The 72,089-nt window shown below is 31.6% G+C and overlaps 8 protein-coding genes across 10 annotated transcripts; 2 read left to right on the top strand and 6 right to left on the bottom strand.

Annotated features, from left to right (window-relative positions):
• Positions 1 to 13,504: 13,504 nt before the first annotated feature.
• LOC139091902 (decapping and exoribonuclease protein-like) lies at positions 13,505 to 14,625 on the bottom strand. The gene has a single exon (XM_070642151.1). It carries the CDS (start codon positions 14,609 to 14,611, stop codon positions 13,544 to 13,546), a length of 1,068 nt encoding a protein of 355 aa, XP_070498252.1. The 5' UTR covers positions 14,612 to 14,625; the 3' UTR covers positions 13,505 to 13,543.
• A 154-nt stretch (positions 14,626 to 14,779) lies between these two features.
• On the bottom strand, positions 14,780 to 21,637 carry LOC139091851 (heterogeneous nuclear ribonucleoprotein 87F-like). Of its 3 annotated transcripts, none has more exons than XM_070642080.1 (6): positions 21,382 to 21,637; positions 20,901 to 21,136; positions 19,895 to 20,139; positions 19,157 to 19,636; positions 18,861 to 18,929; positions 14,780 to 18,628 (listed from the first exon to the last, which is right to left on the bottom strand). In XM_070642080.1, exons 1-5 carry the CDS (start codon positions 21,463 to 21,465, stop codon positions 18,907 to 18,909), a joined length of 1,068 nt encoding a protein of 355 aa, XP_070498181.1. In that variant the 5' UTR covers positions 21,466 to 21,637; the 3' UTR covers positions 14,780 to 18,628; positions 18,861 to 18,906. The 3 variants fall into 3 exon arrangements, with proteins under 3 accessions (XP_070498181.1, XP_070498182.1, XP_070498184.1); XM_070642081.1 differs by having other exon boundaries at positions 14,780 to 15,310; XM_070642083.1 differs by having other exon boundaries at positions 20,901 to 21,121.
• Positions 21,638 to 21,932: 295 nt separating this feature from the next.
• On the top strand, positions 21,933 to 22,557 carry Polr1H (RNA polymerase I subunit RpI12). The gene is made up of 2 exons (XM_070642125.1): positions 21,933 to 22,104; positions 22,268 to 22,557. Exons 1-2 carry the CDS (start codon positions 21,978 to 21,980, stop codon positions 22,501 to 22,503), a joined length of 363 nt encoding a protein of 120 aa, XP_070498226.1. The 5' UTR covers positions 21,933 to 21,977; the 3' UTR covers positions 22,504 to 22,557.
• On the bottom strand, positions 22,489 to 23,838 carry Slimp (Seryl-tRNA synthetase-like insect mitochondrial protein). The gene has a single exon (XM_070642124.1). The coding sequence runs from the start codon at positions 23,777 to 23,779 to the stop codon at positions 22,517 to 22,519; it is 1,263 nt and encodes a 420-aa protein (XP_070498225.1). The 5' UTR covers positions 23,780 to 23,838; the 3' UTR covers positions 22,489 to 22,516.
• Positions 23,839 to 24,285: 447 nt separating this feature from the next.
• Positions 24,286 to 25,094, top strand: Ntmt (N-terminal methyltransferase). The gene is made up of 2 exons (XM_070642095.1): positions 24,286 to 24,446; positions 24,509 to 25,094. Exons 1-2 carry the CDS (start codon positions 24,320 to 24,322, stop codon positions 25,063 to 25,065), a joined length of 684 nt encoding a protein of 227 aa, XP_070498196.1. The 5' UTR covers positions 24,286 to 24,319; the 3' UTR covers positions 25,066 to 25,094.
• LOC139091858 (uncharacterized) lies at positions 25,027 to 26,404 on the bottom strand. Its single transcript, XM_070642093.1, has 2 exons — positions 25,443 to 26,404; positions 25,027 to 25,382 (listed from the first exon to the last, which is right to left on the bottom strand). The coding sequence occupies exons 1-2, from the start codon at positions 26,208 to 26,210 to the stop codon at positions 25,080 to 25,082; spliced, it is 1,071 nt and encodes a 356-aa protein (XP_070498194.1). The 5' UTR covers positions 26,211 to 26,404; the 3' UTR covers positions 25,027 to 25,079.
• A 388-nt stretch (positions 26,405 to 26,792) lies between these two features.
• l(1)G0469 (lethal (1) G0469) lies at positions 26,793 to 32,520 on the bottom strand. The gene is made up of 3 exons (XM_070642086.1): positions 31,891 to 32,520; positions 27,509 to 27,684; positions 26,793 to 27,442 (listed from the first exon to the last, which is right to left on the bottom strand). The coding sequence occupies exons 1-3, from the start codon at positions 32,246 to 32,248 to the stop codon at positions 27,254 to 27,256; spliced, it is 723 nt and encodes a 240-aa protein (XP_070498187.1). The 5' UTR covers positions 32,249 to 32,520; the 3' UTR covers positions 26,793 to 27,253.
• A 28,334-nt stretch (positions 32,521 to 60,854) lies between these two features.
• On the bottom strand, positions 60,855 to 62,234 carry LOC139091910 (fork head domain-containing protein FD4-like). Its single transcript, XM_070642158.1, has one exon. It carries the CDS (start codon positions 61,905 to 61,907, stop codon positions 60,951 to 60,953), a length of 957 nt encoding a protein of 318 aa, XP_070498259.1. The 5' UTR covers positions 61,908 to 62,234; the 3' UTR covers positions 60,855 to 60,950.
• Positions 62,235 to 72,089: the final 9,855 nt, after the last annotated feature.

The raw sequence follows: 72,089 nt of genomic DNA, 5'->3' as shown, positions 1-72,089 counted from the left end.
GTACGTTGCATTGATATACCCTGGGTCATGCAGCCTCCAACAATATTCACCCACCCTTTTATGTAATTTTACAGGCATAAATAAGGTTACTTACTTGCTTACTTCGATCAGTTGTGATTCATGACCTCCCACAGGAGTCGATTGAAACTGACTCTATCGCGCTGACCTACACTTGCCAATTTCCGATAACAAGTGCAATACTTTCTCTATCGACAGCTTCCTTCCATGAGTTCTTTGGACGCACAAGTAAAAATAACATTGGATTTGGTAAATTAGACTTTTTTGGATCAAGTAACAATCAGAGTCATCTGAGAATACAAAGATTCTTATTGCTGTCTAGCCATTCAGCAACATGACTCTTTGACTTAAATCAACATGACCCTTAATTGGAGACTGCTGACTCTGACATGGTGTTGGATTCAGGATCGATTAGCTGACTTGTGATATTTGGGCTCGGATCAACTTAACAAATTCGCATTCATTTTTAGTTTCACAGACTTTACTTACTTACTTCCTTGGTGGGGCGCACGAGAGCCCATTGCGGCGAGTAGGGAATGTCTGAAGATAGCTCTACAAACCTTCTGCCAGTTCAGGAAAACCCTAACAAAGAGACTGCTTTTAGGTACCGTAGTGGTCTTTCTGTAATATGAAAGCATACTCTTTGCCTATAAAGGCAATTAGTATTTAACCCACTAGTGGATCTTCTCAGAACTGTCACAATTGATTCTCTCTTAATGACCCAAACATTCACATAATTTCTATAAATAAATCAGTTCCAAAATCTGTGTTTGTGAATAATTTAATCAAAAATTCCCAGGCATATATCCGTTACCAAATCAGCAGAAAATCGCTTAACAAAAAAAAAAAACAACAATAAAACAGCAAAAGGCACAAATAAATCACATTAATAGAAGTTCATGCCAAAACGAATGGTTGTTTATTATAATCACCATCAAAGCAATAATAATAATATCACAAGACATTTGTTCTAATAAATTCATCCGTCTATAGAATATATAGAAATAAATTTGCAGCAATACGACGATTAGTTATTCCATCCTCATTCATTCGCACAATAATAAAACTTTTTTTTATCATTTCTTCTTTCCTACTTTCTATTTACTCTAGTTTATTCCTTAGCCGCAAAATACACTAAGCCTTAGCTCTCTCTCTCATTTCATCCTTCTTTTTGTGTGTCGAATCAGCTTCCGGAGGCTTGGAATTTTTTATTGCAATTTAACACAAAGATTTTGTATGCTCTTTTTTTTGGTTTGGATGAGCAGGATGTGGATTGGCACTTTGCCAAGAATATTAAGAGTTGTGGTGAAATCTCTTATTAAGCTATTTTTGTGATGGGATTAAATATGGAAGTTTGGAAAAGAAAGCTTGGCCAATTTGACCTTGTTATATATTTTAGAGTACTAATTTAAGCAATTTTAAAGCAAACAAGTTAGGCAAATTTAGAAATGTTTGCCAAAATTGCTACAAAAATACAGAAAACTAAAGAAAATAGAAGAAACCTGCATCAAGATACCATTCTGAGTGGAATAACTTGATACCTTATGAACTAGACCTTTCAGTCGAGACAATGACAAGTTCAGCGATCCTTTAAAAGTTGTCCACGGTATGTTTATGCTTATGAATCATGCAGTCTTGCGCGTATCCAGGGAGAATCAATCAAAATGGAATCAATTTGCTAGGAAACCCTCAACAGGTCAAGATTCATCGCTTTTGGATATCGATCAGTCATCTTTCTGAAGTTCAATAAGCTTTCCTATGCCTAAACTTGGCACATGTTAGAAAAACAAAACGGAAACTTGCTCCATCTGGATTCATCAATCTCGATATGTATTCCATTTTGAGAATCCCTGGTTCAAACCCTAAAAGCATAATCGGCTAATCAGTTTTAAGTCTACTTACCCAGAGACTATGTATTTAATGATGTGTAGCCACTTGATTTTGAATTTGGCAGCCAGGTTCAAAATCACTTTTAAACTAAATCGACTTTTTTTTTTTATCCTAAATCGTGCTTAAGGTTCCCTAAGAAGTCAGCCAATTCGTTAATCCTGCCGAGAGTCACCCGCAGAACTCTTGGATTCGGTTCAAAAGATGAGACCTTATGCTATTCAGGACAGCCTAAAATGCGCTAAACAGCATGCGTCTAGTCAATCTCATCCCAAAAATCTCCCATACTCACCAATTTCATAATACATCCAGCACATGAATTTTTCTTTTATCCATATATTTTGTTACATTTAACATGTAGCAAACGATTCTTCCTCTTATGCCTCGTTTAGTACTAAGAAAAGTTCCATCTTAGAGGAAATATCCAAAGGAGACAGAGGAAACGAATAAGAATAGAAGAAAAAAATGGCGTTTGATTTGTTATATCAGGAAGGATGTGGAAAAGGTTTTTTTTTTTCGTTCCTTCTTCCATGTTTTTTGCTTACCGACATAAAAATAAATAAAATTACGTTAAATTACGGAATGAAATGTGAGGAATGAAAATAAAGGAAGGCAAAAAAGAATGAAGCAAGAAAAAGGGTGACCGAAAGTGAAAGAAAATGTTAGGAAAGGAAATTTTATTTCTTTTATATTGACTAAGGAAATGGATCATGTGTAAGGTATTGTAAATGCTATAGATGGAGATGAAACATTTTTTAGTAAAATTTCTTTGTCGTAAATTTCTTTAATTTAATTTTCTTTTTATCTGCTGAATGCCAATGCCAATATTGTTATTTTGTGGCTGCTCAACCAGCATGTCATGAAATAAAAGGGATGACAATAATATTCTTGATTATGCCCCTCATCATCATGCTTAGCATTTACTCAAATAAGATATATGCATATTATATGTAGCTCCAGTGACTGATTGTCATAATTAAAATTGGATTTCCTATAACCTCGAAAATGGCAATGCAATTATGAAATCTGTTGCATGAATATGAATATGATTGATGTGGAATAAACCAATATCCCCTTTTTTGACTTAATTAATATTAATTCATTTCAATTTGATACTATGAATTATTAGGCAGGTGACAACTGTGCGAGAAACGTGATATGGAATATATTATTGCAATAACTGGTTTTGAGTTAATGGGGAAGATGAGGAGAGGTTGGTTTAAAAGGGTTTTGATGTAAATTTTAATGTAGTCAGTGTCACATATGTTCACCGATTATCAAAGGAGGGTCTATCTTTCCAACTTACATACTTCGATAGTCGTACAGATCAATTGTAATCCATGATCTCACTCAGATTCCGCTTAAACTAGTTCTATCGCCAGCTACCACTTGCGAATTTTTTTTTTTCGGTAGGGAGGAAGACTCGGTCTTCTATTTGGTCTTCCTCGAGATCTCTTAACATCCATAAAGTTTGATACTATTAGTTTATATACTGGAAAATCTTCTGGTCGTCTATTTCCATTTTCAGCTCATCTCAAAGGATTTACTCGGAGAACTGCAATGATATCAGCATCTTGTACAGATTATAGAACAGTGATGGGCAATCTGTGTAGCGCAGCACACTAATCTGTGTGCCGTGAGATTGCAACGTAGTGACAGTGACTTAAGGGCATGTGACGAGTGTTCTTTCACAATTTTGATGAAGAAAGTTACAGAATTTTGGCAAATCTTAATTTTTTATATAAGAATATATTTATGGCCTTTTTGAAGACGATATGTTCCTTACTCTGAACACTGCATGATCCAGAGTATCATCAATACAATGTAACTAGCCTTAATTTGTGCGTCGTGAACCCCACAAACCGAGTTGTCGTGGAAGGAATAGCAAAAAAAGCTTCAAAATTCAACTAAACATTTCCTGAAATTGAACTTGGGTCGCAAGGATCGGTAACAACAGATCATCGATCACAGTGCCGTTGCTTTAAGCTAACCCTACATTATATTCTATTCTAAGCCAACTCTCTAATCACTACGTGCTGCTTTTTTGATGCACAGCTCTTGTGTTTTACTACCATACAATCTACTTCTTTTGATTCTAAAAGCATCAAAAAGCATTCATAATTACTCTCAATAGTTTGTTCATTGAACAACAAACAAATCTAACAAGCTTTCATCCTTTGTTGATCCCAAAGTCATGTTCATCCTTTATTATGATTTTTACATGACTCTAAAACTTCAGCAAACATAAAATACAATTTGACTAGAGGTAACATGTGCACCAAAAATTGATAAACTAAAAGGAAGTAAAATGTTTTTTCTTACCTTTTAGCTTTTTTTGTCTTCTTGAATGCAAAAGCTTTCATCATCCGACCATAGAGCACATAACTCTATGACCGACGGAAGCGCATTTTAGCAGCAAAGAATCAAAACATTTGAAGCATCAAAAAATCATAAACTGGAGGAGAAGTTACGCTACAGACTACGGACGGACATTGTACGGACAGAAGCGTCATTTCCTTTCAGAAAAATGCGTTAAAAATAAAAGAAAATTTTGAATTTTCATACATGCGACATCATAAATTGATAGGATTAAATTGTTCCCATTCGAGACGCGGCAAACACGATAAAATTGATGCTTTTTCATGCCACGTTCATTTTTGGATGGATTTCTTTTTATCAGAAATGTCACTCGAAATTCTCTCAATTTTTTTCTTCCGTTCCTTCCTATCTTGCATCTCACGTCTCTCATGTGCGAACAAAAATCTTATTCTGTTCGTCATCGACTTAAAAAAATTTCACATGAACACGTCAAGGGCGAAACAGAAAGGAAGTATGGAAATGAATAAGAAGGATGTGAAAAAAAAAAGTCACAAGTTTTTCGTTTCTGTTCTGAAGTACTTCAACATTTATGGATGGCATGGATAAAGGGAAAATATAATTCAGGAAAAGAAGTAAGATGAAGATGATGAGTTGAAGTGTCTTGACAATGTAAGGAGCAAATTCGTACACAGAAAAGTTTTCCATAAGTATGTAAAAAGTTATGAAAGAAATGCTTAATGTAGGAACAAGACTGATAAATAAAGATTACCAAAAAAGTCTGAAGAAATTAACTTTCTTGTGAGATTATTTTTGAAACATTTATTCTTATACTTGTGCTAACTTTTAGACGTTGTTTATGTTCTTGTGTAATTCATAATTCTATTGTTATCATTTACAGAAATAGACTTGTTAGAATTGAAGCTGAGAGCTTAGTTGAGGACAACTTTTCAGAATATCTAGGAAATTATGATGTTACGCTTTGTAGAACACATTATGTAGCGCAATAACAAAGTCTATCAAGCTCTTCTATTAGGATGATTTGCTTGTAGTCAAGGATGCCAGCTTACTTGACCAATACTACTCAGTGATAACTAGAGCATCGTTTGACACAGATCCACTATTTTGCTTGGATTGATGGATTCACTGCGAGAAGTTGAGGTTACAGCATGGTGTAGATAAGCTAGGTATGGCTAAAGGTGGTGCGTCAACCAAAGTTATATCCTTTCCGATCGGCACATTTGAAATGTTGCCACCACCACGAGTCGGTCGTATACTTAAAGCCAAGTGGCTGCCACTTGGCGAAAACAACCGGATTTTCCAAGTGGCTTTAAGTATACGACCGACTCGTCGCCGTGGTGGCAACATTTCAATTTGTGCCGATCGGGTTTGTTACGTAATCATTGACTCATGTATCAAATCAACTGAAGAACTTTTGTAATGATTCTGTTAGTTAGAAACAGTAATGTACTTGATACTAGTAATTGACAAACTGTAGTTAACTTTAGAGTCAGCTTCTGGCACCATCAAAGCAAAGTTATGAATCACAATTTAGCTCTACGATCTGCGGGAAATGGAGCGTAAGTCTCGTATTCTAGGCCGGCACAATTGTCCGTTCAGTACGATCGGTCACACGGCAGTCTTGTCGGCATGAGGTTGCTTTTTCTACGTCATGTGCCTTTGGGGAGCATTATTTAAAGCTTCTTAGTAGTTTCCGTGTGCTTAGTGCTAAAAGTTCATACTAAACTTCATCAAAATCAAGTTCTACCAAGCTTCAATTTCTTCAAGCCGACATAATCAACCCTTCCTTCTTCATCATTCACCTACATAATTAATTTTTTTGAGGAAAATCCACCACAACTTTGATTTTATTAGAAAAGCTTTTCCGATAAAGAGAATATGATATGAATTCTCTATAATCTACTTAACTCGATAGCATGCTACTCATCGTACATCAAATATAAAGAGAAAATTTGAAAATTGAATTGGATTGAATGTACTGAAGCATAAAGTCAATATGTGAAAATTTTATGATTAAAATCAAACAGTGGACGTTTGTTTAATTTGTTCAAATATTATCCAGCAAAGTGCATATTTGAGTATATACATAGGAAGAGATGCCATTCAATGAAATAAAATTGCATTTTCAATTATTTTAATTTATTTACATTAGAAATGCTTTGAATCAATATTTTACGAAAAAAAAATAGTTATTTATCAATGAGTTTGAACATTTTGATGATATAATTTATTTAAATAAGATATTTAACCATAAAGCATAAGACGAAGTTTTCTAACTGATGAGTTAGAATTTGTCTATCATCTTGGGGGTCGAATAAATGTTATGTAACGTAAAATGACTTATTTTTAAGAATGTGGAAAGGAAAACCATCCAAAGTGGACCTAAAAACGTTAGAACTAGCAATCATCTGGACATTAACTTGTCATCAACTAGTTATAAGGTATTCTTGTCCACTACTAGATCTCGCCCCATACTAGATGGTCCGGAGTAGCCTATCAAAGATATATCATTACAAATTGCAGTAGCAAGAGGAATACAGAGAATGTATAATTTATGTATAGCACTGTGCCATGCAATCGAGCTCGATAGCTCAGAGCAGTGCATAGAAAAGCCATGCGGTCGGAAATCGCAAGACTTTGGTTCTAGCAGAGTTGGCAGGACTCCATGAAGTCCGAAATTCCAAAAAAAGTGAAGTCGGACTCAATGCATAGACTCCATAGCTATGGAGTCCGGACTTTTTTGACATTTTCAGTCCGGACTCCCAAGGTCCTGCCACTCTGAGTTCGATTCCCACTCAGAATCCGTTGTTTCAAAAACCAAAGTTTTGTCTATTAGAACAACAATAAAAGCTATCATAAATCCAATATAGACGTCATTTATAGCCACATTAGGGTCGTTTACAGTAAACTCAACATCATCAAAAACTTTATGCTTCGTAAAATTAACAAGAAGGTGAAGCAAATCAATTACGATAATCATTGTTAGTCAGCAAATTTTTTAAAAGCTTTTTCACGGATTATCGGAAGGTAAGAAGTTGGATAGAATAAAAATGCGATTAATATATATTGGAAGTAGGGTTGAAAATCTAATTAATAAGCAATAAAAGTATTATTCAAATGATTGACGAGCAGAAATTGAATTTTTTGTGGAATTATCTAGGTTTTTTTTTGGATATGTAGACTAGAAACATGCGTTTGGAAAACTTTTAATTAGTTTCGGTCTGAAATTGACATGAACATTCATTTATTTAACTTTTTTTACTCTTCATTATAGTTCATGTTGTGTTTATCAAACAAATAAATTCATAATACAAATGTATCGGAAACTTTTTTTCTATCCATGTTATTATTCCCTTCATGTTGCTTGCTATTTATATTGAGTAAGGTTCATGTATCTATAATATGAGTTTTTTAATGTTTTCTGGTTTTGTAGTCTGGTGAGATTTTCTAATATTCTTTTTGTTTTGTGTATTGTTTTATGTATTTTTGTGAGTTTTTTTGGATTCAGGACAGAATTCACAACAAATTGGAATTGAAGCAGAGCTGGCATGGCTTTGAACTTGCGTCAGAACAACATTGCGTGTTGAACTTAAGACTCCGACATAGAGGTGCCCTAGCGAACACGCTTGTGCTTTTCAACGGTCGCAGATCAGTTAGATCCATAACAGATCGCTTCATTCCAATTGTACAGGCGTTTTTACCGTCCATGACTTCCCATTTCCAATATATGCACTCTATCAAGATGACAGATCAATTGTAATCAATGACTTCCCAGACATATATTCCGCTTGGAATGACATTTTTCTGTAATATTATCTCTCAAAGTTTACATCCAATGCAGCCGTATTACCTTATCTGAATGTCAGCCTATCAATCAAAATCTGAATATTATCCGGTATTTCTAGAAAATCACCTATCCTACCACTCATCCTAATGAAGATATACGTCCAACAAATTAACCAATCCAGACTATCCATCACTCTACTTAAAAAAAAACTAAATCTGAACAAATTTTCAACTACATAATGTGGTGACAACTTCCTAAAAGTTCTCAGTAGGAAAAATCCTTATTGTTAAAAACTTTTCTGTTGTGTTTTAGTCACATATCTCACAATCATTGAGTTTTTGAACAACTTTTTTTTCAGCACATAATAGACTAAAGCATGTCAAAACTTCGAAAGGAAGAAATCCCTCAAAAATTTCTGTAGATAGTGGTTATCTTGTTTAGGAAATTCACACGCAAAAATCTTCCACAATTTCATTTCATTTTTGGCTACGGCAAAAAAAATCCCCTTTTGCATTTGAATCAAGAAAAACTTTTCTTTTTTCCCCTAACAATCGAGACTTGCCTCTCGTAAAGTTTTGCATAAATCTTCACTTTAAAGCGTGCGATAATAAGACAAACGAGAGTTGAATTCACGAACCACAAAAAGCGGAAAAAACTATTTTTATTTTTTCCTCCACTCTCTCTGCTATTATTATGTGGTGCAGAAAAAAAAGTGAACAAAAAAGGAAAACCAAACGAGATGAAGAAGAATTTGAGACATGAAGGAAAAGAAGAAAACAATTTTTTTAGGAAAGAAATAAAAAATGTGGCAGTTGAAAGTTTTCCACTTGAGTGAAAATTACAAGCAAATATCCACTTCGCAAGACTGAATTTTCTGCTTTTTCTAGATTTTTTAGATGGAATAGCATATTTTCTGTGTAAAATGAATTGTAGTTTTGGGATTTTGCATAGTAAGTAGATTAAAGCTTGGTCTTACTTTGATGAAGCATTTATCCAAGCAATTGTTATTATTTACTCGTCTTTCATATCTTAAATCAAACGACAAAGCTTATAAAACTCTTAAGTTCAACGATTTCATCCTTATCAATAAATCTTAAATCTATATTATGTATTCATAAGCTCAAGTACACAATAATCTGGTTTTCAGTTATTGATGTGTAGTAACCAATTGAAAACTCTTGGGTCTTAGGTCTCGGTATTAATGTAAGCTCTCGTTTCAATTATTAAGTAAGTTACAATATATTCAGGTCCGTTCCTATAAAAACCTTGTAAAAACCCTCACGGTGAATTTGAAGCTCTCGTATCTTTATCATTCTAAACGTCATTCATGACCAGTTCTGACATCATATTATTATTTACTGGAGCCATGCTCCAAATTGGAGCCTATGTTGTTAAAAAGGTCTTCCATCTGACATTTCCAGCATCTCACGTTGCTTAATTCTTAGTTCGCCTCATTAAGCTGCTACACTTAAGAAGCCAAGGGTTCAAAACTTCCGAAAAATCACTAGCTTGATAGTAGGATTCGAACGCGAAAGTTCAGCTTCAACACCAACATTCGTGACCTGTACCTTGATAAGTGAGCAATTAAAACACTGTTGCTTCTCTTCCATTATCCTAAATATGACTTGAATTTCTCTAGGATCAACCCCGAATCATTAGTTTATGCTCTCTAAATCCACGAACTTCCATCTTTTTAACTTCTTTTCCTCTAACAAAACTGTTTTGGTTAGACATTGAAAGTTGATAAATTGAGAAAATGAATTAGAATGAAAGATAATGCAGAAAAATATCTAAAAGATTCAGCATAACAAATTATACAAAATAGAGTAGTTGTCTTCCTTAAGCAACATCCTTTCGGCAATTCGATGCATTGAAAAAGTTTCATAAAGTTTAAAGTATGAATTTAATTTACATTAAAGTATTTATTCCTTACAAAGAATCATCTATGCATCATGCCTAACCCTCGTGTATGTTTGTAATGTATTTATTCATTGCGAACTGTTTGCGATTTAATTAAATTACAAATTCATACGTTGTGTATTTCAATTTTTTCTTTACTCATACTCTGAAAATTAATAAACGTGTTCCTAACAACTCATAATTTCATAATTACATTCAAAGAGGGGAAGCAACAAAAAAAAAGAAAATAACGGAAGAGGTAAATTATGAATCGTTTAAAGCAATATGCAAAATTACGGAATGAGAAAGAATGAAAAACTCATGCTGAAAACGTCCTTAATTTGAGGAATAAAAAATTGTCATTTGCATTGAAGAGGAGAAAAAAGTATGTTCTATATTAAGTTTAATGGAGATGAAAAAAAAATATTTTTCAACAGGTGTCTTACATTTTTCTTCATCTCCACCTACTCTTGTCATTTTATATCTGTGATTTGAATTAAACGAATATCTAGGAATGATAATGATGTTTTGAAGTTTGTTAAATGCGGAATTTTCTTCTTCCTATCGTCTGTGTTTGAGTCTGTTGGTGTAGAACTCGTATAGAGGAATTGTCGGGCTATTTTAAGTGTGGTTTATTGTATATAGCTGCCTATAATAGACAAGCTAATGAAGGCCTATCCTTAGATTGGTGTCTCACAACAACACTATTAGCTATCACTTTCCCTAGATTGATCCAGCACTATAAGTATGCTGATTGTCAGTTGGTAATTATATCCACAGATTATATGTTCCTCGGTCGGTGGCGTTCTTCCGGATTTAATCATTTCACACCTACCCATCGATCATAGGTTCGAGACTCGACAGATTCCGAATCTTATGATAATATCTCACTGAAAATGCAGCTCACAATCACATTTTGAAAGCTACAGGCATTGATGTTGTAATAGGAGTGATTCGGATCCCTCTTTAGGCTGTAAAGCTAGGTTTGAGTGCAGTAGTTTGGCAAACTCTTACTCGTTAAACTGTCCTTTATGGTTATTCCTTTTCAATTTACTAAGAACTTCATCTACTTGTTTAGAAGGTTTACCTCATATATATTTGTCTACTAGAGCATAGCCAGGGAGGGTCAACTCTCCACCAATCCTTCTCTCTCACTCTCAGCATCGAAAAAACTCGTTCTCCATTTCCAAGAGCAAAACTAAAAACCCCGTGATTCCCTTTCTAAACTCATCCCAACTCACTACTATCCATTCAGCATCTAAAGTCATCAATGTATCACATACAACACAATATAAATGATAGTGTTTACTCTTTTAATTTCACTAACATACTTTCTCGTCATCTAGCTTTTTCAATACAATTTATTCTTAGCCTTCAGCATGAAAAATGAGAATACGGATATATACTATTATTCAATTGAATAAGACAGAAAATACAGTGTTCAATAACAAGCTCTTAAGGTGAAGAAATATGAGAACTTTCCGATGATTTATGTCATTTTGTGGATATATAGATAGATTATGAAGATTATAAGATTCTTCTTTAAGATGAAGATTATATATATATGGTATGATATCTAAGTTAAGTCACATAAAGGATATTTGATTTAATAAGCTTTATCAATTTCCATTGTTATCACAACGTTTTGTAATGAATAAAAAATTATCTCATACTACATAGTTTCAACCTCAGTTGTCCATAAATGTCAAATAAAATTAATTTATATCGAATTCATCCAGACCGATTTTATATTTTCACGTGACTTGATTTTCAATTTGTAGATAGAATGTATATAGTCACTATATCAAATACTCGCTTACGGAAATCTCGAAATAACTCATGTCACTCTCTCGTACATACATGTATATATGTGAAATATTTTTTGTTGTTATTGTTGTATATCCTTCACATTCTGATTATAATAAATTGAATTTATACAGATATAGATGAAACGGAAAGAGAAAAGTTGATGGAGATGCTTCGAATAAATTTTCTCTCTTATTCAAATTGTTATCGTATTTTCTTCCAGGAACAGAATAATATTGTCTATGGAATATTTCATGAAAAAAATAAGCTTTTTCTTTTCTATACCTTCAGTGGCAGTCAGTTGATTGAGATATGAGACGAACACTCTTTTAGCGAGAATTTTGAATTGCTGGTCGAATGATGCTGTTGTAATTGTTTTGTCTGGAGCAGAACTAGGAAGGTTTGTTTGAAATTTATTGGAAGTAGAACTATAAAGTTCCGAAAAGGCAGTTTAAGATGAGTCCGAACTACATTGACATATTCAAAATGGATTCTAGCTAATTTTGATCTGTTAGGGTAAGATCGGCCTGAAGTCTGAGGACACGTGAGGTCATGTGCCCTTCTGGTACCTTTTGATGTTAGTCTTAAGTTAGCAACTAGAAGTTTAATTTAAATTCCTTTAAAAATGATCCCGGCGCACATTTGACGGTCATATAACTAATGAGGAATGCATTAGGAATAGCTTACAATGTGAACTTACAATCAAGTCTTCCTGCATCAACATGGACTTTTTTACTAGTCTAGCTGTTGTTGTTGCCTTACGGTTCAGGAACGAGACGAAGAAAATTTGATTTGTATCAATTTATGTGTTAGAAAAACTTTTATGTCATTTCATTAGATGTTGATTTTATTGAATCTTCTTCGTATGAGGAGGATATATAAAAGTGAAGACGATGATAGATCTTTCAATAAAGTTTCTTTTCCGTTTTCAATTTCAAAATTTTTTTATTTTATAAGAGAATAGTCACTCAAGGAGAAATGGCTTATTCAAGAAATTATCAAGAGAGAATGGAGATGGAAATTTCAATCAAACTTTTTCCCATGAAAGCATCTCCTTCAAAGAAGGAGAAAAATAAAAAATAATATAATTTTGAAATGGGTTCTACTTTACCATTCATATTTACATTATATCAAATGCATATTACATATTTTCTATGTTATGAGCATTACGGCTCGATAAGGTTCATTTAAATTCACAAAGAGATTTTGAGATATATTCAAAAGTTTTACAATATTTTGATTTATATTCATTACATTTTGAGCTTTTGAAATTCATTGACCATTCAGATTTTTTTTTCTATGAGATTTCTGATGTACTTGTTAAAAAATTCATGCACGAAAAGATTTTTATTTAAATTTATGACTATTTCTATGTGTAAGTTGATATATAGCTTTATTATATGAAATAATAAGTTACTGAGTAACTTTATGGTTTTTAGAAAAAGGTATTTTAGTGACTTTATACAATAAAAGTTGTTTGAATTGTTCTAGGTAATATTATACAAAGTTCTTAAAGTTTATCGTTCTAAAATAAAGCTTTTTGAGTATTTGAACGACTCCCACCCCATCCCCATCCGATTATAAAGCATTAGTCCTGTGAGTCGTCAAATGCCTCCCTCTTCTCCTCAATACTGGACAACTTATAACATCAAATCTACATACAGCACAAAATGTATCTCAAAAGGACATAATCTAATTCAAAAAATCTCTAGGACACTGCCCAAAACTTCAAATCCAATAATATAATCAAGATTTACAAAAAGTACAAAATCAAATCTTAAACTGATTGCAAAGTCAAATGTCTTTTATTTAACATAAATTATTCATAAACTGTATAAACTCATTCGAAAGAAAACAGAATGATTTATCACATATTTTCTGACATGAAACATAATCACATTTCGTCACATCCCACTGATACTTAAATACTGTATAAGGATCATCAATATCTTTCATATCGAGCATGACTTTACGAAGAAAATCATTAAGGAAGTTCATGCACACCGTACCGTGCCAATAATTCTTTTCTTTTGCTTGATCTGATAACTCTTTTAGAGTGTATGATGTGACTTCATTGACGATTCCGTTGTCATTTCTTAAACCTACAAAAACTTTATCTATTCCGACTAGAAATGATTGACACCAGAAATTTCGGGCCTTAAATTTGTAGAAGTTTTGCAATTGCCTCTCATTTGTTTCCCTTCGTTTGACCTTGACTTCGACTAATGGAACTTTCTTTAATTCAGGTAATGTAGTCACAATGTCCTTAGATATCACACCATCAATTTCAGCACCATAAAGTACAGACATTCCACCAATTTTTGTATTAAACATTGTACAAAATTCTTCAGCCTCTACAACTTGCTTATTACTTCCAGGTGCTTCACCTTGTGGGTGACTTGAGAAAACATAATTCTCAAATTTGTGTCCATATCTCATGAATCTTATGTCTCTATCAGTACGCCTCAGCTTTTCTTCCTTCTTTTGTTGTGTTTCTTGTGCACATAAATAAATTGTTCCTTTAAACTTTGTCGCCAAAATAATCCACGGCTCTCGATATTCATACGGCGTACACATAATCAGTCTCAACAGTCCTCGAAAGCATACAAAATTGAATTGATTTGACCTTAATACATCGTCATGTTCTGTCATGAATTTCAATAAATGATTGATTTTGTTGTCAACATCCGGTTTCTCTACGTAGCTATCATCTCCGTTGTTCAAATCAAAATCCACTTTTTTTGGTATGTTCAAGTATTTAAGATGCTCCATTCCATGTTGATAATGTAGATTCGAGTCCACTGAGAAAGCTCCATAAATTTCAGGCCGCGAAAACTTAGGAAATGGCTTTAATTCAAGCGATGGGTATAAATCCATGTTGTATAATGAATTTTGTTTATGTTTACACTGACTTTATATAGCGTAGCTTTGTTTCCTTAATGAAGATTCAAATGTAAAAAAGCCGTTACAACAAAAAAAATTTAGGTAAAAGTAAATCTGAAACTTTTTAAATAAGTAAATTTTATTGCAAAATTCAAAACACAATTTTAATTTTTAGAAACTTTTTATTGTTTTTTAAAGACGATTTTATATTCACACATAGAAAAATATGAGGTAAGATATTTGGACTTATAATAAAGTAGAAATAAAAAAAATGTCATGCAGTCTAATACCTATTATAAATTATAAGAATAAGAAGGTTCATTGGAGACCAAAAGTAAAAGTCGTGATGTTCAAAAATCCTCTCAGCAGACTGACGATAATAAAAATTACAAAAAATACCACTTACCTTCCTCCTCAGATGCTCTTCTCAACGGTCCAGGACTTTGTGACTTAAATTAAACTTTAACTTACAAGGCTTATTTTGATGTTTTTAAAGCTGTTAAATATTAGTTATACCAATGTTGCCATCAAGTTAAAGTTAAATTTTTTAGATTACTAGCAATATCGAGCATTTTACTTACTCGTACCCAAAAATAACCAAGACAAATACAGATGCCATTACTCTCACCTGATTTTTACACCCCATCCATCAAGCATCACCATAGCGAACTTTCATTGCATTCTACGAAAATGCTTTAATTAAGGTAGAGAAAAAATAAAAAGAAAAAATTAAACAATAAAATGAAAGTTTTTTTTTTTTTTAAAATTCGTTGTTAATTTTTTTATAGTTAAGGTTAAGTATCCTCAATAGATGTTTTTATAAAGCTTTCAAAAGATGGTCTTTAGTAGAATATGAAGTCGGCTTGAATCTTGTACGACTCCATCGACTAAAGTCAACTTTTCCATACAAAATCCGAATCGACTTCAACCTCTGGTCTATAGGAATTTGACATAACCCAAAAGACCTACTAGATCCACTAGAAATACTAGTTTTAGTCCGAACAGCCTAGTGTCGCTAGGATGTCGCTGTCACAGTGTTAACGACATGACAACAAAGTGTCCTACCGGCTACTTGACAGCTGATTTCAGCAGAGTTACAAAACAGGCTCCTGTGACAGGCAAAAAACCGTGCAAATGCATGATAATTTGTATGGTTTTCCTTACAAATCCATACAAATTATCAAGAAACTGTACGGTTTTTGCCTGTTTTGCAACTCTGGATTTCAGACTTATTTCTTAGTTATAATTTAGTATGAAAACAAAGCATAACGCATCTATCGAGAATACTTAAGAGTAATGGTTGTGATTAAATGAATGTAAGAGATATCTTAGCATTTAAAGATGAGTGTGTAAACATATTTTTTTGGTTTGTTTTTTTGCTGAGAAAAGCCTGATTTTTTTTTTTCTTAAACTATATAGTTGTATAGGGGGGAAAATTATTAATTCATTGCTAATCAAAGGATAGGAATGATATAAAAAAAACTCCTCTCACTTCCAATCGACAATTATAACAGTTACTGTTGCTTATATTACAGATATGGTTATAAATACTCATAAGTCAGTAAATTCTCGTGAATTTTAACGATATATATTTTGCCAAAAAAATGGGGAATCAACTTGTGCAATATGAGGAAGATATACGATTTTTACAACATAAAAAAAAATTCTCACGAGAATCAACTGAAGGATGATAAAAAAAAAAGTTCACTCAAAACGACAAAACTCATAAAAACTTGTCATTTGTGCTCATTTTCATTTTATATTGAATGTATAATGCAATAAGAAAAATAAGAAATAGTCCTCGACTGTTTTTATTTTGTTTGGTTTGTTTTTTTTACTAATACTTGCCTCCTAAAATTTTTTCTTCATCTTCATCTTATCTTTTTCATAAATCCTGTCTCTTTATACCTTCTGACTCCTTACTTTCTTCATTTCTGCTGAAGGATTCTTGACTCTTGTCCTATTCTACACTTATCCCTTCTTATTCTACACGCTTCTTCTCATAAACTCAATATCAATGCAAACAAATAATATGAATAGAGAACCTGTATTACTAAGTACAAAGATCATAAACAAAAAATTGCATCAACATACAAAAAAGGATAAATTGTTTTTTTGTTTTTTTAATGTTATTTTTTTTCTCAGAATTTATTTTTTTACTCTCAGATTAAAGTTATATTTAATGTAAACTACACATGATTTATGTTATCTTTTTATTATTCTTTCCATATTTTGTAATTTTTTGTATCATTTTTTTCTTGTCTATAGATTTATTTTTTTTTGTTTTTAATTCTCAATCTATCGCTAATTGGTTCTTTATAAACATTCATTTTTTTTTTATTTTTTTGAAATCCTTACACTTATCAATTCTAAATGAATCATTCTTTGTCTACGTTGTCTCTTCCATAAAGAAGCTATTTACGAAAGAATGAGTTCAAATTGAACCTATACACACTCCCAATTAATTTAAAAATTATAATCTTATACTAGTCAGTGATTTATCATGTTGCACAACATAGTTCACAAGAAAAAAAGATATTTTTTTTTTTTGTTTATTTTAAATAAACGATCTATAAAGTTGTTTTTAAAATAAGGACAAAGATGAGATTATTTTGTTAGTAGTGATGTGCAAATGCATTACACAACATTAAATTCACTAAAGTCTCTCATCTCAGAAATTAAAAAACATAAAGGATATTGGATGATATATCTTTAAAATTAGCTTACAATCTAGTAATATTATGTATGAATGTATATAAATTATATAATCAGCTTCAGAAATAATAATTAAAATGATTGTAGAATTTACTTTATTATATTTAATGTAATTGAAATAGCTTGATTGAATTTGAAGAAAAGTAAATTTTTCTGTTTATTGAAATATGTTGAATGATTTGTGAATCTAATCGAGATCATTTGAATGGTAGGCATGAAGATTGATAAGCATTGTAATTTTGATATTTAATTCAAGCGAACCTTGACGAAGGAATAGAACATTTTGTTGTATTGCAATCAGTACGATGAAAATAATTCTTAGAAATATAATACAATTCCAAGGTTCGAAACCTACAATAGTGAGTTTATTTGATCGAAGTATAACAAGCTCATTTGTATTAAATTGTATGAATTCATAGCTTTTTTACTACAAAATTATTTTTGCTTTAGTAAAATGTATCTTATCTTACTGTTTATGATAATAAATATCAGAAAAACTCACTTGTATCAAATTGAACAATTTTGTTGACTGTTTTTTGTTTTCACTAGAATTAAATTTTCTACATTAGAAAATAACTCCAAGTCATTTGCCTCAATAGAAGTTCCTACTCTTAAAATCACAATTCAAGTTAGATTCCAATAGCCAGAAAATTACTCTGCAAAACCAAAACATTCAAACTATTCCAATTTCGCGAAATATACTAGTCATTCGTTATATCGTTAAAATTATTGATTATCAAACAAATCAAAGCGTTATCTAAGAAGGAAAGTAACACCTTTCACAATCTGGATGGTTTTTTGACAAATATTCTGTGTGGGCCGCAACTTCCTAAATTCGTTCACAAGTATCTTATTTTGTGTGTATTTTTATAGAATGTAAAAATTCTGAAATTCTGCATTTATTGAACATCAAATGAAGTTATGAAAAGATTTAATTCTGTTCTCATGTCCTGCTCTGTGATTTAATTCTATTATTTATCCGCTTTTTATCCTATTTCTGCTTTTTGTCTATTCTTCCTATCATCTCTCTTGACTCTTATTTTATTATTTTGCATCACTGTTGAGTGGTTGATCAAGTTTGTGTTTATTTTTTTGTAGATATTTCTTGAGGAAGGGCGTCTAACTTCTTAAATATGCTTAAGATTTTTTTCTACTTATTCTCTCATATAGTTCATACAGAAGGGGAACATTTAAATAGTTTTTGTTTTTTGTATGTTTCTTACGTTAATTTTATCAATTAGTTCTTATATCTTTTCTTTCTCTTTTTTTTATTATTTTCTATTTTATTCTTGAAACCTAAATTCATTGTTGGGTAAAAGAAAAAGGGTTGAAGAAAAACGAGAAAAATACGAGCATCATTTAAAAATGTCTAAATTAAATTTAATTTTAATAGCTTTTGGCAAAAGCTTTCAAAAAATTGCCTTTAAATATAAATATATAAATATTTTTTTGTCTCTATTTCATTCTTTTTTTTATAAAAAAATATAATTTGAAAATAATTTATTTTAAAGATTCTCTTAATACTCACATGACACAGAAAAATTGTGATGAATCAAAATGTTAAAATTGCATGCTTAATAACGTCGATTTCCACTTCCTAAAATAATGTTCAAAAACAAGTCATTAGTGACATCCATCAGTCAATACAGTGAGTTATCACCACAGTTGCAAGACAGTCACCTGTGACAGCCAAAAACCATACAAATTCTTGATAATTTGTACGGTTTTTCTTCCAAATCCATACAATTATCAAGAATTTGTACGGTTTTTACCTGTCTAGCAGGTGCCTTTACAACTCTGCTAATCACTAAAAAGTCAACTTACTTTGGTTGCTGTTGTACGGTGCCGATCGGGCATTTCCACTGAAATTCTTTCCTCGCATTGGTCGTCCACCACCATTTCCACCACCTGAATTATTTTGTTGATATCCACCACCTCCGCTACCTCCAAAACTATCATTTGACCAATTTTGATTATATCCACCGCCACTACCCCAGCTTGAATTCTGATTATCCCATGGACCACTATCATTACTCCATCCACTATTTCCGTAATTATCATTTGACCATTGTCCCCAATTTCCACCATTACTACCTCCATTATTATTTCCACCCATTCTATTCCAATTTCCTTGTCCTGAACGTCCATAACCGTTACCGAAGCCTCCACTTCCACCACCATAATTTCCACCATTTCCATAATTATTTCCCATACGTTGATCGCTACGGAATCTGTCCATCTCTTGTTTACTGATGGCTTTCTTTACGTCAAGTAACTTATTATTGATTGTGTGGCTTTTTTGTACTGGAAAAATAATTAAATTTATTAGAATTGAGCCTAATAATTGAAGGAAAATTATTGGAAAATATTAGGAATGTCCATCAAACTCGTTTCTCATAACTGTATTATGTACAGCCACAAACATGACTTGAATTTGACAAAATTAAGAATTTACTGTAACAGTCGTAGAACGCCGACCTATATTATTGAATTATATTGAAATGTAGACGGAGCTGGGACTGTAAACTCTTATTAGATCCAAAATAATAGCTTGATACTTACACACAATCTTGTCAACTGGATCATAATCATCAAATTCAACAAAACCAAATCCACGTTTCTTTCCAGTATCTTTATCGCTTACAATCATGACTGATGAAATGCTACCAAATTTAGAGAAATATTCTCTTAAATCATCTTCCTCAAAATCATCCTTAAGTCCACCAACGAATAATTTTTTCACAGAGGAACCGGCTTCTGGACGATTAATGTCGTTACGTGGAACGGCACGTTTTGGCTCGACAGTTCTGTTAAGAAAATTTGAATTAATTTACATAAAATTTTGTGTATATTTGCATTGTTATTATGAGAATGTTGATAAAGGCATTATTTATGAGTGTTCATTAATATGAGTAAGTGCGGGTATTTGTTCATTTTGTGAAATACTGAGAATTGTTTTGTCAAAAATAATTATGTTATGTAATTTGAGTTTTGTGGAACTTAGTTCTATGTACTTTAAAGTGGCTTAAGGTCATTTGAATTGAAAAGAAACTTAAAATTTCGTGAAATTCGTACAAATGTATTGAAAGATTGGAAACCTTACAACAGCAATTATTGAAAATTGTACTGTTTTAGCATCCAAATAAATTCGTCAAAAAGACATAATTAGCCTAAATCTAATCAAATTACTAAACAATATAGCTCCTCTACAGTACATAAACCACAATCATGAACAATTCAGATCCAGCATTAAAATTCAATTCATAAAAGCTTACAAAATTGAAAATTTTAATCCAGAACAATGAAAAATTATCTCATAATGAATAATTTCACTGCATGACTGATTCACAATGCAGATAATTTGAATATAAACAGCATAAATAATGCATTTATTAGCATGTAGCAAAGAAAATGGACACATTATCAGTACAGGAAACTGAAATTGCAATAAACTTCCCAAAGCGTAAAATCTTATTATAGCAGCAATGAAACGCCGAATATGGATACAAACATGCCATTTCGGAGCTGGAGCTGCATAAATACTAAACAATTATGAATTTGTACATACCGTGAATCGATTTTATGAGGACGTGCTTCTTGGGCAGCATCAACCATAGATGATTTTGAATAAGTGATGAATCCAAATCCACGAGATCTTTTAGTTTTTGGATCTTTCATAACCACAACATCGACAATTTTACCCCATTTTTCAAAGTAATTCTTGAGCGTCTCATCCGTTGTTCGATAATCCAAACCTCCAATAAATAATTTTCTCAAGCATTCTGGCTCCTTGATGGATTCGTCCTTAATTAAATTTAATAAAGTAAGCGGACAAAAGTTAGTCAAAATGTTCGGTCATTGACCTTTTGTTCGTGTAATAAGAGGAAAAAATTTTGAAATAAGGGATCTTATCAAAGCAAACATGGCGTGTCTTTTTTTATGGTGAAAAAAAGCCACCTACTCAGCCATGTGAAAATTTCAAAATTTTTCATTTTTTACACGTTTTTAATAATTTTAACACTTTTAAAGGATAATTAACGAATACTTACATCACCTGAATTGTTCATATTATCACCATTATCATTCATTTCATCAAAATTTTCCATATTTTCTTGATTGGTATTTTCGCACATAATCCGACTTACTGACACTTGAATTTAATATTAAATGACTCTCAAAGTCTTTACAATTATGAATTGATATAATTTAAGGATTAAAATAGCGTTCTTTAAAGTAAATTTAATTAAAATAAGTTTGACGATTCACCAGCGATCTGAGGTTAAGAATCCGGAGATTTGAAAATTTTCTCACCGTTATCCGATTCAGTCGTCTTTACAATTCATGAAACTTACCGGTTAGATTTTTTTGAATATTTTTTCGACCGTTAAACTTTTTTATACACTTTTTTCGTGTTTATTAATTGTGTAGGCAGTTACATATGACTTTGATTCCTAGAATCAATTAAAATTAATTAAAAATGCATTCTCTACCTGCTCAAAATAGAAAAATTCATGAAAAACAAGATAAATTAAGTCAACTTCACATTTTCACTCAGAAATATTAAGCCGCACTTACACAATATTTTGATTCTGCACGTGAAACTGTTTTGAATTCCTAAAATATTAAAATAATTAATTAAATAAGCATGGACCAACCTTGTCAGACTGAAGGAACACCAGGATTTTGTCCAGACTGTGGATCCATCATCCCGCCTATGAAATCAGTTGGAGGAAGCATCTGTTATTTATGTCAAAAGGAACATGATGTTTCTGGTAAGAATAAGTTAATTTTATTAAGCTGTGGATTACTGGATCTGCTTCAATTCCGTTGGTTCCACTCCATAAATCTACCATATACTGTTAATATTCAGCATATCTATTAAAAGCCACTTAATTCCAACATTCAGCACTAAATTCTACTTTAATTAACTTCCAGTATTCGGTGACATGAGGATAGACTACAACATCCACTTTAATAAAATCCCAAATGAAGATGAAAATGAAAGCAGCGATGACGAACAAGCTGAAGGACCAGTTGTGGACAGAAAATGCAGTAAATGTGGAAATGATAAAATGTCCTATGCCTGTCTACAGCTACGATCAGCCGATGAAGGTCAAACTGTATTCTTTACATGCACAAAGTGTAAATTTAAGGAATCTGAGAACTCATAAGCCTAGATTTAATTTATTTAATAAAGTTATTAAGATTTTTGTTACATTCTATAAGATTAACAAGCACTTTCATGACATTCATTACAGTTCCTGAATATATGTGTGGAAATGCTATGGACTTGTCTAATTTGTAGTTGAATAGCAGCCTTTTGCTGATGAAATCTCCATGATATGATAAATTTCCTACTTCTACATATTGTTGCTTAATTACTGAGTACATTTCAATGCCTAACTTGAAGGATTCACTGTTTTCAAGCATGTCTGCTGGATATACAACAATCTGGAAGTGATGATCAAATTTCTCATAGATCCTCTTTATATGCTTAATCATTTCGTCAATAACTTCATTAAATGACTCTTCATTGCTTGTGGCTATAAATGCTTGACAGCATGTCGATTGGACAGTGCTGTACAAGTCTTGGTGCTCATAATGATTAGTGCTGTTGTAAATTTTTCCAGTACTAACAAGTTTTAATGGAAATTGAGTCGGAAAAGCGATTAGTTTCGAGACAAATGGAAGATAATTGATAAATGAGCCACTTCCGCTCAAGTGTAGCAGGTTTAATTTATTGTCAATTGCTTCTTCCTTGAGTAAAAATAAGTTTTCTGGATTTATGGCAGCACCTTCGGCTATTATGCTTCTAGTAAAATCTGGATTGCTAAACTTGATAAATCCTGCATCTCGAAGGTAGTCACATAGATCCAGTGGAGTATATAAATCAAACTGTGCTGCATCTCCTTTCATGTAATAGCAAGCTGGATCATAAAATTCGATTAATTCCTGGATCTGCTGGTTTGGATGCTCAACATTCGGTTTTTCTAAGTGACTGTAGACAACTTCCTTTACTTTTGGCGTTTTCTCATGAATGACATTAGGTATGTTGAGGAAATTATGCACAAATTGGTCCTCTAAATGGTAAGAATTTTCCTTTATTTTCTTTAAATCTTCCCGTACGATCTTTCCTTGCAATCTAAGTCCTTCTGTGGCTTCAACTTTCATCTGCTTTGCTATATCCAACCGACGATCTTCCAGTTCCTTCTTTCTATTTTCTACAGCACTAAACAGCTCATATTCATCCTTTAAAGTCTCTAAATTAATTGACAACTTCCTTCGTTCAACATTTTCCTTAATTTCATTGAAATTTTTCATCCTCTTGTCAATTTCCAAGAATGGTGAGAGAACAGCGAAATTCTCCATCGCTTTATCTCCTGTCACATAGAGTGCTGTGACATTTCGTCGTAATATTTTGGTCGGAATCAAAAATCGCCGCAGCATTTCTGAGATAAATTAAGTAACTTTATTCGAGGCAGAAATTTGATGTAAACAAAGTAAGCTTGACTTATTGACGAAGTGTTTGTGTCTAGAAGACGCATTTGTGATTAGGATTGTGTCAGTTTGATGGATACTCTGGAAGTTTGAATTTTTCATGCTGATACGAAGAAAGCATTAGTGTTACAAAGCCATACAATTCCTTTATAAAACATTTGTAAAGTTTTGATTTAACGGAATCTGAAAATTCAAAACTACAAAATCCAGCAAAAAATTGTTTAGAAACCTTACAAAGCCATATTGATTGTATTGTTTTGAATTCAAAATCGTATTTTAACGGGTTTTTTTTCCTGAATTTGGAAGTTTTTGTTAATTAATTTCACAAACTCATAGAATATCCTTAATTCCTTCAATTTAAAGAAAGCCGGGACTTAGTTTCACAAAAAGACATTTCGTACAGTCAACTCTGTCTACATATTTCCATGCTAACTATTTCCTACTCCTGCCTATTTATTATTTTTAATCAGAAAACCAAAACATAAACTCATGAATATGGAAAATAAAGAAGATAATGAGGAAGAGATTAATTACGAAAAGTCAAAAGATTATTGGAGTAATGTGGAACCTACAAATTGTGGAATGCTAGGGAATTTGCTTCAAGTCTCACTTCCCGGTAAGTTTAATTCAAATTAATAAATATTTTGTAGCTAATTGCTGGATTTAATCACATTTCAGACATCCAGGGATCCTTAAATTTTCTCAAACAAGTCTTTAAACTCAAGCCAGCACCTCTGAAAAATCGCTGTCTTGATTGTGGAGCTGGAATAGGAAGAGTGTCAAAAAATGTATTAATGCAGGAATTTACAACAGTTGATCTAGTTGAACAAGACCCAAAATTCTGTGAGAAAGCAAAGGAAAGCTTAATTAACTCAGGACATTTAGGAAATGTATATAATGTTGGACTTCAGGACTTTAAGGAATCCAGCGATACCTATGACGTCATTTGGATCCAATGGGTTCTTCTGTATCTTCCGGACGAAGCACTAATTGACTTTTTCAACAGAATATCAGCCATGCTCAATAAAAATGGCTTAATTATAGTAAAAGAAAACTTCACAAAAGGAAATGAAGTTGTTTTTGACAAGGAAGACTCATCCGTAACTCGACCGCTGGCTAACTTTAAGCAACTCCTTAAACAATCCAATCTCAGAGTTATAAAGGAACAGAAACAAACAAATTTTCCAAAAGAACTATTTCCTGTATACATGTTGGCAATAAGACCAATTAAATAAAAGCTTTATTTTAATTAAACCATGCCCAATTCAGTGATATTAACTTCAGCTGATTGTCCAGTCTTTTCGTATCGACTTTCAACTAATTCAAGCTTTCGTCCAAGCTTTAAAAATCCCAAATTATCAAAACATCCAGTTGATTCAGTCATGTAGAATCTGTAATCAAGTATTTCAGGCCAAAATTCATCCAGTGCTGCTTTGAATTTTTCAGCTGGTTCCAAAAGGCTGAGAACTGAACTAGTCGAAGATGCATCATCTCCTTTATCAGATTCGGATGTCTTGTTGGACCTATTTAAGGCGATGTTTGCGATGAAGAACTGGAAGTAGAGGATGAATTTAGGAATCTGTCCTTAATGTCCATTATAAGCCATACTTACAGTAACTCCATAGCATTTTCTAAGACGATGAATTGTCTTATGCAAATCAGATGTAATCTTCTTGGTGACAACAATTGGAGCTGAGAAATGATAATAAGACATAGTAATTGTATTGATGACTATAAACCGGACTTTGGTCATGTCGAAATTCTTCTTATAAATTCGGCAGGCACTTTGTTGATCAAAAAGTTCTTCCAATGCATGTATTAAGTCATACATGTTGTTGATCTGCATGATTGAAAATCGATCATTAATTTTCTGAGCATCCTTTGCATTCATGCCCTGTGCAGCACACAGTTTTGTAATATTGTCCGTTCTGAATTGAGGTTTTGAGTCAAAGTAGATGACTTCATAGTCTGGAAACTCTTTTAAGATGTTAACAAGGATGGAATTGATTAGGATAGACTTTCCGACGTTTTTCTTTCCACAAATTTCTATGATTGATCCTGACAAGATTCCTTTAGCAACAAAAAGATCGTCAAATTCTCTAATTCCTGATGAAATGATTTCTGTTTTAATAGTGTCTTCAACATACTGAGCATCGCAGTCAGGCAGGATATTTGGCATTGTGTTATCGTCTATGTCGTCGTCATATCTGAGCAGTTCCTTTAATTTTTGAATTTGAAGTTTAATTGGAACTTTTTGCAAAAACTTCAAATCCTCGACACCATAATCCCCAAATAACTCGTTTGAGTAGTCTGTTCTCTTAACTTTATCCTTCTTGCATTTTGGGGTCTTTCTACGTCTCGGAATATACTTCTTGTTCATCTTAATTAATTAAAAATTTTACTAATTTCTATTACTTATTCAGCTACAATTTTATCATCTGATGATGAATAGTGATGTTATTTATTGCATTAAGGATGTTAATGACTAGAAAGATTCCTTTAAACTATAAATAACTAAAATTTTCTGATTTCAAAACTCAATCAAAAATAAAACTGATTTCCCGCACTTTTATTGTGCTAAAATTTGAATATTTTATAGCCGTTAAAATAAATTGTGCAAAATTTATATAAATTTCATTCATAAACAGATAAATTCCTGTTAGATTCATCACTCCAGCTATTAAGTAGATTAAATACACACATATGTTATGATGTTCATTGATAAATTGCTTGTTCTCCGTCTTATTGTCAATTATTGAGGAATTTGAATTCAAAACCTTACAATTTTCATGATAAAACCATACAAACTTTTCTGAAAATTCAAATATTTTTTGCAACGGAATTTTGATTTTATCATGGATATTCTGCAATTTTCGCTATATTTCGCACATTATCTGCAAAAAATCACACCCTGAAAATCAAAAAAATTCACAATAATACTCAAATAAAGCAAAAAGTCGAGTTATAAAGCCATAAAGATAAGTTTTTTCTTATTCGTTTATTTTATCTCATCTCATTGCACAGAAAAATAAGTCAATTAACGAGTCTTATTATCTAATGATTAGAACTGAATGCGACTTATCGCATACATATATGTATGAAATGTATACACAATATACTAAAAAATAATATTTACAAGAATAAAAAAATGGTTTTTTATCGTAATAAATAGAACTTATCACTCGAACCTGATGATAACATCATGAAATGTTGTTTATACTGTTTAGAGGAGCAATTTGATGTAAATCTGTATAGTCGATTGAGTAGTATTCTTTCATCATCATAATATTATTCATCATCATCCATTACAAGGTCATCTTACATCACTGTATCAGCATGTTTACAATCAATATAGAATTAAAAATGCGCTTTTGTCACGTTCGGTCATGTATTTCATTGTTATCTATATAGATGCACATTCTATTATTTTGAAAAAGAGTGACTCCTTTCTCGTTGTAATAAGAATATACCCGCATTCATACCGACCGAACCCCATTTTACAGACTCTGATACTTGTCGTTTCTTCTGCTCTAATTGTGCACCGTAGCGACAATAATCGACGAAATGCAAACTATTGTGAAAGGCTGTCTTATGTTTTATGGCGTAGCTGATCTAATAAAAACATTAGAATAACAAATTAATCGACTTTAATTGCTATAAAAGCAAGCTTGTACTCACTTGACTCTTTATATCCTTCTCGCTATTGATATGCTTTGACTTATCATTCATATTATTTATACGGATTTTATAGCCTTGATTCCATAGCTCAGCAATTGTTAATTTCACTACTTTCAATCGATTCTCGTGCTTTGATACTGTATAAATATAAATGTCTTGTGCTGTCGGCTTTTTATCTATAATAAACAAAAGGAAGAAGTGCAAAACAGTGAGAAAATATGATAAAAATTTCAAAAATAGCAAAATTTACTGCTGATTCTTTACAAAAAAATATTTCAATGGCACGTGTTAGACACAAAAAAAAATATACTTTTTGTGACGATAATTCACTCTCACTTTCATTCTCATCACAATGAATACTTGCTATACATTCTATATACAATGTATTTGCATAGTTTACACTTCGCTGAAGCTGTCTAGATGAATTGACTAGTAATTGATTGCTATTTTATTGATTTCAAAGATGAATTATTTGTTGAATACAGAAAAAAGTCGTTAAAACTTATTTTTGAATTTTTTGGCGGGAAATGATTCTATAAAAGGAGCGAAAATTTCAGCAAAAATTTATTCTTTCGTCACAATTCAAAGTGTAAACATCAATTAAATTTAAATATTCGCCTACACTGCAGTCAAATTACAATCAAAAGACAGCTGCATCATCTCAAATAACCAAGATTAATCACACAAAAGGTAAATATTAACAAAATCATGATCTAGATACATCCAACCGGGAAAACCACAAAACAAATTTGTCCTAAGGTTATTTACTAAAGTTTCGTCAATATGATTTACTTCCTTTACTTTATCCGCATTATGTTCTACGTGAATACAAATATATGCTTATAAATCTACCGAGATAAAAGGCAACAATGTGATGAATAAGAAAATTAGAGTGAAATATTTTGCTATTATTATTTACACACATGTTACGCGAGTCAGTTTAATGAACTACTCGAAGATAGAGTTTCTTATCATTACGATTATAATAAAATGCTATTACACAATGGGCTTTTTATTCATATTACGAATGTATTTACTCCACTTTTCACAAGACAGTCTCGGTTTTTTAAACTATTTCCTATTTTTATACAATAGCTGTCCAGTCATGAATTATTTTGATTTAATTAAATACCGCACATTGCGTTTTTTGCGCATCACTTGCTATTTATACAACGTTCTGACACAATAAAGACAGTATTATATGCACAATGACAATATTTTTAATCTCATTTACGTGCAAAAAGCATGCTTTTGTTTTGCTTTTTTAACCATTTCATGGAGCTTATTTAATCGATTTAAGCTCATTGCGTTGCAGAAGTTTTCATTTGTTGTTTTCTTAACAATATGATTGATAAGATACTGAGCGGATATCAACAAGAAAAACACCGATACAAATATTATTATTGTCGTTTTTTGGAGGGCATTTTTAGATAATAATATAGAAAAATATAAACAGAAATGCGATGAATTGGTGTCAAATGCAGTTTGTTTTGGTTATTTTTTCTTAAGTAGTTTCCATGAAGTTTTTACAAAAAGGTAAACATCTTTTGTAAATTTATTCACAAGGGCTTTTAAAGGTTGGTACTTGAGATGATCAGTAGGGAGGCTAATAATAAATTGTCAAGTTTATTGAGTTAATGAGTAGAATTCTGATGTTGTTTATATAGTTAGGGATAAAAAAAAAAAAAAATATAAAAACAAACAAACTTTAATTGTTCAGATCTGTATGATACATAACTGCGTGATATATGCGTTTCTAGGCTAAAGACAGCAGGCTTTAGGCTCTAAGTCGACTTCGGGTTTTGTATGGAAATTCGTCTCGACTTTTAGCTCTGATTGATAGCTTGAACAATTGAGGATTCGCCAAATCTCTCACTAAAACCTAGATCTACAGCTCATAATTGAATCCGAACCACATAGTTATGCATATTACACATTATTCTACTGATCCCAACTTCATATACATCTCAATAATTCATTTAAACTTCAATTTATCTTCTAACCTTCAAATATCTCTCTAGTATAATCTTCTATTTACTTTCACATCATCAAAATCTGTAGAATAAACATTAAATATAGCTGAAAAGTGCTTTTGTCAAGTTATGAAAAGCTTTTTGTCATAATCAGCATGTTGGGAAAACTTTTACTTACACAAAAAGCAAACAAATTTCATTTTCTGGTTCTGAATTTGTAATAATAATGATAACATGCTGTCGTATGCTTTTTGTGAACATCGAAAAGTTGGATGTTCTAGGGACTAATACAAAGGGGTCAATAATAAGGCATAGAATCGAATTTAATTGAAATTATCAACAGGGTCATCTTAAAATGTCTCGGACTTGACCAGAATCAAATCGAATTTAAGGCAGTCACAAATTAGAATCAAATCAGAATTCCCAAAAAATCAGAGACTAACTGCTCACGAGAATCGAATAAGCTAATTTTTAATACGTCAGCTATTGACAATAGACTCAATTTACTGTTCATATTATCGCCTATTTACACATAATGATTTCAAAACTTAACGTGTCAATACAATCTCGATCATGCATCAAGCTTGTTAAAATAGCACTCGTTAATTTCTCAGAATAATCACAGGAGTGAGAGTGTGATAAAAATAGTAAAAAACAACTAAATCAAAGCCTAGACGTAGTTTTTTATTACAACCGGCAATTTGCAGCCAGATTGCATTCTTTTTCTATATTTATTTGTATGTCATTCATAAGCATTTGAAGCTCTATATCGTAGAATTAATAGAGTCTACATCTCGCAAGTCATTGTTATAGGTCTATTCCTTAAATGACGCAGATTATCTCCGTCAATTAGCTCAGAAATTTAATCCACTTGACCTAATTTATAAATTCACGTACGTGAATATGCACAATTGTGTTTTAGTGAAGCTTTATCGTACGATAAACAAAAAACTTTTTTACGGTAAATATTTTAAATGTTTTCACGCGCAATTTACCGTGAGCTTACAGTAATGATGCGGAACCGACCGTAAGATTAAAATTCTTAAGTTCCTCTCAGATGGCAAAAATTAAATTACACGCGCATGTTAGCTACTCCATGTGTGATAAAAAAATAATAATAATTTATTAGCAAAAAGTGTCATTTTCACATGATACGAAGAATTCATCATGATGTTGTTAATAGATTTTAATGGATTGAGAATGAATGTCTTCTCAACTGAATGGGTTTTTAGGAGCGTAAAATTAAGCAGGGTTGGATGAATTGCAGTTGAGTTTTGTTGACGATGTCTGGAATGCTGTAGATTTGAGTTTTATTGCAACTCAAGTTATTACCAGAGTGTGGCTGTCTCAAAGTTGAGTTTTTCGGCATTAGATTGTCGAAAAATTCAAACATTTCAAACTCAACCTATGTTAAAATAAAAATTAAATTTTTTTTTTTGAGAGCCACACTCTGATTATTACTTTTAAGATTTACTTTAGGATTTATTGATCAAATCAATTGTAATCCTTGACTTTTGTTCAAATATTAACTGTACTGTAGCTATAGCCCTAATATGCATAGAGCATGCTTTCATGGTACATAAAGACCTGTCTAAGATACTGTCTTCCATTTTCCATTACCAAAAAGATAATTTGTTTGGAAAGCTAATGGCAAATTAAGCATTGGCTTGCCATTTAACCTTATAGAAGGACTCAGAACAACAAGAGATAATCTAGCTGAAATAGCCTCAATTAGATGCATCAAATTTCATTATAGGCCATCAAAAAAGCCCAAAAACAATAATCATATTAACATCTGGATAGCGCCACCACTTGGAATCAATCTAGAGCATAGAAGAGTCCTTGCCCTTGAACTATGAATTTGCTCGAAAGCCGTTAAAGCCAGAGAGAAATACTTATCATGAACACTCTAGAATTCGCAGTGAATCAATTAGAACTAATCATTACCAAGCATAATACTGTCCTAATTTTTTGTTTACTTCTATACTTTCCCTTGACCCCAATACCTACAGTTGCATAACATCCAACTCTTTTTAATGTAAACATATCCTCATGTAAATTGTCGTAAAAGCAGCAATTTTTGCGACATAAAACATAATGTTGGACTTGATTATATCAAAATCCAAAGTCCTTTGTGACATTTTCAAGAACCATTGTCAACAGTCATAATACTCAAATGTATACACATCTATCAGAGTTCATTCATTATCATAGTCATATCACTGTTCTGATCATACAATAAATTGATAACTTCATAACTTTATAGCACCCATAAAAATTCAAAAATCGATACTGCACCCCAATCCACTCCTAATTTAAACTCAAATCTTCTTTTCACTAGACAATCCTTCCAATAATTCAAAATTTATCCAACCCTGCGACAATAATAAAAAACTCAAATTCACTTACTTTTCTTTGGCTCCGAACTCACTACGCCATAATGTGACTGAACGGGAGTATCTTTTTGGAAATCATCATCTTCATCACTTGTATTATGCTGCACATTTGTCTGTACTAATTCAACAATAAATCCCGTCTCTATAACTGCACAAAATAGCCTCTCCTCATCTTGATAAAACCATTTTGATTCTCTGAGCTTTTGTGTTGCAACATGCTGATTACTTCCACCATAACTGTCAGCTGACTTTAATTTTTGTGTAAAAAACCACCAATGTGATTTATTTGGTGGCGATTTACTTGTCGTGGACTCTGATCCACCAAATGAATTTCGCCTTGGCGGTAACATGATTTCTGTCGCAAGGACCATTTCAGTCTATATTAAAAATGCACAGACAGAATATCTTTATATTTTTCACAATTTGTCAATGTTTTTATTATTGTTTTGATAAATTTCTTGGCTGAAATTCAAATAATTTTTTCACAATTTTTTTTCACTTTCACATAAAGAATTTTCAATTTTTCACTTCTTTTTTTGCAATAGTTTGTGCCTTTTCGGTTACGAAAATATCAAAAAAATTTTAAGAATTACTTCAACACTTGTTGTATTCGCTTCAACGGTCTACGATTGAATGAGAATAATGTCTCGGAAAAATATTGTCTCTCCGACTGTTTTTCCATATGCTCGTTCACAAAATATAATATAAATATTCGCCGCTATAACTACAAAAACAAACTCAGCACTTCGTGTGTTTATTTAATTTCTTCTTATTTTCTTCTTCTTCTTTACTCTCTGAGCTTGCTACGATAAAAAAGAATTTCATTTCATTTTTTTTTAAATTAAAATTTGAGAGAATTTAATAATATTTTCTATAATCTCTCTCACTGCGTCGACGACGATCAGCTTATGCTCGTACACATGATTTCATTTATTGTGCCTTTCTAAGGTCATTCCGAGTAGACAGTCTTGTGGACATGCCTAAGAGGAAGGAAGATGAGCACTTTATTCATTTGCATTTTTTGTAAGACATATCGCATCAACAAAATTGACACTTCAGGGTTAATTCAGGAATTAAATGGATATACGCGACTACGACACAGAGACTATATATTGTATACGTGATATTATTCACACATTCATCAAAAAACTCTTTTTTCTCATTTTTTTTCTGTTTTGTTTTTCTCTAGCCAAATAACAATAATGTGATATACACAAAGAGCTGTGCATACCTTATACATTACGCGCTTATTGCTACTGGAGATCGACGCTTTATTGTTAATTAAATGTGACGAATATTGTATGATGAGAAAATAATTGAGTAGTGTCACATGGACAATTGATTTGTATTGCCGGTTTACCGGTTTTCTGTTTTGCTTGCTGTTCATTTAGACACAAATCAAAACAAAGCATTTTTTGCGTTTTTGGATGAACAATTGATGCTAAAAGTCACATCCAATAATGTATTATTTTGCCAACATTATTATTATTTATATTAATTTGTTTACAACTCACGCGCATTCTGCTTTGCAGTGTTGTTAGTAGACTTAACTGTGATTTAGATAACTGTTTATGACTGGGCAAGGTAAGTTCAGGGGCAGACATTATTATCTAAGTCAAGATAAGTCGTTCACGTCAGTATCATATGAAGATATCATCTGACTTAGACGTTAATATTTGATAACGGCTATTACATTGACTTTCGTTAGTTTCTCAGACAGTGACCTTGGTAGAGGACAAGGGCGTATGCAGAGGTGGTGAGGTTGGTCAAATCCCTTCATTTTTGAATAAGATTCTTCAATTTGTTAGGATTTTTTGACCAGAGCCTTAGGGCAATCCTGCTACAAGGCCTCCTGGAGTTCCAGGCAATCCTACTACAAAGCCTTCTGGAGCCTCGGGACAATCCTGCTACAAGGCCTCTGGAGCCCCGGCGCAATCCTTGCTACAAGGCCTCCTATAGCCCAGGGTAATCCTGCTACAAGGCATACTGCAGTCTCACAGTATTCTTGTTATACCATCGAGTCTAGATGACTCATTAAGGCTCAGAAATAGAATTGAATTCAATCTTTGAAATTAAGGAATCAATATATAACTCTATTCAGTATTCTATAAAGTAGTAATCCATAACCTACACATAACCCAAGTTTGAATGATATTGACATAGTCAAGAACAGATGCTGTCTGGGAATGTTATATTCAACCTATCCAATGCCCCACATAGCTATATCAGCAACACTGCTGTTTTGTATATAAAAAGATACAAAAAACGACTCAATTTTTAATAAACACACGTATGCTCATTATTAATATAGATTGGAATGTATTAATGAACAAAATATTATTATTGAAGTGAAAAAGCGTTTATCTGATGGCACACAATGTTTACATCGAATGTGATATTTTTGTGTATGTTTAGCTTGAACGAACGCAAAAAACTTCACTCAAATAGACTTTTTCGGTGGTAAATAGGTGATCCAGTTTCAGTAACTTGACATTGTTATTGAGAGTATTTGGACAAATTGGTCTAGTTCTTGCGAAAATGCATACTTTGATTCAAATCTTGATCACAATGTTATCAAGCCAAACCTTATTATTTATGACTGTTTATCATAAGACATGAACATAACCTATAAATGTCTCAATTTGTGCCGCTCGGTAAAAAAGCTCAATTTTTTACACAAAAGATCAAAAAGAGAATTTCTAGTCTAGAATTACAAGATAAACAAAGCGATCAAAATGTATATCTTCTAATTTTCACGTATATTTACGATTATTGTCATCATTAATCTTAGTCATCATGTCAGATGTTAATACTTTTGTCATTTATTAGTTTTAGTGAGAAATTTTCCACGAAATTATTTAATTCTATTAACACGTCCATCAATATTTCATGATTTTGCATTATCGTTAGCGTCAGTTAATCACTCAATAATCGAGACTATACTAATTAATTAGAATATCCACGTGGAAATTAGTTAGGAGCTTTTGTGATGATGCTAATTGATTAAGAAAGTTGGCAGATGGAATTGAGAGTAAATTGGGATTTTCCATGATCCTTAATATCAGGGGTGAACAACCTGTGTGCCGCGACAAACTCATTTGGGATAAATGTCGTTGGAAATGCAATGAACCTTATACCATGTACGGTTTTGGTCGGCGCCTACCACCAAAGTCAAAATAAATCAATTTTTGAGCTTCACAATTCTTACTAATTCCACTATACGTACTCAAAAGCTCATCCTTAATAGCTCTATTCGAAGGAAATTGTAAGTTTGAAAAATTAATTAATTTTCGATTTTTCCTCATCCGTCAGAGCTTCATTCATAGTTTCCACGAACTATTAATTTCCAATGAATCTTCGTCTCTTTTCTGTACTATCCAATAAAGTTTTCAATAATTCAAATGAAATTGTAAAAATAAATCCAGTAAGTAACGTAAATCAATATTTCCACCATCAACGTCACTATGCACTTCATAGAGCTGTCGTCGATGACTCATATTTACAGAAGATTGAGTGATTAGGGAGAATCTATTATTAATATATTTAGCAATGAATTTTCAATTAAATGGATATAAGTGGCTCGATTGAGCAGTGGTTTGGTGTTGCTGTGTGGAACGGTGATCAAGAGGTCCAATGTGGATTCGTGCAGTCTTTAATAAATAAGCTAAATTTATCACAGGAAAGTCAATAAAAATCATAAATTATGCTACACGTGTTTACATTTATGGAAGTCGTTCAATTAATAGAAAAATACGTTTCATGTTTACATTTAGTCTGTGACTACCCGGTGTAGTATTTTCAATATACACATTGATAATAAATGACATTCATCATAATCTATAGTAAATATTATTCTCAGTGATTATTTACTATAAAGCGTGTCCTTTGAGAAGCAACTTACTTTGGAAAAGAAAACAGCAGAAATCATGTGATTGTCACAAGACATTTTATTTATAAATACTTTTAACCGGCACAAACTGTGCTGATTTCGTTGCATGTAAACAAGAAGAAGTAAATGGATTAAACGATTACGATGGAATTAATTGACACTAATTCTTATGGCGGACTTGTGAACTTCTTGTTGTTTTGTTGAATGTGCACGAATGGCACAAAATCGGTCAATCGATCAAAAATCAGACCGAAGGACGGCGGGACTCTGACATGGTCAACCAAGAAAGGATTCTCGTGATGAAGGCAATACTTCTTAATACCGAGACTGATAATTGAACGAATTCTCTTGAAGTCTCAGTCTGGAACTGGAAAATTCGTCGAAACAAGACTTTGAAGCTAAAAATCAGAGTCACTCCAGTCTGATGTCGAATTTTAAATCGATCAATCAACTCGTACTCTTCTAAATGGACACATGCAGACGTACAATGTCTTGCTATCTATCTATAACCTTATAAAATTACCTTAAAAACCTGTTTGATTAGGAACATTGCAAAAAATCCAATTCAAATAATAATCTGGATATTTTTGTCGGCAAATTTCTTCTTCTTCCTGCTTGTCTGTCTGGTGGGTAGCAATGTGTTTTGCAATATTTTAATTAGAAAAAGAGTGTTTATATGTTTTGAACAAAATGTAAATAAATTATTCAGATCATTAAACTGAATATTATGTGAATAATTTATTATTGAATGATTGGAAATATCCTGAGAAGAAGAAAAAGTCATCTTGACATAGGGCAGGGGTGAAGCTATGAAACTATCCGAAGAAATAGATTTGGCAACAGGACAGAATGCCCTGAGTGACAAAATACTTTAGAACTTTATAATTGATGACTTGCCATTAACTAGTTATAACTTGTTTTTGTCCACTCGAATACTTCGTGTGTCTCTCAGACTTGTCTCTCCATTAGTGGTGAGCACCCATTTATTATTCGGAGCACATCTTGGTGGATTACTGTGTGAGAAACGATGAAAAATTGCTGAGAATAATAAACTGGATCTTCTAAAGACGGATTCAGGTTTCGACGAACTCGAAAACCGACAATGTGCAATCCTCGTGCGCTTTTGTCAAGGAAGTAAGTAAGGACATCTTGGTATTAAGCCTCGAATGAATCAGGCTTTCAGCTTTCTATTCTGACAAAAGCGACTAAATGAACATGAATCATTTCAAGAATACTAAAAATTAAGAATTTAAAGTTCCAAAACCTCCTAAAAAAAGCAATTTCCAACATGTCCCTGCTCACCACAAAATAAACATCGAAAACACTGACAATAAGACCTTGAATTAATTATAAAAATGCTGGTATGCATTGTTTTGACTAAAAAATCGAAACGCAATATAATCTCGAATAAATTTTAAAAGGTTTATTTTTACTTTTACCAGTTTTTACTGGTTTCTGCTATTTGTTCAACCTTTAAAATTCAATATTGTTATAAATATTGTTGTGATTGGCTTTAAAGGTTCAATTTCACAAGGTAAGCTTTGTTTATATCTGGATTTAACTTGGTTGGATGAACAATCCGACTTGATAATATTGTTATTTAAAATTTCACTAAACAAACAGTCAATTAGGAAGAATTAAAAGAAAAACAGCATTGACTCACGATTTCCGAATTAAAACTCAATTGATTATCCGAAATTAAACATTCAATCAAGGTAAACCATGAGTAAAAGTAATTTTAATAATTCAGAGAAATTGAGAACATTTGAAACTAATTAGCCGAAAAGTTAAACAAGCAGAACTCCCACATGTCTTACAATTTACTCTATCTGACTCATATTTTTGAAGTATTTAAAAGTTCTCACCTAATTTTGCAAAATATAATCAAAAGGCTAAGACTTCCAGCAGATCACATGACTTTCATTCATTCAAAAAGATCAGAAAATCACGAGTTTTGATAAGTAACAGATTTTGAAATAATGGAATCAATTTCAGCTCCAAAAAAATGGGTTTTGTTGTTCCAAATAATCTTAATTTATTAATTACGAAGCACGTTTTGATAAGACACATTTTAAGGTACGAACGCCATAAATTCATTTATGTCAGGCGATAAATATATCAACCTGATTTTCATCATCAAACATTGTTTTGCAAGTGAGTGAAGTGCGATTATTTATCAATGATGTGTGGCTTTAAGACACTTCTTACTTATCTCGCTGGATTCATAGATCTACTGTGATATATAGGCTTTCTTAATTGGCGTTGGAAACAGACTCTGTGGATGGTTGCCCTTTGTCGATTTCTAATCCCGATCAGCACAACATGTTCTCTAGGGCACCAGTACGTCGGCGTATTAAAGGTTAGATGCAAAGTTAATTTGATGAATTTGTGACAGCTGATTTTGACCCATTTTTACAACGATAAATACGATTCGTCGTGATGTGTCGCTCGGGAATTTCAAATGATTTACTGTCTTCATCATCAGATATGGCTCACGTTTTAAGACATACTATGCAGAAATGATGAAAAATCCATCGAAATCCAACTACCAACGTCATGTGCTAGACCTGTGTTTTCCAAACGTTTTTGTGTCATGGCACACCTTTGTGGTAAGCCTCGATCGAAACTCCAAATGACATATCCAAAAATACCGGCCGCGGGACACAGTTTTGTCAATACTGGTCTCGACGGATATTAAAAACTAGTGATTTGGCATTAAAGAAATCAAATCAGATAAGATTACGTATGGAAAAGTCAACTGGACTCTGATTCCGAGTGATGTGAAGACCAAATGGGAGCCAGTAATGTCACATGGAAGTAACTTACATTTGGTAATAATAGAAAAGCTTTAGAGAAGCTTTAAAAGCTCCTTCACTGACCCTTCTTCATTTGTGTCGCTCGGGAAGCGTTACATGCCAATCGACGTCATTTACAGACAACCCCCATTTTGAAATTCTAGAACAAAAAAGATGATTTGCGTCATATCAATTAACAAGTGAATTATTAATTGTGATCCATTAATGGACGACAAAGTATTCTATAAATAGACTCAATTTTTCACTTCGTTTTCACTTGTCAAGGTCAGTTAGTCTCATCTTCTATTGTTTCTGTCTTGGTTCTAATTTTAGATCTCTTTCTAATCGTTTCCTGAAAATAAAATAAAAGAAAAAAAAAATCATAAAGAAAGATTTATTCTTAAAATATTTACTTTCATTTCGATTTATTTAGGTATTTTTCGTTCGGTGATTATTTGCATAATACTGTTTACACAACCTTACAGTTTTTGACGACTATACAGGCTTCATTTTTTGTGTGCAGATAAAAAATTCTTTTCTCATAAAATCGCAGTTGCCTTCAAAAATTAATTAAAAAAAATGAAACAAGTACATTTGATGTCACTAGACGATGTCTATAGCGTAGTTCTTTAAGTTTGTTATTGCGGTTCTTGCCATCTGTTTGGCATCTTAATATAGCATAGAGAATCTGTTTACAGGCATTTGATACCTTTAGTCTTGAAACTATAAACAACAAGTATGAATTTATATTAAAGTAATTGCTTATTAATGACTCAGATGTCAGCTTTTCAATTATTGATGCTAATAAATATGAAATTAATTTGTGAATTTACGGTCTATTGAGTTGGGGGAACTATGAGTCATATTGCATTCTGAGTTTGATGATCAATTGTTTGAGAAGAGAGTTTGAACCACTTTGAAGGATTTTTTCTCACTTACAAAAATTTAGACACTTCTTCGAATATTTTTGGATTTCCCGAGTCACACAGGATAACCGTTACTCATTGTGTTGATGGGAAAACTTCGAAATGACGTGAATAGGCTCAGATGACACTGATTAAGTTTATTTTAATGAAAAAATTGGGACTTGCTGTATTTTATTTGTTAATCGACGAACTATAAGATACAGCCGAAAACTGCAGAACTTTGACAGTCTCCGCCTCTAAAATCCAGGAAATCCACGTCTACTATTCATTGCCGAACCCTTTATTTAACCTAGAAATTTAATGTTCTGGGCACATTGTGACAAACAGTCCTGAATGACGACGTCAGAGCACATCCACGTCTTGCCGGCAATATGGTGACTTGATGATGTCTTAGTGGCCTGCTCGGGAAAGTGTCTAATTCAGAGATATAATTGATATGATTATCAGAGATATATGAGATATCTATAAATTCCGATCAATATACTATCAAAAAGACATCACCCGACAACCGTAGTTATTTATAATACCCAAAAGATATCTCGTGACGATTTTATAGTCTGACTGGTCAATAATGGTATTTTTATAATGTCTTTAACGATCCTTATTTCGTTTAATTTTAGGTGCAGAGCTTGAATCATGTGATAAGGGAATATAGTCTTACATTAATATACTCTTACATTGCTTTAGTCCAAATTTAAAATTTGATTGCATTTAGTTGTATAAGCTTGATGTGGACATCAATCAGAGGTGTAATCATGAATCATAGGGAGGGACCTAGCCTTTTCAGACCTAATTACTTAATTAATTAGAGTTTTTCGAGACAAAAATCTTGAAATCATCCTGGATTTTTTGCATATTTTTGTAAAATTTTAGAATTTCTAGCTACGCCCCTGACTTCAACACAAAAGCTTTACTAAGATTACTACATAAGTAGTTAATATATACATTGACAATTGACAGTTTCACTTAACACAACAAAAGCAATTAAATACGTCGCAATTAAATTTTTATCATTCCTTGCTTGTCATTTGAAAAGAATTTCAGCATTGCATTCTGAAATATAAACAGAAAATATAGTAAATGTCCCAAAATGACTTAAAATTCTCATCAAATCATTCGAAAACAGCAAAAAAAAATAATTTCGAGGGTGCCGTTGAACGCGTGTGTCGTTTGATGAGTGAACAAATGGCCTCATGGATATAATATAAAATATTTTCAGATGCATGATTGCGCGAATGTGTAGGCGAGATGTGTGCGAATGCTGATGTAAATAGCCTTAATATAAATAAATTTGAATCATCTCTCATTTCTCTCCGTACTCGATGCTCTCTTTTATCCCTCTCATCAATTATTGTCATGATAAATAGTTATCGCGCTTTCGGCAGCTAATTTTCAAATCAAGTAGGAGAGAGAGTCGAGCCCCACGTAAAGTTGAATTTTTATAACAAGTTGTAGCTTGTTTGTTTTTATTACGATGATGAAAAGCAATAAAATCGTTGATCTAATCACTTCAGCATGCTTAATTTTCATTTATTTCAATTTGAGATTTTTTTGGGGAATTTTGAAGTGATTTCAATTAAGGAATGATAGATTGGTAGATAGGCATTTAGAATCGAAACCTGAGCGGCAAAATACAGCGAACTGCATTTTTAGCTTCAAATTTACTTACTTACTTCACTTTCTGTACAGATCAATTGTGATCCATAACTTTATTTATATGCCGTCTGATACTGGTCCTATCGATGGCTGCCGATTGCCAATTTCCAATACCAAACGCAATACTGTCTCTGTCAACAGCTTCCTTCCAATAATTAATTGATCGTGCTTGTGATCTTTAATATCTTTAAAGTCAGTCTTGAAGACCAATAGCAGGAGAAATTAGTCAAAATCACTCAGCACAGTAGCCATCACGGTATCGCGTTTTACCGATAATATTTGGACGTAGCGGTTCTCTGCTGAACGCGATGTGCTGTTTGGGAAAGTATCCATCCATTTCCAACCTTTTTATCCTAACTATCGCCGTCTGTAGCTAAGACAGAGCTCGAATTCAACTAGATTTTTGCATGAAGACTTTATATGAGTCGAGTTGGCTTCGAGCTCTGAACGAAGAATGCATCTTTAAAGAAAAATTAGCTCTTTTCTTCAATTTGTTAAGCTTGTTTAAGACAAAAACGCAAACTTACTGTAAGTGACCTTGAGATCATCCATACTCTCCATTTGAAGCTATTCGGTACCCAAATACACTCATTCCTAGTCATAAGATCCCAAAAATCCCCTTTCCTACCCTGTAGATCTCAAATTACCCCTCATAAAATCATTCAATCCTCTTCTACGACTAAAAATAGAAGTCACAAGTTCCCATACATTTTTCAAAAAATACTCTCGAGACTGTGGCGATCCACATCCTCTCACTCGTGAATATAAAATTCGCGTAAACAAAATGTTTTACTAGCAAAAGCGTGAATGAACATTTCAAAGAGTATTTTTTTGTTTCGCTTCCTCATGCTTCTGTTTTTAAAAAAATTCTTTAAGTGATTATTGGGAAATAAAAACTTTTTTTTATACAAAATCAAAAGTGTTTTTAAATTTGAAGATTGAAATAAAATTGCAATAAACAGCCTAGGGTGGAAACTGATAATTTTTTTCTCAATAAAAAAATCATGAATCAACCTTGATAATGCAGCTGGAAGAACTCAATGTAATTAACTTGATGTTTGTGTATTTTTGTGCCCACATGTTTTGTTTCTCTGTTTAACTACGCAATAGACAATTCTGTGAGTAACTTTAGATAATATTTTTGCTTGCAATGACATCGACCACTTGAACATGTCAAAATGACATTCTGAAAACAATTACGTGAATTGATGTGAATTTTTATGATTAGATACATCTGGAATGATGATGAAAGTTCTTATTTTGGAGGGTTTTGAACCTTTTTATGGCAAATAAAGGCATTATTCCGAAGATAAATGATGGACCTAAAGTACTTTGAGAGAAATTGTCATCTATTTTGCTGAGTGTATGCCTAACTATAAGGACAACTAGTGTCATCGTGATTCAATCAATAGTCCTAAGCACTGGACATTCAGTCAAAAGAAGATTTGTCTTCTAAGGGTTCTTATATCGAAAAGGCCGACCAGAAAAGGCGAAAAATGCTTTGGGACACTGATATGAGTCTGGGGCAAGACCAGATCCAACTCGAAACCAAATATTCGACTCCACAACAGAATTTCAATATGGCATTGATGTATTGGTTCAGATAGGAAGGTTAGGGAGTCAACAAAGCTCATATGATACCAATTTATCAGAATAGACCATTAAGTCATAGAAATAGATCTTTAAAACTACCCTGCAATAACCAAAGCGCCAATCTATTCTATATGAGCTCATCTTCACTTTATAGACCCCCATCATCCACACCATAAAATGAATTGCAATTTTTTCTCCCATTATAAAATCAGTTTGCAAGTCTAATAACATAAAACCTTTCATTTTTATCTCATTTACTGTGATAAATTGCACAAAAAATTTCAAAATTCCATTTTTTTATCAAGCAATCAATCAAAAAAAGTTTAAGCAACTGCGACACACAAAGCAATTAAAAATGTTTGTCACATTCTACAATCACAGGATAAAGTTCCATAAATCTCTGATAACAATGTTTATAAATTCCACTTTTTATTGTTTGTGGTGTAAGGCGTGTCGTATATACCCCCAATTTTCTCAGAAATGAACTAATTGTTATGAATTTGAAATTGGAATCTGAAAGGACTGGATACATTTTTTCAGCTGAGATTATAATCCGAAATTGGAAACTGAAAGGACTGTGGATAAATTGGAACCAAATTTTCAGTGCGATTTTTTTAAATTGCTAAGATGGTTTCTGTGCTAAAAAGTTCGGAAAGTTATCAACGATTTGAAGAACTTTTGGTATTCTTTGGTCTAGGTTTAATCAAATTTTCAGTATTTTTTTAGTCGTGTTTCCATCCAAAATTTGACCTAAACTTTACCTTAACAGTGATAAAAAGGATGTTTTCATGGTAAAGTGAAATTCATGGAAAAGTTTTAGTTAAGAAAATTTCAAATTGGGTCCCCATTACAGTTTATTGCCAAGTGTTCCTTCTAATTTGTTTATCTTCAAGGTTTTTAGGCACTAATTGAAACAGTTTTGGTAAATTTCACAAATTTTAAGTTAGTGTCAATACTAAACGAAACTATATGCTACCTTTGAATATTTATTAAGCTTTTGAGCTTTGACATCATTACGAGGTTCTCGGACTAAATAAATCCATAAAATTGTACTCAATTTCAATACTGATCCTTCATGAATAAAATTCTTAAATTTGAACCAGTTCAAAATTATTATTTCAACAAGTCCTTCAGAACATATGCCTGAAATGACCTTAACCGTATGTTTCTCAATCGTCATCTTGTAGTAGTTTAGAGTCTAGTGATTATGAAATAAAACTGAAAATCAAAATTCAATAAACTTAATGTCTCTTAAAAGTGATATTTACCATAAAATTTAACTCTAAATAACATCCATAATTTTATTATTTTCAACATGATAATAAGAAATCTTAGAAAATATTCGCAAAAGTTTTTTACGTTGAAAATTGTAAGAAAATTCTATTCATCAAATTTTTATTGGACAAATTTGTTCGAATCCCATTTTCAGTTCTAGTAACTACAGTTGTATTTCAAAAAATAAAATTTGGATGTTATCTGCACTAGTAAAGGCAGTCAAAATGACGAACTTTAACTTTGTTTTTTGATATTTTCATTTTATTTCTTAGGCACTAATTTAAACAGTGTAAAATTGTACGATTTTCACAATTTTATTGATTTTTGTTCAAATGAGTATTTAAACCTTGGATATCATTAACCAGACATTAAACTTTAGATAACACATCATTAGATTCTCATAATAATCCATTAAATTTACTCAATTTTCAATCAATTCCTTAAACAAATTCTAATAAAAATATTAAATTAACCAGTTTATTATTTCAACAAGTCCTCTAGAACATCCGCCTGAACGACCTTAACCGTATGTAAATATCTCATCGTCATACTCAAGAGTCTAAACCCATTCACATCAATTACAAATGAAAAAGTCAATAAACATTATTCTCAATTAGCAAAAATGATATTTATATAAAATTTATCTCTGTACTCTACAATAACATCATAATTTCTCATCTCAAATATCTCAAAATGAAAAAGTCTTTCAACTCAAAAAAACATTGTTTACAGCTTGAAAAGCAATAAAGATAAATTCTTTCATTCAAGCATTTTATGGTGTTTAATTGCATTACAGACTGATTACGAGTTCCTATTTATATATATTCTTTGCAAAGTAATTTATAATTGCTAGATTATTCGTTACACTTGATTTAAAATAATTAAATAAAATAAATATGCTGATAAGGTTATCGGCACTCGAGCGACAATAACCTATGACAACGAAAGTGCGAGAATTTGTGTTTGTTGTTGCTGTTTATTTTGATTTGGAATTGGATTTTTTGTTTATAAACAAAGTTGAGTAAGATTTGAATGTTTTGAGGTGTGTCAATAAAATTTTAGAATTGACCTTTTGGATGTTTATAAAATGAAATTAGGTCAGTTGGTTAATATGAGAATTAAGCTTAGATTCTTTACTTCCTTGATGTTTTTGTGAAGTAGATTTCTAATTATCAATTGATACATGATGTATTACTTGAAAAGCACATGGTTTAAATTCGGAAAGTAGCGTTTTCCCAGGCCTACATGTAAACGACCTTATCTGGATTCGATACTCGGATTCGGGAAATCAATAGTTACTCTTAGACGTCTCTGTACTAGTGTTTGATCATATCAGAAAATCGTCAGAATAATCATCTTGTTTACATGCTTTTGAATTTGTTGAATTCAGAATTCTTTCATTCTAAGGATCTAGATAAAAAGCTCATTTATTACAGACATATTACGAGTAGGATCGAACCAATTTGGCAAAGTATTTATGAGACTCTATTATGAGCTACATTGATTGAAAGACCAAATAGCAAATAAATATGCTTATAAGGTTATGGATCAGTGTTAAACAACGAAAGTGGAAATTGTTTTGCGTTTACATGATTCAAATCGATTTCAGATAAACAAAGTTGAGTACTTTGATTGTTTTGAAAATGGCAATTTGTTTCGATCAAAAGTCTAGTGGTTCTAAGGCTAATCTCACTTGATTTGTGTCCCAGAATGAGCTTCTAAAACCCGTGTAGACGACAGCATATTCAAAGATATAGTGAACTCAAATTATGGGTTCTATACTGACCACCAGATTGATGGCAAAATATCAAAATGACTTTAATATTCCCTAACCTGATCTTTGTTTATGAGCCATTTTGGCTGTAAAATATAAAATTCACCTAACATACCTCTCGAGAAAACCTTTATAATGATCATATATCCTCAATTACAGATGTTCCGCATATAGTCTGCCAAGTTTCAAAAACTTCATATATTTTCCCCAACATAACAAGCTAGTCTCAAAACTCAAAACACACAAATAACATTTTCTCAAATCATTTTTGATTCCCATCCAAGTTATGAATCAACACTAAGAGTCTAAATGCGAATTCCCCTCATTATTAAAGTGCCTCCGTGACAAAAATCTCGACTCGCGGTTTTTTTTGTTTTCGTGAAGTTTTTCTTCTTTCTGATTGAAGGCCGTGATTCCGTGACTCACCTAAAATTAAAGAAAAACAAGTTTTGTAAAATGAAAATAATAATAATTTGAGGTTATGTTTACATTATGAGAGATATTGAGGTTGTTATACTGAATTCATTAATTGTACATAAACAAATTGCATTGATTCAAGTGGAAATATTGCGTATTTGAGGATTTGGATGTGCGTAAGTGATAATGTTGGCAACGTCATCAGGTTGCGTTGTTTATTAATATCTGAAATGTAAATATGAAGTTTTTGAATAATATTTACTGGAAGTTTAATCAATATTCCTACTCATACTTACACTTGATGACCCAATCCAGAGGTGCGCAACCTTTTGTTTTTCACGGCACGCATTGGTGATGAGGCTCGATCAAAACCTTACACGGTATACGGTTCATGACATTTCCAGTTAATTTTGGCGGTCCTTTAATGTGCCACGACACACAGGTTGCCCAACACTGCTCCAAACCATAGATTCCTACTGAAACCTTCAGTTTACAGCAAGAAACCCTTAACTTGCAACTCTACAACTCAAATACTCTTCAATCAACCACTTCCTATCCCTAAGAACTTCAAACATGCAACGTGCTTGTTAATAATTCACAATTCAGTCAATATTTACTGACACAATTGTTTGAACACGTTTTTATCTCCTGTAAAACTAAATTTCTTCTCTAAAAATAGATAATATACATTGTCGAGAAAATGTAAATAGACATAAAGCTACAAAATTAAGTAATTTAAACATATAATATTGATCATAGTCTTTAAACAGCTATTAAAGTAAATTATTGGAATTAGTAAACACGAAATTGTTAGGCAGTTAATTAATTGGGAATTAACATGATTTTGATGTACTGATTGTCGATGTGATTGATGTATCATGTTAACAATCATAGCAATTAATCTGATTTGGTTTATTTAATGGGCAGAATTTAAATTTGAAGACATAATTTTGAGTTTATTGAGGAAGAAGGGTTCGAAACCTTACTACTTCTATGGTTCTTGAGATACAAAGGACTTTTTCTTACGTGGGACTCGAAACCACATCCTACAATTTGCAGTCGCATACTCCTACCACTGAACTGCAGGAGGTTGTTAGGAATCGTCCCACAAAGCACACTTAAACCTTCTTTCTCTATTCAGTGCTCATTGCATATGAAAATAAATGGAATTGTTTAATTTATTTTATTTCATTTTTGAGTTTCAAATGGCAGCATTTCAGAATAAAAATGAAACTTGAAACATTGTAATGAAAATTGCAAAAAGTTACATTAAAAATGTTTCGATATAAATTTAAGCCAGAGTTGGTATCTACCCTGGTTTTTGAAAATCAAAACAAAAATGCTTACTTACCGTTATCAATTATGTAATCAAGCTATCATGAACATACTTAAGCAGAAATGAGCATACTCACCTAAATAATTGTGCTAATGAAGTTTATTCAATCATTAAGTATAGATGCTCTTTGCTAGTTGGATATTCTAATAACAGTAGACTAAATTAAGGAAATCTATACTGGTCATGCGATAGTATTTTGCATTTAATTAGCGAAATGTCAAAGAGCACAATTCGACTTTACTGAATGATTTTCGCTTAATTAAATCTCGAAAGCTAAGCCGTTCAGATTCATCTGAGGAGTTTTTCATCTTTTAGGAATCTCAAAAGCGAAATCTTTACTTTTCTAAGGAAGAGCTGTCTAGTCTAGAATTAGAATCATTTTTGCCAACAGAAACCAAATTCAAACAAAATTCATCCAAATATCAACTCTGCACTTAACTTTACAATTGCCGTAATTCACAATTTGCTACAGTTTATATTCAATTAAAATTGTAATTCTTTATTTCTCTCTCTATATTTTCATAGCTAAGTGCTGTTATACTAAGGCATAAATTGAATTTATTTACAAATGTGAACTTAAATTGTAATACTGTGCAAATTTTGTTATTAAATAATTTGTTTAGCAGCTTAGTGCTTTTTGTATGCATAACTTACCATGATTGTGAAGCTTTTGGATTATGAATTCGTTTGGAATCGATAAGATTGAATGTAGCGAAGAAAATGTTAATTTCCAGTTGATGACCAGATCTTACTTATTATTGTCCACTCGAGTAGCAGGTTTCAAGGCTGAATTTCTTTTAGTTTGCCTGAATTGTCCTACTAAATGGTAATTTGACGTTGACTTGTGATGATTCAACCTAATTGAATTCCTGGAAAGTTCAAAATTTAAGATTCTGTTAGTAGAAACGGTAATGAACTTGGTATTGGTACTTGGCAAGCGGAACTCAACTTCAGACACACCCTAAGGATAGTATTAAGATGCCAATTAAGTTTGGACAACAAAATGTTCTGAAAAATGATTTAAAATGCCTGAAAATTCAAAATTCTGAAACATAAAATGCTTAAATTGATAATTTAGAGCAGTGGTCGGCAACCCGTGTGCCGTGTTACAACCATGTGCCGTCAAAAAAATTGGAAACGCCATGAAACATATGCTGTGTACCGTTTCGGTCGAAACTTGCCATCAAGTTGTGCCGCAGCACACAGGTTGCCCACCACTGCTTTAGAGTCATTCATCCATAATTACACTCCACATTGAGATGGCTGTCAACATGATCAGGACCCACAAAATGCACATACAATCTTCTCGCATCCATTATTACACTTACAAAGTCCCGCATGCTCATGTGCATCATCACCTTTATTTACAGTTTACTAATTTCATATAATTAAACATTTTCATCGCTTGATTTGGCGGAAAATTGTTTCTTCCTTTTAACAGCAAAACTCAAAGTTCTCTGGCATGTGTAAACTAACAATCAAGACGGTAAACGCAACAGTAATGCAAAAAAAACACATCAAGACACGTCACATGCTACTGATTTCTTCTTTTTTTTTATAATGTACATCATCATGCATAATGCATGTAAATTTATAATGCATTCATATATATGCAAGGGAGGTGATGATGAAGTTTTAAGTAAATGAAAATGAGAGATTTATTTATGCTTTCCTCGAGTAATCACCTTCTGTAGACAAAAAATCTTTATCGTTATGATGAGTTGATGTACATAATTACTTCGAAGCTTATTGTTGCTGTGTTTTTTTTATTTCATGCGGAGCGTTTCGCTGTGTGGATTTTGTATTAAAAATAGCAATAGGAAAAACATTTGTGAGGTTCTCATCGTCGACTCTATCAAGTGTGAAATTTTACTCTCGTGTGAATTTTTCAATTTGGTTCTTTTGAAGGAATTTAGTTAAACAAATATTTTTTGTGTTGGATCATCGGATGTGGAATGTATTGCTAGCCACTAATCATCTGGCCGGCAACCTATCTGCCGTCAAAATCAACTACGGTTTCATCAGATGTCACCTAAAGCTGGTTACTATCAGCCATTTTCCACCTCGTCAATTTCCAATACTTAATGCAATACTATCTCTATCGATAAGCTTCATTCTAGGAGACCTTTAAACTACCACGAAAGCATGCTCTTTTAGCCTGTCATTTACATAGTTTGTTAACATTTCAGTCGCATTTTTTGACAACTTTAGATTCAGATCCGACTTTTGAGCGGGCTCATTAGAATACCCTGAGGCATCATTATTTGGTTTGACTTATGAGCAACGGTACAATGCGATCGATGATCTAATACCATCCCTAAGATGTGTGAACACTTAACAACAATGCTCTAAATAGTCTTAAATATGTCGCTAACACTTAGCCTTAAACCGTCCATAAATCAGGACGTCCTTCCCCTTGAAGGTCATTAATCACATTTGGTGCAGTCATAAGTGGGGTGGGTTAGTTGAAGAAGCCGAAATCTGACCAAATATCAAGTGTACATCTACTTAAAACCCTATCCTAACCGTGTCTAAAAGAGCCGCACAATTAGCACAGGAATTGTAAGATTTACTCTGATTTATATATTTTGTTGGAGTTGGTCTAGCATGAATAGCGAGCTGGAATGGATAAGAAGCCAGACTAAAAGAGACCATGGATTACAGTCGATCTGTACGACTCGCAAAGCAAGCAAGTAATTGTTAATTTGGTCAAGATTGTCATATGATGTATAACATTCTCTAACGAAAGAACCGTCAAAAGTCTTGAAATTTAACAATTCCTGCATAAGTGTCCAAAAAATTCTCAATTTCAGCACTAATGTTGCCTAAAAACTCTCTAATTAATGTTAATGATCTATTAAAATGAGATAATTTGAAAACAATTTGAAAAGCAATAACTCGCGGCTTCATGCCAACCATCAAAATAATTAACAACGATGCCTCGCCAGAAAATCATCGTTTATAAGTTATCAAAACACCAATGTACATGCCGATAATGGACATTCAATTTATCTACAGCATTATGACCAATTTCATATTAAAGTGTCCAAAATTAGCAACAGTTCAGTCCATCGAAGCATCTAATCATCGTCAAAATGAAACTACATTGGCAACAACAGCAAATTAAGGTATGAGTTAAGAATTACATGAAACAAACGAGACTCAAATATGCAAATTGTCGGTGCAGTTACAAACAAGCAGTAATTATGACACCAAGGAACACATAAAATTGCATCATTTTGAACACTTTTTTGTGTTGTTAGAAAATTGCATATTAAAAATCGAGATTATTTGGAATGGAAATGCTTATTTTATCAACAGCTAACAACGAATGTTGCGCGCATACCTGTAAAAAGGGAAATAATAATAAAAATTTATAAAAGTTGAACAAGTACAACAAAAAAAAAAAAAAAAGTCGTAAAAATTTGCATAATTTGATGTAGTTAAAGGCTCTTTTTTCGTTATTGCCATTGTAAAGTAATGATGAAGACGAACATAAAAGGAGGAGAGAGGAACATGGTAAATATTAACGTTGTGAATGAGCAACGATAATTTCAAAGAATGAAATATGGTGGAAATGTCAGGGAGTGGTAACTGGATTATGTCTTTTGAGATTGATACCATTTGGTGTTGGATAGTGAAATTTTGAAATTTGAATGGAATATCCAAAGGTTATGTGGAATAACTTAGGACAAACTAGATCACATTCTAATGCATGACTGAAGTGATTTGATGACATGATGGCCTTGTATTTCGTCACATACTTACTTCCATGAAACCAAACGATCGTCAGTTTCAAGATCCGACAGATTAGTGAAGAAAAAGCAGGTTTCGAACCGACGAGAACCGACTATCTTAGAATTATCACAACATTATTTAGGAGTAAGGTTCGGCAAATAACCTAGGCTTGCATTTCCGTTTTAGATGCACAAATCTGAATTTTTGGGTGTAATTTATAATTCGTTCAAGGTTTCAAGCCAGCTACTTTTGTGGGCAATACTGCAGTTTTGGACGAATCCTACTTTTTAGGCTACATGTAATTAAAGATTCAGTTTCCATTGCCCGAAGTCTGCAAAACCTTCATACTAACTGGCAATCCTGCTCGTAACCAGTTGTCTACCAGTGGCCAGTAACCAGCAGCTTACTCGAGCAGTACCAAGTAGTCACAAGGCCACTGGTACTCGTTGATGGAGTAGCGAATTTCATGGCGCTTTGGGGAATTGCTTTAAAAAGCGTGTTCTTTACAAGATTTGATCCTTCATTAGTTTAAAAAAAATAATTTACTAATTTTGTACCGTCTACCATCAACTTCCTCATCCCAGATTCATGTCGCCCTAATCAAATGCTTCACATTCCCCAACCTTATTACTCTTATACCTGCGCTTAAAATCTTTCATTCTAAAATTATGATCAATGTCCATCCCTTGAAGCTCACAATACTAAATATTTGAACTGTTTGAAATAGAACTTTTCATTTTGCGGATATGTAGATTTTATCTATGCAAATGGAGAATTTTGTAAATCATTGCAATATGATGTGTTTCCTGAATGAGCTCCTAATTGGATGTTTTGAGTGTGAAATGAATTCCACATAACTATGTTAATGCAGTAGAATTCTATAGAAATTCTTGAAAAATTTTTCATTTATTTAGTTAGGTTTGATCAATTCAGGATGGAATTTTGGGGTTTATAAGAATGCACCAATGTGCTGCGACACACAGATTGGACAACACTGAATTAGACTACGTTATATTCCAAATTTTGAGATGTGCCGCTAAAGACAGCTATTAAAATATTAAAATAATCAAATTTAACTTCCTTTTTTTCCAAAATTCCCATTCCAACCTGCTTAAACAATTATTTCCCGGACATTTCGTGATGTGATCACGATCAAAGTCTACATTTCCATTCCAATTCACTTGCTCTACCTAGATTGCAACAATGTAAAGCCATCAAAAATTTAACTCAATCAAAAGCACTTAATTTGTTATAATTTTAATAAACAAAAAGTAAAAGGAAGGAACAGAAGCAGTAATTATTAAATATAAAATTTGATAACAATATGATAACGTCCCAAAAAAAGGACATGAATATCGTGTGACATTTTTCTCATAATTACGATAATTTAATATCTGTAAAATTAATTTATTATCATGCTTTATTTTAGGAAGTATCCCTCACTCTAGAATATGAAAATATTTAGAGTCGCATCATAAAACGTCAAGTAAATTGTCCCGGAGACATATGTTCATTTAAACATCAACATGAATAATAATAAATTGCATTAAATGGGGAAGAGACACAAAGAAAAAATAAACGATAATTGCACTTTAAGGGCAAAAATATGCGGTATTATATAAGTTTCATCTAATCTGATAATGATCTTGTCAGACAATCTGACTTCAACTCAGGGTTGGTAAAGGCTGAGGTTTTCCGCTTACCGATGACACCTTCGGTACTTGTGGAAGGGGAATAGCAATGACACCTTTGGAAGAAGAATAGTACACCTTCGGAAAGGGGCAATGGCACCGGAAGGGAGAATGGCACCGTCGGAAGGGGAATGGCACTTTCGGAAGGGGAATGGAACCGTCGGAAGGGGAATGGCACCGTCGGAAGGGGAATGGCATCTTCGGAAGGGGAATGGCACTTTCGGAAGGGGAATGGCACTTTCGGAAGGGGAATGACATCGTCGGAAGGGGGAATGGAATGACACCTTCGGAATGACACCTTCGGAACAGGAATGACACCTTCGGAAGGGGGAATGCACCTTCGAAGAGGACACCTTCGGAATGACACCTGGCACCTGTGAATCGGAGGCTATCGTCCGAAGTCTCGGCACTGACTTTCGGAAGCCGATTACTTCTACCTTCACACCAACTCTGACTTTCAACTTCAACTCATAATAATAAAACACAGAACATGGAAGCTTTTACTGGCTACTTTTCCGTCTTACTAACATGTTTTAGTGATAATGTCATAAAGAAATATGATGGACGATCTGCGTTGTCTTTATTTTTTTTTTTTATTTTTTTATGTGGCCACTTTGTTGCAATAAATGAATTGAGTTTAACAAGAGAGGAATTATCGTTTCACATGCACAACATTTTATGTCTACATTTAAACAAGATATGTAAGATAATAAAATTGAATCATTAACTTGTAAAAAGATATCATTTGTGTTTGGAGAGGAGCTTATTGAGAAGATCTAGGGAATAAAAAACTACTGGAAAAAGTATCTGTGATTTTTATTATGGAATGATATCAACGGAAGTGACAGGGTTGGGTGGATGTTATTGTTGATTTATTAGTTGTTAACGAGAATTGTCCGTCGGGGTAATGTATTATTTAAATGTGGCATCAATGCAATGCAACAAAACAGGATTATAATTATAATCAAGCAGAGCTTGAAGACGACTCGGATTTTGTCGACTTGAAGTCAACTCGATTTCGAATTCTGGAACCAAGTGACGAAACTGACGAATTTAGTCTTTTTGACTTGATTCTAAGCATACCGCTGTCTAGTTGTCGTGGTAGATACATTTGACTGTCTGTCTATCGGTTAATCCTTATGTCGTACATCAAGCAACACCGTAGGGTCGGTAAAGGCTTCTTTTTATGTAAAACTGTAAGGCAGAGCTTTTCAAACCTGGATCAAATTGAGTACACCTTTATTCGGCCTCGGATTTGTTTTAAATTCTGCACCATGTCAAAGTCACCTGGTGCAGGATTTTGGATCGACTAGCCGACTTGAGCTCTCTAATATCCCGAATTGGCAGAAGGTTTCCAAGGATAGAGCTGTCTTCAGACATTTCCTACGCGCGGCAATGGATCCTCGTGCGCCCCAGCCAAGGAAGTAAGTAAGTAAGCAGACTTGAACTAGTCGGGAATGCTCTTTTCCTTAAGATTAACTAAAACCTAGATGCTAAGCTTAAAAATCCTACAAAATTGTATGAAAACAAAGTCGATTCAACTTCTCACCTCTGGCAAATATCAAATAAAATGCTTTTCACAGCCTTTTCATTAATCAGACGGCCATGAATATGTATAGACCAAATAGAAAAAAAAAAATTAAAATATTATACATTTTATAGACTCTATTTATCATAAAAACACCTGTTTATTTTAACTAGGTTTCCATTAGCTACTGCATACAATCGTACATGTTTATGCTCTCATTTAAAATGAATAGACATAAATGTCTGATAAAGAAAAAGTCATTAAATGGCTGTGCATTAAGTAGCATTCATTTCCAATCAAATGAATTGATATTTCGATTTCTATTAAGTCAGTATGTAGAATAAGAGTAAATAATATTGAATATTCGATTAGAAATCTAACAGGGAAAAGGTTTGTCGGTCTAACATTTTTTTTTTAGTGCACTTACCGCAATTAAACGTTATTTAATTTATTGATTTTTGTTTTTTTTTTGTAACCACGTACAAAGCTAATATTGAATGATATTCGTGATATGTGAGCCGATCACGGAAATGTTGAAATATTTTTTTGAAAAAAATGTAAATGCAAATTTTATGAGATTTTGAATTAATTTATGAATTAAGATCAGTAATTGATTGAGAATTGAGTGAACCTTAAAGGCATTGTTGAAATATTCAAGTACAATCAACTTGGGTAGCTTGACTAAAATGTGGATTTAAATAAAGAATATTTTAAGATTTGAAATTAAGTTTAATTTGAACAAGCTTTTGAATTTATAAAATTCAATTCATTTAAAAAATTTTTGTTTAAAAATTTCAAAAATTTAAATTTAATCATTTTTGAAAAAATTGAACATTTTTAAAAAAAATTTAAAATTTTAAAATTTTCAAATGTTAAAAAGTTAAAACATTTTGAAATGTTAATAATTCGAACATTTTAAAATTTAATTTGTTAAAGATTTGAAAAAATTAAATTTTCAAGTTTTTAAAATTTAAAATTTTAAAATTTTGAAATTTTAAAAATCTATAAAATTTAAAAATTCAAAATTCAAAATTTCAAATATTTAAAAATCAATTTTTTCAAAAATTTGAAATTTTAAAATGTCAAAATTTTAAATTTGAAGATTTCAAAAATTTTAAAATTTTAAATTTGAAGATTTTTATATTTTTAAAATTTCAAGAATCATCAAAAATTTTAGAAATTTAAAATTTTGAAATTTTAATAATTTAAACATTTTAAAATTTAAAAATTCAAATATTTTAAAATTTAAACTTTTCACATTTTCACATAATTTTCAAATTATTTTAGACATTCCAAGAATTTATGGATTGACCATTTTTAAAAACTCAATTAGTTAGCTTTAAAAATCTCAGTCATGTTGCAAATATCATTATTTTATATCCATTTTTTATGACAAAAGCTTTTCACTTGTTATTTGGCACTAAAACAAAAAAAAAAACAATTCTTATAGATATCTGCAAATTTAAGGTCATTAAATTTACAAGCTATATCATACAACATGAAAAAACGTGAATATATTTCAGTTTATTCAGAACACGTATTAAAAAGTAGTCTCGAGTTTAATGTCTGTTGACTATTTTAATTGCATTATTGATTATTAACAGTCGAAATATTAAAATATTATAATGAGTTGTGGATGAAAATTTTGAATGCAATTTGGAGAATATTTGAGAGACATCAGATTGAGGATTTTCATATTCACACCAAATTTTCGATTTTAGTGTACATATTTGGTTGATGATTTTGAGATGAAGATGGCGTTGCGTGATGGCATTAGAATTTTGATTGAAGGAAAGTTTGGAATATTGGCAAAATATTTGGGTTGTAGAGTTCTGATTCAACAAAACTAGTTTCTAAGCATTAAGGACCCTAACTGACAAAGAGACCGCTTTTAGCCACTGTAGTGTTCTTTCTACTCCATCAAAGTATGCTCTTCGCTTGTTAGTGGGACTAGATACAACAAGCTATGTAATTAGATCTAGAATATTAAATGCAAATGTCGGAGTAAAGGGGAATTGTGGGTACCGATATATTTAGGTGAATTTTCTAATGCGGACCTAAGGTTCTATGGCCGATTGAAGACAACATCCCGGATTTCTGTTATCCTATGTTGTAAGGACTTGGGTTCGATTCCATCAGAGACCGAATCTTGTTTCGGATTATTCATTTCACTAATCTTAAGGTGAGTAGATATTGGACAAAGAATGCCGAAGTAGGACTTTAGAGCTGACCAAATGTCAAATCTATTCTTCTCGTGGTATCCCTTGATTGTTAAATACACCACTAGCAATCGAGCTTTTTCGGGATAAGTACTTTAAAGAATAGAGTCAAAGCTTATTCAAAGCTGCTCATCTGAAGTTTGGCAACCTCAAAATCAGGATTAGGATCGAATAATGTAAAGTTTTCCTACAACTTGTACAGAGCAAATCAGATTAGGCGAACATGACAAAGACTGACGCTCTAAACCAATTCAATCAACTTAAATTGCATCAACAAGCAACCCTCATTAATCCCCCTAATTCAAATCAAATGATTCGACAATAAATCAATCCAATCGCATAATATGAAGCTAATTCGATCCAAAACAATTCAAAAACCATTTAAATGTCTTGGAAAATTCAAATGAATTTTCTATTTAATCTAATAAAGCACTTTTCCAATTTCTTTTCATTTCCTTTTCCTTGTTACCGACACATCCTTTATTTTCCTTTAGATTTCAGATTACGGGCTAGAATAATGGGCGATTTTCAAGTATTTTAAACAATTTTTGCGTGTTTAATTCAAATTTATCATTGAAGAAAATTTGAACAAAAAAGGGTGAATGAATGCATAAATATTAAACTTTTTATGATCAATTCCGAGACGGACGAAAAAATATTTTCATTCAACAAATGATTTATTCATTGAAGTGAAATACATCAACAATCTGTTGTAATCCTTTCTTAATGCGCTTACAATTTTTTTTCTTTCTTTTATTCATTGTTTATTGTTCCCTTTTTTTATTGCGGTTAAAGAGACTCAAAATTATTATGTTTAAGTAGAAATTTCCGATGTTTATCTTAAATATATATGGATAAAAAGACCTCGTTTACTTCTTAGTTTCATGTGAAATCACAATCAATTTTTTTCTTACTTTTTATTGAATTCTTACTCCTTAATTTTAATTAACACTTATTTATTTTGTATTATTATGTCTACTTCCTATGTTATTTAATTTAATTGATTACAAAATATAGGTTTTATTTTAGCATTGATTTTTCGAATTTTGAAGAAATGATAAACGAAGTTTGAAATTTAATTTATTTATTTTATTAAATTTTGAAATTTTGACAATTTTATTTAATAAAAATTTGAAATTTAAATTTTTAAAAAAATTTCATAAAAATTTGAAATTTTAAATTTTTAAAAAATTTGAAATTTAAATTTTTAAATAATTTTATAAAAAATTTAATTTTTTTGAAAATTTAAATAAAATTTTAAAACTTTTAAAATTTAAAAATTTTTTCAATTTTTTTTTCAAAATTTGTTCTCCAAAAAATTCAATTTAAGCCAAAAAACAAATTAAAAATTTGCATAATTAAAGAGTGTGAAAATGCGAAAAATGTTTGCTGACTGAATGCTGTCACGAAATGTGCTCATTAATTAGTTGATGAATAAATACTTAATCAATGTGGCGTTTAGTATTGCAAATTAACACGGCACTGTGGTCTGATGTTGGATGAAATGTTCAGAAATATCAATATTTTGATGAAATTTGGAATCATTGGGTGTACAACTTAGAAGACAAAGTTTATCAGGTTTTAGTAGCTCTGTTTGTCATTTGCTTCTAAGTGGTTTGTCCCTGTCCTTCAAATTTCCTTTAAATTAAATGAAAAATTGAGACAATTCGTTATAAACATTGAAAAAGATCTTTTATAGTAATTCTTTGAGATGACAAACAGCATATCCTGACAAGCTCTCTTCATTATGAAACAGTAAAACAAGCTTTTTCTACGCCACAGCTCGAATTAGACTCGCTTTTTTTATGGGGTCAAATAGACTCTCTTCACAGACAAAGAGATGCTTTCAGACATCGTATTGGTATTTGTGGGCCTGATTTAAGTACCCTGAAAGCATGCTGATTGTCTGTTAGAGCTCGAGTTGACTCTTTCATTCAAAATCAGAGTTAAATCTGAGTTCTGGAATCTCTGTTTCATTGGAGAGACTAATGCTCTGATTTAATTAAGTTTAATCGATTTTATTTAAAACCAATCAAAGATTCTTGTCAATTTAGTGCCATTTTTGAATACTATTTATGAGATCTAGAAAGATCTGCAGTAAATTGAATGTTTAATTTACTTGTTCATAGGTTGACAATCCCCTAGAATTTTAGAAACCTCGTTGAAACTGCCAGTTAAGAGTGCTTACACAAAATTTATGGTAAATTGATAGATTTGTGCCATGTTTTACTGAAAATTAAAGCAAATTATCGAAAGATTTCATATACATTGAACAATTTATAATTAATTAAAAACTTTAAGTGTAAAGCTCAAAATGACATGAAACTTTTAGTTGCTTTTAAAAATATTGTGACTGTTATTTTTGAAATCTTTCATTTTACTCTTTTCCTCAGTTTTTATGATCCAGATTCTCAAAAACTGCTTTGAATCTTTTAAAAGTACGGTAATATTTCTTAAATTCTTGTGAAATTTAAAGTCTGCAGTTCAATTTTCAAATATTTTAGCAAATTTTTCAAAATTTCGCGCTTTATCCAATATTCAGTTCCATCTCATATATCAATTTTTCTCCATATAAACATTCAGACCACCTAAAATAAGTAAATACTACTTTGGACAAAACTTTAATTTGTTATTGTCATGCATCACAAAGAAAACGATTCCCTTACAGTCCCAAAAAAAAATTTAAATCAATAATTGGAAGGCGTATAACAAGAGTAATTGAACTAATTATAACCCTTTTTTCCAAATTGAGATCGGAATAAAAGTGTTAATTGAAATATTTCATGTAACAAAATAATGAGCATCCAACCATGCAGCAAATCAACATTGTGTTGTAATGTTTAATAAAAACTGTCGGATTTGAAACATTGTAAGGAATAAGTGCCGTATGATCAGCCACAAAATTTATGGAATTAAATGATTTGTGAAAACAACATTGGATATATCAATAAATATATCTTATGCTGACTGTTAATTAAATTAAACATGTTTGACGCGCCTTCGACAATTTTTCACAATTTCATACAAAAGTGCCGACGATAAACATTTTTGCAGTCACTGACGAAAAATTTATGTGTTTATGGGAAATTAATGATGATGAATAAAATTTTGCTAATTTGAATCACAAAAAAAGTCATTTCTTAATTAATATTAACAGCATCCGAAATGTTTGTATCTTCTCTTTGTCAAGGCTCACTAATTTTGAAAATTATCGGTAGCTGCATGCGATTTTGCATGCGTTTTATGAACAAAATATACAACTCGAGTTCATTTTTAATGAAGCAATTTTGAAACCTCTGACTTTACTATGTGGATTTTGTGTTGAATGTTCATCAAACAAGCTTTGGATTATTTTCTACAATTTGTTATGTTTAGTGGAATTGAAATGGCATCATTAGGGATTTAGTGGTATTGAAAATGACTTTAATTTGGTTTTTTTGAAAAATTGGATATCCGATGTCTGTGTATGAAGAGATTTTTGAGGTTAAGACCATAGTACGACAAGCCTACGACAATACTACGACAAGTTTACGACAAGTCTACTACAAGAACGCGACAAGTCTACGACAAGACCGCGACAAGTCTACGACAAGACTGCGACAAGTCTACGACAAGACTGCGACAAGTCTACGACAAGACTGCGACAAGTCTACGACAAGACTGCGACAAGTCTACGACAAGACTGCGACAAGTCTACGTATTCATCTCAGATTTTAATAGGTTCTTGAAGTCAAGATTTCTGTTTCTAGGGATATCCTTGTCACGGTCTTGTTGAGCGTTTATCGCGTTCTTGTCGCGTTATTGTCGCATGACTGTAACCTTGCCATAGCATTGCACTCAGTATTGATACCCTATTGCAGAAAAGTGCAGGACATCAATTTGGAGACACCTCTATTCGAATACGGACTCCAGTAGAATTGCCTGTTCAGATTTTTGATGCCAGTACTCCCAAAGTTCAGCTAACTCTACCCTAGACTGCATTTAGAGCAATTAACCAGGATACTCGAAAAAACATCACCAAATCTTGTCCAATCAACATCCAACATCCCACAATGATCCAAAACTCATATTCACTCTACTATTATACACATTACTAGCGACACTAGAATAAAGTTATTACAGAATTTAGTTCTAAAATAATAAGGAAAATATAATATATTTTTTTTAACAGCCTTGAGGACACTAAGTCAATCTATACAATGCAATTTGAAAATATTCTTACAATTTTTTTTTCCTTCAAGCTAATCGCAAATTATGTTGCAATTGATGTGGATTTGTTGATGGATGATAATAGCCTTGATACGGTAATAAAGGATTCATCATCAATAATGGATGAATTGGTAGGTCATATCCGATTTGTGTGAGGGCAGCTGTCGCATGCGGATATTGTAGAAATGGAATTGCACCTGGTAGACTTGATACCGGAGGCAATGTGGGTTTCATCATTGTTGGTAGAACTGTCGTTGTTGATGTCTGTGACACTGGCGATGAGGTTGAATTGGGTGTTAACATTGTAATTTCATTATCATCAACGACATCAATGCTGTCATCATTTATTTTATGATTATTATCTGACTTTCTTAATAGACTCTCTATTGTGAATATTTTTTTCTGTTTGTCATGCTTTTTGCTACTTATACGACTTTTTGGCGATGGCGTTGGTGATTTTGGACTTATCATCAACGGTGAATTGACTAACGGTGATGTATGTTGAGGTATTGTCGGTAAATCTGTTGTTGGCGGAAGTGGTTGATAATAACTAGTATCATTAATTGGAATACCTTGTTGTTGGGCAAGGAAAAATCGATTAATATTGGCAAGAGCTGCCAACTCCTCATTTAATAAATCTTTATCGTTCTTCTTTAATTTAAATCTTCGTCTCCTCCTTAACAGACTTCCATTTTCAAACATATCAAATGCTTGCGGATGTAATGTCCAATATGCTCCCTTACCCGGACGATCAGGTCGTCTCGGAACTTTAATAAAGCAATCATTGAAACTTAAATTATGACGAAGTGAATTTTGCCATCGTTGCGTGTTCTTACGATAGTAAGCAAATCGATCTGTTATGAATTTATAAATATCACTAAGTGGTAACATTTTTTCCGGACTACTCCAAATGGCCATCGCTGTTAGACTTATATATGAATAGGGAGGTTTTTGCTCGCATTGTTCACGCGATGGACGTGGCATTTTCCTTTCTTTTATTTTGTTGTTTCTGTTTCTATTGCAATAGTAAATATTTACTCCTATTTATAGTTAAAATTGATTTTTTATATTCGTCTTATACACACACCAATTTTTGGACTTTAATTAATTGATTTTAATTTATATTTTTTCTTGCTCGACATGCAACTCAGCTTCTTCTTTTTCATTTTTTCATACAATTCAATTTTAGTTATGGAATTTTGATGAACTTTTTTGGATGTGCTTGTGGAGAACTTATTTATTTGGGTTTGTTGTTTGTTGTGATTAATTAATGAAATCTTGATCTTTGTGATTTTTGAAGGTTTTGTGTGATGTTTCCCAAATGTTAATAAAGATTTAGATGCTGGGGTTTTATAGTCAAATTTAGATGGTTTTGATACTTAGTTCTTGAAGTCAACTTTGAGCAGATTTGAAATTTTATGTCAATTGTTAGCTATTAGCATTACAAATTTTAAAACAATTTGTCACAAACACATCGCAGTTTTGCTTCATTTCACAAGAAATTGGGATGTTTGTTTATTCCAAAACCAGGAAAATTGAAAATACGTCACTTTTCACTAAGAACATCTAACTGTATCACTGAATAATTGGTTAAAACAGTTAAATTTTAGATAATTGTAATGTTAATAGATCACACACATTTCTAAATTTGCAATAGAACACTTAATTTGTACTTTCATCTAGTCCTCAATGTTAAATTCAATTTTTCCAGAATTCATCATCCGAAAATCCAGTAAATCGACTAGTTTACAATTTATCATTAGTTTTCACAATTCAATTCTCTCAAATCACTGTTATTAAGCACAATTAATTGAACTTTTAGATAAAATTTGCAATAATATTAGTCAAATTTAGCAAAATCCTGTTTTTACATGCTTTTTCATATATTTTCTTGCAAAATTATAGTTCACTCTATCCAATAACTTATATTTTCCACTCCTCACTCGTTTCTAGTTCATTTATTCAATTATATATGCTTATTAGCGGTTCTTTTGCTTATTATTTGCACTGTTTTCTTATTAATTATCTTTTCAACTGCTTATTATTGTCCGTTTTCTACAAAAGCTTTTGCATCTTTTTTCGCATCACAATTTTTCAAAAATTAGCAAACCGTTAAATTTTTGAAATTTATTAATCCGTTATTTCACTTTTAAAATTGTTTTCAATTTATTTTGATAATTTAAATTTATTAAATAAAAAGTCAAAAAGTCACCGAAAAAAAATAATTTTTTCGCATAAAAGCAATATTCATGTCGTACAAGATGCGATTGTTTGTCGAGACTATTTTATCAAATCAACAAAAGGTGTTGAAATTTTGAATTGCATGTTGGGATTTTTTTTGCTTGTTGTTGTGCTCTGCTTTTTACTTCCATTCTCCTGATTTTGTTGTATTATTAATTTTTTTCTGCTCGCGTTTTGCTCTTTTTTTTCTCAAATCTCGAGAAGCAGCAAGAAATTTTTATTTCAACAACAAAAAAAAGAGCGACCCGCGCGCTTTCAATAAAAATTCCTTCTGAACAAACATTTAGGGCGGAACTCTCGGTAAGCTTTTTTTTTCTCTATTTTTTTTTTTTATTCAATTTTTATTTCCATTCTCAAACAACACAACGACAACTGCTTGTGAGCGAACTGTTTAGTTTTCTGTGTAAAAATGTAAACAGTGATTTATTTGTTCAAAAAAGTTCTTTTCTGTGTTCTTCTCTCTCACATTTGCGCCCATCCCTAACACTAACACCCGTCCGTAACGTTCATTGGCAATTCGTTACGTAACAACAATGGCAATTCATATCCATGTGATTGTGTAAATATTTATGTTTCATGTGCTTGTTCAGCATAATGTTGGTATTTTGATTATTATATACAGTGAGAGGCGTGGTAAGTCGTTACCATTGGCTGATACAGAAAGAGAAGCAGCACAAAAAGTAAAAAAACTTACACAAACATTTACTTGAAAATTATTTTTTATGTATACAGTTAAAGATTCAACAAGCTTTTCATGCTTATAGACTTTCGACTCATAATTTATATTGAAATCTACAAAATGTGCATTTCTTTTGTCTTGACTTGCCTTGCCTCGTGGTGTACATAAATTTTTTTTTCCCATTTACGGTTGGAAAAACAAGAAAATTCAATTTTTTTTCTCCGTTCCTTTTCATAAGCGTAGGTTAAAATAATAATAATATAATAACAACAAGCATTCAGAGCATTAATAAATCAAATTGTTTATTGAAAAAAACATAAAAATGTATGCCTTTTTTTAAAAAAAGAGAATTGTTGCTGCATTAAGTGATAGAAAATAAGGCATTTTTATTATTTCTTTCTCGCCATTTAAGGTTTTGAGTTTATTTATAAATCTATAAGGAGATTATGTGCATTAAATGCAGGTTTATAAGATGAAATGTAAATGGAAAGGATAAACAATGTGTGGAAATTTTATTTGTAATATTATCATGATAATGAATTTATATTGACTTTTATTTATGGGAAATTTTCTGGTTTTTTTCTGTGCGAATTTTGTATTCTTTATTTCTTCATTATATTTTATTTTTAAAATATTAGAATTTTAGGTATTTTAAATATTGTTATTTTGACTTTTATGTTTAGAATTATTGCAAATTCTAGTAGCTACATACTAAGGAATTTTAACTTATTATATAGCTTAATTAGGACTTTAACAACTGTTTGAAAAACCGAATCATTAAAATGTTAAAATTCAATTTAAGCTTAATTTTCTTAAAATTAAGGATAATTTGTACACTGAATAAAAAAAATTAAAAACTAGTTTTTAAAAAAATTTTTAAAAACTTTGCTTTTAAAATTTTTTTTATGAACTTTTAAAATTTCATTTGAAATTAATTTAAATTTTTTTTTTACAAAATTCTAAATTTATGAAATTAAAGAAAATTTTGAAAAAAATTTTGTTTTTGAATTTAAAATTTAGTAAATTTTTGAATTTTTTTTAAAATTTACAAATTTTGTTTAAAAAAATATTAACAAATTACTGAAATTCAAATTTAATTTAATTTGAACAAAAATTTAATAAATTTATAAATTTCGATATTTTAAAATTTGTCTGTTAAATGTTATTCAAATTAAAATTTTGTTACATGACTTCAAATGGTTCATTAGCTCAGAAGATAAAGTATTAGGCAATTAACCGATAGGTAGGTTATTCGATTTCAATTTAGCAAGAGTTAGATCCACGTGCTCTTCCCAATCAAGGAAATAATAAAAGACATATTATCAATCCTTGAAAACAGCATCTCAAACACTCCACAACCTCTTTTCATCCTCTATAAACCATCAATAAAATTTGTTCACACACTAATTCCAATTCCACCTCAAAAGTTTTCTCAAATGCCCATAAATTTTACCATAAATTTCCGCAAACAGCTTGTGATAAGTAATTGTATAATAGCATAACAATACTCATTATTAAATGATCAATCACAATCGACTAAAGTAAATTTCTTCACGTATAAAAATACAAAAATATTCAATAAAAAGAAGTACGAATCCCAATATTTACGATGACGGTGAATTTGTTATAAAGTATCTTATTCATTTTATTATTTATTATAAATTATTATAATAATAACATTGTGCAAATCAAAGAAATTTTATTAAAGGTGGGAGGAGGCAGGCAGGCAGGCACACAAAAAAAGTGTATGAACAGCATAATAGAAGGTACAATTGAAAGCAGCGAGAAGAAATTTCATGAATAGCAAATTATTTACCGTTAAATTGGATATAATTTTTCCGCGGCACTGTGTGTATAATAAATATTTCAAAAATGAGAATAATAATAGGAAGATGTGAGCGCACAATTGCCATTTTTTACTACCTACATCCTGAAAAAATTATTATGATTTGCACAATGTTATTATTATAATAATTTATAATAAATAATAAAATGAATAAGATACTTTATAACAAATTCACCGATGATCATCCAGTTTGATGATGGTAAACAATGTATTTTGATGTCGAGATTCTTATGTTATTTATGAGTGCACTTGAGATTTATGGAATTTTTGAAATATTTTCTGGCATAAATTTTGTGTCTTTTTTTCTTTATTTTGTTCTTCTTGTTTTTTCGGATGGAAAATTATTTATATTTTATGGCATTATTGTGAGGATGAGAAGATTTTGTGTCTCAATGTTTTTGAATATGCGCAGTTGAAATTAATGAATGAGATGGATATTTTAGACTTTAATCTTAAAGGTAATTAGGAAAAGTAGTTAAAAAATGTTTTAAAATTTTATTTGAATATTAAAAATTTAAATTGCAATCTATTATTGTTTTTAAATTGCTTTAAAGCATAGATAGATTTTGAGTTGTATGGAAAAGTCAACTCGATTCGACTTGACTCTATTCAAAATACGAGTCGACTTTGATTTCTGCTTTAAATTATATGAAAAATGTGTCAATTAGTAGATTTTGAAGATTCCACGATCGAAATTTTGAGAAAGATTTTGAGGTTTGGTTATAATGTCGATTACTATAAAGTATTCTAAGTGAACTAAGTGCAGTATAGAGTATTGTATAAAGTATAGTATAGAGTATAGTATAGAATATAGTAAAGAGTATAGTATAGAGTATAGTCAAATTTGATGTGGTAACTCGAAATTCGTCAATTCAAATCCTGCCATTTCCAAATTTAGCTCTTTTCCAGAAATTCAGATACTTCAAATGCTTAATGTCCGAGATCAAGCCGAAATTAGAGCTTTAAACACCTTTGGATTGAAGAACGGATCAGGAACATGAAGGATAACACGATAAAAATCACTAAAATCATAGACTAAGGTGTGCATTCCTTCAAAATTCCACCAAATTCCGATCCAAAAATCTAATTTAACCACCCAAAATTTCCCCAATCTCAACCATAAATAAACCAATTATATTCGCACTTAATCAATTTAGTTACATTTAATACAATATATAAAAAAATCTCCAAAATCCAAATTCTTTTAAATTAACAAATTAAATAGATCATCAAACAGAACGAAAACATTTCCTAAAAAAATTAGTCATAGAAATTGTTCCATGTAAGTGCTTCTTAAACATGACGAAGAAGATGATGAAAAAAAAGAAGTTTTGAACAATAAAATAAAAGAATAAAAAAAAAATAAATGTAATATAAGAAAAATAAACGACCACTTTCATTAAAGAGTGAAATAACCATCAAAAATTCGATTAACTCATTCATTTAAACGCTTAAATGACTTTAACTCATCATTTTAAGTCGGGAGTAATACCACAATTCATTCATACTCTTGTATGACTTGTACACAAGGTCCATCAGTCAATTCCAATTTAAGCTTTAGAAAAGAGAATCATAAAGGAGAATAAGTGTGAGAAGATAGCAGAGACATAAGCAAGTCGTTTAGAGTGCAATCAGTTTTAAAATAATTACACAACAAAAAGCAGGCTTGTAATTTGGAGCAATAAATGTTGATTTATAACATGTGAAGCTTTTTAATGCCGACTTCAATTTCGTCAAATTTTCGACTATCAAAAAAAAACTTTTATATTTTTTGTTATGTACTTACATTCTGACACATTCTTTCTTATTAAATGCTGCTGCTGCCATGATGCAATAACGAGGCTTAATCGATTGCCATGAATATACATGAACGCGTTTGTAGAGATATGTACATAATATGAAGTTGTTGAAAAGTTATGGATTGATTGTGGATTTTTGATTGGACTTAGAAGCGCATTTGGAGATTAAATTGAGTCAATGATTTAGTTTTCAAGTCAATGCTTCGATTTTAAGATCAACGCTTTCATTGTTGAACTATTCTTTTTATTTTTTAAGTCAACGCTTCAGTTTTTAAATCAGTGAATTATTAATTTTTAAATCAACGCTTTATATTTTAGTCAGTTAAGTTGATCATTTTCAAGTCAATACTTTGGTTTTTTGAGTCAAGAATTGAATTTTAAGTCAACAATTTATATTTTTGATCAATGCTTTGATTATTGAATGTTTTTAGTCTTTAAATCAATACTTTTTGGATTAAGTCAAAGCTTTTAAGTTAATTCTTATAGTCAACAATTTAAACTTAGGTCAACGCTTTGGTTCTTCCAATGTCAAAATCAATATAGTTTGGATTAATGTATAAATTTTTAAGTCAACGCTCTAATTTACAACAGTTTACAGTTTGTTAATTTTCAAGTCAACGCATTTGTTTCTGAGTTAGTACTTTGATTTTGAAGTCGACACTTTAGTTTCTGGTCATTCATTGTTTTCTAATCATTGTGCTTGAGTCACTGTTTTGATTTTTGGATGTTTTTTAGGAATTTAGATCAACACTTAAGCTTTGAAATCGTTGCATTTTTGAGGCTATACTTTGAATACTTTTTCAATATTTGAAGCATTGCTTTGATTGCTAAGTCAACGTTTCAACTTTTTATGTCAATGCTTTCATTTTATAATCAATAATTTGCAATTTGAGTCAATATTTTGATTATTTTGAGTCGACTCTTAAGTTTTTTTACTCAATTTGACTCTTTTGACTCTAAACTGTCCTAAATGCTAATTTAAAGCATCATCAACTTCTCAAATCTCATTTCATTAAGTCAAGTTCCGTTTCACCCTCGCCTCATAAAAGCTAGACATGTTGAATATCAAAATATTTAATTAAGGTTAGCTAATAAACATTTATTCAAATTTCTATCATATTATTCGCTCAATCAAGGTGTCAAAAATGTAAAAATTTCATATAAAAATCACACCACGTTTATTAATTATGGAAGTTTTTGCCAAAATGATGATAAAAATTTCCATTTTTCATGCTGATACCGCGTATAAAATAAAAAGTGTGACCGCATAACATTGTGATGGCCATTTAATATAATATAATGAGCCTATCTCACTTTATGTCTCGTCTACATCATTCTCATATTAGCTGCCTTGTCAGTTACTCGTATATATGTAATATTGATGACCACCCATAGCTATTTCAAGCCAAAAACAAATTTCTTTTAAAAAAAATTCCTTTAAATTGCCGAAATTCCATTATATAGCAAAATGTTAGCCTTAATATCCTTTTTTTTCTACTATTATTCATTCTTTCCTTTTCTATTCGCAACAATGTGGTGTGAAAAATTGTGTGAACAATGAGGAATTTGACCAAATCAAATAATCATGCTGTGAAAATGTATTTCTTTTAACATTTATTTAATGTGCCACTCTGTGGTGTCGTCTTTTGTTACATATATTCCTTCTATTTATTTTCCACCTCTAAACACAACACAATAACTATAGATTTTTAACATTGACGAGAGAGAGAGTCTATTCAATAGACAACAATAATCGAAAAGAATTTTTACTCTAATACAATAAAATTTTATATCATCAAATGTCTTAAACTATTTTAATTGTTAGCGGTGCTCTTTATGTGTTATAATTGACTTCAATTTTTTTTTTTTTTTTGTTCATTTAATATCACATTTTTTTATTTGATGTGATGGAATCTAAGAAATCTATCTCATTTGATCTGGATAGTGGAATAGTCTATAGGTGATAATGGATTAAAAGTTGAATTTTTGCATATCATGTGACTTTTTGGTATTCTAGGTTATATTAGCATACATAATGTGCATCTAGGACAGAGGTGTAGAGTTTGAGTGGAGGAACAATATGCTTCCCTATTAATAAATACCGAAGAGCAACCGTGTGTATCCAACCACTAATATTATTGAAAATATCTTGGAAAGATACGTGTACGGCTTTGGTCGAAGTATACTATTTAGTGTGCGCAATACCAAAATTTCTCATGCAATATCGAGGTTTGTAACCGAAAGAGGCACACATGACCGATTCACGAACGGTAAATGAAAATTCGGCAAATTAGACAATTACGTCCGCCATGACTAAGGTCAACGCTTTACCATTTAGACCACTGATGCCATTTCACAATTTTGCCAAACCTACATACAAATGAAATTAATTTTCTAACGATCAATAACGAGACGCTCAAAAGAAGATAAATGTCACTCCAGATTCAAAGCTGACTTAAGCTAGATTCGATGAAATTCATCCTCATCCAGAGTCAAGTCAGTTCAGGGTCATTTCTACACTGTCTGCTTTCCGGTCCAAATTCCTCAAATCCAAAGCTCGAAATCGACTCAGGTTTTGTTTAGATAAGTCGGAACGGAGTCGACTCGACTTCATATAAAACGTGAGTCGACTTCGAGCTCTATAAAAATCTAACCTAAAATTATCTATTGCTAAAACCATCTCTAGACTTGCCCATATGTGTTTTTATTTCCTTTTATACTCATTTCATATCATTCAAGTCAATAATCGAAGAGCAATAAAAAATAAATGAAATCATGCTATATATTAATCGATCGTATCAAATCGACCGTAAAAGGATTTTTTTTTTGTTCTTCTTGATCTATTCAACTGCCATTGAAAGTTTGATGAAGAATTTATTTGTGTAATGATTTTTTTGGACCTCACTGTGAGTTTTTTTCAGTCTTTCTTCTTCTCTACCTCCTTTATATTGCTTAATTTAGTGATTTTTGATGACTTTTTGATATATAAATTGCTATTTATTATAATAAATTTTATACAAATATTAATTTGTTCCTTCATTCGTTTGCTTTTCGACTCGCTTTAGCTTTAAACATTCGATTTTTTATGTGTTTTTGAATATTATTTAGTTAATAAATAGCTTTTATAGATTTAAGATTGAATAGCTAAAAAAAAGCAGACCTTGTAAGACAATGATGAGTTGGACAGTGTCGTATATTAAGTTCTCAACAGTTTCTTATAGAGTGAGACTAACGATAATGAATAGCTAACAAAAATATGCCATTAGTTCCACATCATTGGTGGGCTATAACTGATTGACAATGATTCAACTAGAAATATGCAAATTTATTTGACATGCTATCAAAATTGTTTTGAGTATGCGGATTTTGTGTTTTAGTTGTTAGTCAGTTTTGGTCAAACTTGTAAGTTTTAGTTGTGTTTGGGGATTAAGTATGACTTGTTATTGCGGAATTTGATCAGAATGGTTAAATTTTAGTGATATATTCTGTATTAGATTGTTCTACTAAAGATTGAGCACTTAATTCCTTAATCTAGCTTTACAGATCAATTGTAATCAATGGATTCCCATACTCATGAATATGCTCTTGTCTGTTCAAAATACTGTCCTGAAGCCGGATCTACCATTGACTAAGCACAAATCAGTATAAGCACAAAATTCTGAACCTTACAGCTAGTTCAAAGTCAAATTTGTTCAAAAAAGATGCGAAAATTTTGCATCTAAAGTGTATTCAGTGAAAAAATGTCTCGAAACCAGATCTACCGTTGACTAAGCACAAATAAGTCTTAGCGTAAAATTTTGAACCTTACAGCAAGGTCAGACATATTATACAAAAATTTATTATACAAAAATGATGCGAAAATTTTTGCATCTTAAGTGAATTCAGTGAAAAAATGTCCCGAAGCTCGATTTACCGTCGACTAAGCTCAAATTAAGATAAGCTCAGTATTTTGAATCTTACAGCTAGGTCAGTATCAAATTTATTCAAAAAAGATGCGAAAAAATTTGCATCTAAAGTGTATTCAGTGAAAAAATTCCAATGTTGCATAGATTCTGCTCTGTTCAGTTTACTTCCTTGCAAATTTCAATCCTTTCAATTAACCTTTAAGACCAAGCTAGACATTTGCCAATAAATCATTAAAAAATCAGACTAAATTCCAAAAGACGCGAAACTTTCCGCTTCACTAGTGCATTCAGTAACAAAATATTTAATTCTTTGCTAACACACCTAGTTAAATTGATTGAAATAAAATGATTTACTGGAAATCATACCCATAACTAACAATAATCGATCCAATCTTTATAAGTAGCTCAAAAATTGAGTGGAATATCCTCTAGAACATTAATTCAAGCGAGTTAAAATAATTTTGTCATTATATAAATAACAATATAATTGCAATAATATTGAAATAAGAATTTATGTAGCGCCAACTGCCAGCCTTATTACAATAGATAATAAATAACATCAATAATTACAATTGTGAAGAAAAAAAAATTAAATGTCGATTAAAGATTAATTTTACGGAAAGAAGTTTATGAAGCATGATGATGTGAAGCGGTGAGAGAAGAAAGAGAATGGCATTTTGTGAGGTATAAAGCTAA

This window comes from Chironomus tepperi, unplaced genomic scaffold, assembly GCF_022539635.2.
Source record: "Chironomus tepperi strain 1889 unplaced genomic scaffold, CSIRO-AGI_Ctep_v1 contig_262, whole genome shotgun sequence".
NCBI classification, from domain to species: domain Eukaryota; kingdom Metazoa; phylum Arthropoda; class Insecta; order Diptera; family Chironomidae; genus Chironomus; species Chironomus tepperi.
The sequence above is the reverse complement of the archived record's forward strand: the minus strand, read 5'-3'. Positions and strand labels throughout refer to the sequence as shown.

Coding starts and splice junctions, on each gene's coding strand:
- Polr1H (XM_070642125.1), top strand. CDS start 21,978: ATGGACCAACCTTGTCAGACTGAAGGAACACCAGGATTTTGTCCAGAC. Junction 22,105..22,267: donor AAAGGAACATGATGTTTCTG/GTAAGAATAAGT, acceptor ATTAACTTCCAG/TATTCGGTGACATGAGGATA.
- Ntmt (XM_070642095.1), top strand. CDS start 24,320: ATGAATATGGAAAATAAAGAAGATAATGAGGAAGAGATTAATTACGAA. Junction 24,447..24,508: donor GCTTCAAGTCTCACTTCCCG/GTAAGTTTAATT, acceptor ATCACATTTCAG/ACATCCAGGGATCCTTAAAT.
- LOC139091858 (XM_070642093.1), bottom strand. CDS start 26,210: ATGAACAAGAAGTATATTCCGAGACGTAGAAAGACCCCAAAATGCAAG. Junction 25,383..25,442: donor GAAAATGCTATGGAGTTACT/GTAAGTATGGCT, acceptor CTCTACTTCCAG/TTCTTCATCGCAAACATCGC.
- LOC139091910 (XM_070642158.1), bottom strand. CDS start 61,907: ATGCCACGTCCATCGCGTGAACAATGCGAGCAAAAACCTCCCTATTCA.
- Slimp (XM_070642124.1), bottom strand. CDS start 23,779: ATGCTGCGGCGATTTTTGATTCCGACCAAAATATTACGACGAAATGTC.
- LOC139091851 (XM_070642080.1), bottom strand. CDS start 21,465: ATGTGCGAAAATACCAATCAAGAAAATATGGAAAATTTTGATGAAATG. Junction 21,137..21,381: donor ATATGAACAATTCAGGTGAT/GTAAGTATTCGT, acceptor AATTTAATTAAG/GACGAATCCATCAAGGAGCC. Junction 18,930..19,156: donor ACCGTACAACAGCAACCAAA/GTAAGTTGACTT, acceptor ACATTATTTTAG/GAAGTGGAAATCGACGTTAT.
- LOC139091902 (XM_070642151.1), bottom strand. CDS start 14,611: ATGGATTTATACCCATCGCTTGAATTAAAGCCATTTCCTAAGTTTTCG.